General features: G+C 47.1%; 1 protein-coding gene across 4 annotated transcripts; it reads left to right on the top strand.

Moving 5' to 3' along the window:
• Window positions 1-2,565: 2,565 nt before the first annotated feature.
• Window positions 2,566-49,469, top strand: LOC134340452 (sterol O-acyltransferase 2-like). 4 transcript variants are annotated; one of them, XM_063037733.1, is made up of 16 exons: window positions 2,566-2,683; window positions 10,258-10,355; window positions 12,052-12,110; window positions 18,104-18,240; window positions 19,212-19,271; window positions 23,049-23,156; window positions 24,520-24,802; window positions 26,672-26,747; window positions 28,352-28,436; window positions 37,939-37,984; window positions 40,965-41,094; window positions 42,260-42,357; window positions 43,591-43,689; window positions 44,293-44,428; window positions 46,176-46,321; window positions 46,516-49,469. In XM_063037733.1, exons 1-16 carry the CDS (start codon window positions 2,670-2,672, stop codon window positions 46,570-46,572), a joined length of 1,632 nt encoding a protein of 543 aa, XP_062893803.1. In that variant the 5' UTR covers window positions 2,566-2,669; the 3' UTR covers window positions 46,573-49,469. The 4 variants fall into 4 exon arrangements, with proteins under 4 accessions (XP_062893803.1, XP_062893801.1, XP_062893805.1 ...); XM_063037731.1 differs by having other exon boundaries at window positions 2,567-2,683; window positions 12,049-12,110; XM_063037735.1 differs by lacking the exon at window positions 2,566-2,683 and adding an exon at window positions 2,774-3,062.
• The last annotated feature ends 4,784 nt before the right edge of the window (window positions 49,470-54,253 follow it).

The raw sequence follows: 54,253 nt of genomic DNA, 5'->3' as shown, positions 1-54,253 counted from the left end.
AGATGACTAGTGTGGCCTGACCAGTGTCTTATAAAGGCCCAGCATTATCTCCTTGCCTTTATATTCTATCCCCCTTGAAATAAAATGCCAACGTTGCATTTGCCTTCTTTACCACAGACTCAACCTGTAAATTAACCTTCTGGGAGTCTTGCATGAGGACTCCCAAGTTCCTCTGCACCTCTGATGTTTGAATTTTCTCCCCATTTAGATAATAGTCTACATTATTGTTCCTTTTACCAAAATGTATTATCATACATTTCCCAACACTGTGTTCCATCTGTCACTTTTTTGCCCATTCTTCCAATTTGTCTCAGTCCTGCTGCAATTGCATTGCTCCCTCAGCACTACCTACCCCTCCACCTATCTTCATACGATCCGCTAACTTTGTCACAAAGCCATCAATTCCACTCTCTGAATCATTGATAAACAATGTGAAAAATGGCGGTCCCAATACTGACCCCTGAGGAACACCACTAGTCACTGGCAGCCAACCAGAAAAGACCCCCTTTATTCCCACTCGCTGCCTCCTACCTGTCAGCCATTCCTCTATCTATGCCAGTATCTTTCCTGTAACACCATAGGATTTTATCTTGTTAAGCAGCCTCATGTGTGGCAACTTATCAAACGCCTTCTGAAAATCCAAGTAAATGACACCCACTGCCTCTCCTTTGTCCACCCTGCTTGTTACTTCCTCGAAGAAATACAACAGATTTGTCAGGCAAGATTTCCCTTCACAGAAGCCATGCTGAATTTGACATTTTATCATTAGTCTCCAAATACCCCGAAATCTCAACCTTAAGACGCCAACACTTTCCCAAGCACTGAGGTTAGGCTAACTGGCCTATAATTTCCTTTACTGTGCCTTCCTCCATTCTTAAAGACTGGAGTGACATTTGCAATCTTTCTGTCCTCTGGGACCATGTCAGAATCAAGTGATTCTTGAAAGATCACGACCAATGCATTCGTTATCCCTTCAGCAACCTCTCTCCAGACTCTGGGGTGTAGTCCATCTGGTCCTGGTGACTTATCCAGCTTAAAACCTTTCAGTTTGCCTAACACTTTTTCCTTTGTAATACCAATGGCACTCGCTACTGCTCTTTGACACACACATACCTCTGACACACTGGTAGTGTCTTCCACACTGAAGCCTGATGCAAAGTACCCATTAAGTTCATCTGCCATTTCTTTGTCCTCCATTACTGCCTTGCCAGCATCATTTTTCCAGTGGTCCAATATCAACTCTCACCTACCTTTTAGCCATCTCTGCTCTGCCCTCATCCCCACGAGAATCCTCCTCCAATCCACCTGGGCAAGCTCTTCTCTCATGCCTCTGTAATTCCCTTTATTGCATTGTGAAGCTGGTACATGCAATTTATGCTTCTCCCTCTCAAATTACAGTATGAACTTGACCAAATTATGATCACTGCCTCCTAATGGTTCCTTTACATTAAGCTCCCTAATAAGATCTGGGCTACTATGCAATGCCCAATCCAAGATGGCCTTTCCCAGAGTAGGCTCAAGCACAAGCTGCTCCATAAAGCCATCACTTTGGCATTCAACAAATACCCTCTCTTGAGATCTGACCTGATTTTCCCAATCTCCTTGCATATTGAAGTCCATTACAATTGTGACATGACCCTTATTACATGCCTTTTCCAGCTCCACATGCAATCTCAACACCATATCTTGGCTACTATTTGGACCCCTATATATGATTCCCAGAATGCTTTTTTTTACCCTTGCAGTTTCTTAACTCCACCAACAAAGATTCAACATTCTCTGACCCTATGTCACCTCTTTCTAAAGATGTAATTCCATCTCTTACCAACAGAGCCACATCACTGCCTTTGCCTTCCTACCTGTCCTTTTGATACAAAGTATATCCTTTGATGTTAAGCTCCCAACTATGGCCTTCTTTCAGCCATGACTCAGTGATGCCACAACATCAAACAGACCAATCTCTAACTGTGCCATGAGTTTATCCATCTTATTCCGAATGCTATGCACATTTAAATACAACACCTTCAGTCCTGCATTTTTCACCCTCTTGAATTTGTAAGGCTTGTCCTTCCTTACTTTCATGTTACATCCATAATCTACTTGTAAACCTGCTGGCTGATCCTCAACTCTATCACACTGGTTCCCATCCCCCTGCCATGTTAGTTTAAACCACTCCCAACAGCTCTAGTAAACCTTGGATTCAAGTGCAACCTCTCCCTTTTGTACAGGTCACACCTGCCCCAGAAGAAGTCCCAATGATCCAGAAATCTGAATCCCTGCCCCCTACTCCAATCCCTCAGCCACGCATTTATCTGCCGTCTCATTCTATTTCTATCCTCACTGTCGTGTGGCACAGGCAGCAATCCTGTGCCCTTTATTGTGTTTAATTTATGTCTTACTGGCGAATGCTGTTTGTAATTTTTATTGCTACATTGCTATTTTATAGTTTTAAGAACAGCTTCTTCCCTTCCGCTATCAGATTTCTGAATGGTCCATGAACCCATAAACACCACCTCATTATTCATCTTTTTCAACATTTACTTACTTTTGTAACTTATAGTAATTTTTAAATGATTTGCACTGCACTGTTATCACAAACAAACACATTTCACAACGTATGTCAGTGATAGTAAACCTGATTTTCATTCCAATGGTGCTCCGTGTCTGTGATGCTGCTGGGCAGGTAAGTTTTTCATTGTACTTGTGCCACTTGTGCTCGTGACAATAAATTTGACTTTGACGACACCCTGTGTGAAAGACTGAGAGAGGACAGAGAGAGAGAGAGAGAGAGAGAGAGCGAGAGAGAGAGAGAGAGAGAGAGAGAGAGAGAGTAATTAAATCACAGTGATGAGTCAGAGGGAAGAGTTAAAAACAGTCCCCAAAAACTGGGGCAAAGAGCTTGTGTGTATCTTCTAGATTAGAAGGTCACCACTACAACCTCTTGGAAGATTACAACACCCTGCGTATCTCTTGTGAGTCGGTACAAAGGCCGGCACCCAACCAAGTAGATCGAGGAGCCCAGGAGCAGAAGGACTGGAGGGTGAGCTGTGAGCAGAAATTTGGTGAGTACAGCCCGCAGCCACTCTGATTACAACATCGTATCAAGGGGACAAAAGTCAGCCAAGTCAATTTGTGGTATTTCACAAAACATTGCAGGGACATGTTTTCCTATTTGTGGCTTCATGGTTAATAGTTCAAAAATATGTTTATAGTCTATAGTACCATGAGATTTTGATGGTGGGGGTTGAATTTCCAGTTTCTCCTCTAAAGACAAAGTGATGCAGGGCGCAGCTCCCTGGGTAGGCCACAATGAGCACATGACCTATGTTACTGATTAAACAGGCAGGGCAGTGAAGGGGGTGGGATGTGGGGGAGAGGTTGTGGGGGTGGTGGTGGAGACCACACCACTGTGCCGGCCTGTTGTCATTACAGTTCCATTACATTCCACCAGTGGTCACAGGAGAGTGAGCAGCAACAGAACTTGCTATTAGCTTTTCATGCCATTCTACAGCAAACGATCACAAGACTGGAGCTGTATGGATTCTGCCTGCCTCGGTTTCAGCTCCCTGTGTACCTTGGGTGCGTGTCCCAATGTCAGCTCCTGTACACAGAGTGTGTGTGTGTGTGTGTGTGTGTGTCTGACTGCCAGACCCCATCATACAGGGCTGATTGAAAGCTCTTGACTCGAAGCACCAACTGTCTATCTCACTCCACGGAGGCTGCCTGACCTGCTGAGTCCCTCTTTCAGTTCATTTTTTCCACTCCTGTTCCCAGCGTCTGCAGTCTGTTGTGTCTCCATCCTGGCGAATTTCCTCTGCATTCTCTCCAGTGCAGACACATCCCTCCTACAGGAATGTGACCATAACTGTACACAGTGCTGTGGCCTAACCAGCGTTTGATAAAACCGTACCAGAACACCCTGCTCCTGTATTCTGTTCCTTGCCTATTGAAGACCAGCATCCTGCATACCTTCTAAACCAACTAATCTACCTCTGCTGCCAACATGCAGGGACCCTTGGGCATGTACCCAATGCCCTTCTGTTCCTCGGGAATTCCCAACGTCCTGCCATTCATTGTCTGCATGCTAGCCTTACCATTCCTCCCAAAAAAAGGGATTTTTCAGGATTAAGTATCATATGCAATTTCTCTGTCCACATTAGCAGTGAATCATCATTATCCAGGAGGCAAACCTACTCTCCACACAACCAACACCACCATAATTCCTTGCTTCAACCCTAAACTTACCTGCAACACTCATGCCCAGATTGATAATGTATCGAACCAACTGTATATTGACACACTGATCCCCAGTGTACAACAATGGACAAGACTTTCAATAAAAACAACATACAGCTCTACATGATCCTCATCTCTTTCCAATCACCAAGCTGCTGTCAGATCCAATTTACCAGATTTAACTTGACACCTGAGTTGTCCCACTGTCAGACCCTGTATACCCTGTATGTGTATGTGTGCATGTGTGTGTGTGTGTGTGTGTGTGTGTGTGTGTGTGTGTGTGTCCTTGTGCCAGACCTGTACATCCTGTGCATGTGTATATCCCAGTGTCAGACACTACACACTGTGTGTGCGTTTGTGTGTGTATGTGTGTGTGTCCGAATGTCAGACCCTGTACACCAATTGTGTGTGTGCAGATTCTATACACCCTGTATGTGTGTATGTATGTGTGTTTGTGTGTCCCAGTGTTAGACCCTGTATGCCGTGTGTGTGTGTGTGTGAAGCTGTCAGAACTTGTACCCTGTACACATCAGTTTGTGTGTGTGTGCGTGTGTGTGTGTGCATGTGTGTGTGTCCATCCTAGTGTCAGAACCTGTACACCCTGTGTGTATGTGTGTGTGTGTCTCAGTGTCAGAACCTGCATACACCCTCTGTGAGTGTGTGTGTACGTGCACGCTCACGCTTGTGTGCATGTGTCAAACTGTCAGAACTTGTAAACTCTGTGTGTGTGTCCCACTGTCGGACCCTGTACACTGCGTGGGTTTGTGGGTTTGTGTGTATGTGTGTGTGTGTCTGCGTGTGTGTGTGTGTGTGTGTGTGTGTGTGTGTATGTGTCCTAGTGTCAGAACCTGTACACCCTGTGTGTATGTGTGTGTGTGTGTCTCAGTGTCAGACACTTTACACCCTGAGTGTGCGTGTGTGTCTGCTGGTCCGTGTGTATCCCAGCGACAGACCTTGTACACTCAGTGTGTGTGTGTCTCAGTGCCATACCCTGTACACCCTGTGTATGTGTGTGTGTATGTTTTTGGGTGTGTGTGTGTGTCTGTGTGTGGGTGTGGGTATGTGTGTGTCCCAGTGTCAGACCCTGTAAACCCTGTGTGTGTGTGTGTGTGTCCCAGTGTCAGAATCTGTATACACCCTGTGTGTGTCCTAGAGTCAGACCCTGTAAAACTTCTGTGTGCCCTAGTGTCAGACCCTGTACACCATGAGTGCGTCCCAATGTTAGATCCTGTACACCGTGTGTGCGTCAAACTGTCAGAACTTGTACACTCTGTGTGTGTGTCCCACTGTCGGACCTTGTACACCACGTGTGTGTGTGTGTGTGTGTGTGTGTGTGTGTGTGTGTCCGTCCTAGAGTCAGACCCTGTACAACTTCTGTGTTCCCTAGTGTCAGACTCTATACACTGTGAGTGTGTGAGTGTGTGTGAGAGAGTGTCCCTATGTAAGATCATGTAAGCCCCGTGTGTTTCTGTGTGTGTGTTTGTGTACGCGCGTGCACGTGTGCCCTGGAGTCAGACCCTGTACACCATGAGTGTGTCCCAGTGTTAGGTCCTGTACACCGTGTGTGTGTGTGTGCACGTATATGCCCTAGAGTCAGACCCTGTACACCTTCTGTGTTCCCTAGTGTCAGACCCTGTACACCGTGTGTCCCAATGTTATATCCTGTACACCGTGTGTGTGTGTGTGTGTGTGTGTGTGTGTGTGTGTTTATGTGTCTGTGTGTGTGCGTGATTGTGTGTGAGTGTCTGAGAGGGAGAGAGAGTGTCCCTGTGTAAGATCATGTAAACCCCGTGCATTTGAGTGTGTGTGTGTGTGTGTGTCCCCCAATGTCAGACCCAGTATACCCTGCGTGTGTGTGTCGGTGCCAGATCCTATACCCCCAATGCCTGTGAGTGCGCATCCCGGTGTCAGACCCTGTACACCTTGTGTGTGTCCCCCAGTGTCAGGTCCTGTACACCCTGTGTGTTTTTAGTTTCTATGTGTCCCAGTGTCAGACCCTGTTCCCCATCTGAGTAGGCTGCTTCACCAAAAACATCATTTTAGGATATGATTCAGATGTCTCACTACTTCGAGCTTACAATACATTCTTGGCCTCAACAAACTGAATGCAAGGAGTTAAAATGTTGACGTTCCCTTAACACTCTTCATGACCTCAACCATTTTTCAGCTTGGCTGAATTGAAGCTAAGGTCCAAGATTACCAGGGGTATAGATAGGGTAAATGCAAGCAGGCTTTTTCCACTGAGGTTGGGTGAGTCTCAACTCAAGGCCATGGGTTAAGGGTGAAAGGTGAAAAGAGGTCTCAGGGAACATGAGGGGAAACGTATTCATGCAGAGAATGCCGTGAGTGTGGAACAATCAGCCTGCACACGTGGTGGATATGGGGTCGATTTCAACATTTCAGAGAAGTTTGGATGGGATGATTACAATGGGCTATGTCTGGGTGCAGGTCAATGGGACCCAGCAGCTTAAATGTTTCAACATGGTCTAGAAGGGCCAAAGCGCCTGTTTCTGTGGTGTGGCTTTCTGTGAGTGTGTGACTCTAATTTCTTTCAAGAATCCCATAGTTCGATTCCAGATGAAAATCTTAAACCAATTTTATTTATCGTCTTATCACCAGTTCCACTCTTGATGCCTCAAATTGTCATTAGATCAAGAGAAACCTTCCATTTTGCCTCAGCTTCTGTCAGTTCTTTCCAGTTAAATCAGATAAATCAGACATTTTATTGTCACAAAGCTTTCTGATTTTCTGAACTTGTTCTCAACTGATTAAAGTTCTCTGAAGTACAGTACATGACTCAGCTTCCTTGGTATGTCTTTTAATTGTGGTTAATAGAGAATGAACTGGCCATTGAATTGTAATCGCTCTTGCCTAATTAACTTTCACTTCTCTGCTGTATAGACAAAGGGTGAAGGTTAATATTCATATGATACATACAAATCAATACCAGCATAATGACAGTAGACTTTAGAGAAACTAATTAACTCCTTCCTTACATTTTGAATTTGCCAGTGTTGAAACATGACAGCGGTTCATTGTCTGATCTTGATTCAGGTGAAGGGATGGGAACCCAATTGTAACTAAACTCATGATCAATATTTCATGTTCTGTTCTCTCCCACTGTGTGCACTGGATCCACTTTTGGTCTCTTCCACCATCAGCACTGGATTCTGTTCTGGCCTCTCCCACCATCAGCACTGGGTCCAGTTCTGTTCTCTCCTTCAGTTCTTCAGTTCTGTTCTGGTCACTGAGTTCAGTTCTAAGACAAACATTTTGGATCACCTGGTTAAAAAGCTCACTACCTCCCTCTCCTCTTTAAGATACATCACTGTCATGTCTCCACAACACATCTCTATCAAGCAATTGATTTAAAAGATATCTTTGTCATTTATGAAGGGAAAAGATATTCAATCTAATAAGGTGCTTTGATAGGGAGGACACATAATTTCAAAATTGATCATTACAGGAGAGAGGGCAAAGAATGAGCTTCACTGAGAAGGTGTTCATCTTTGAAGCAGTTTATCAGGAATGATGGTCATAAACCTTTTCAGGGGATACTGGAGAGAAGCACATTATCTGTCCTAACTCAAAGCAGAAAGTTGGACTAAATTCATTTATGGTTGTGGTGCTTTATCTACAGGGCAAAGTCAGTTGTAATTGATTAGGGATAGGGTTCAATCCCTCCTTGGACTACAATCCTCTGGCATGTAAACCATTTCCTTAACCATTCACGGGATGGTGGGAAGATTCCTACCAGAGACCAAGCGAGAGACAGGAGAGAAAACTGTGTGCCAAACCATGAGAAGTTTGTGGGGAAAAGAGGGGGACTAAAACTCCTGAACGCTTTCTGGAAGCATAAGGCTGTAGAGGAGAGTCAGGCACAAAGTGAAAGGGGAAGGAGCACTGTCAGTTCATCAGAGCTGGTCACCCGGGTCCCCGGACTCGGTAACTGTCAGAGTGATCCAACACCGTACTGCTCCATGGCAAGTTGGGGAACGGTCACGGCTGGTTATTACTGTCCCATGATGTACCAGCCTAGTAAACGATGCCCCATCAATCAATTTACCATGCAACAGGTGTGCCATTTAGTGTAGGCACTGCAGGGACGTATCATGAGATCGGGTCAGTGGAAGAGAAAATGGTATTTTTATTATTTTCAATTTTAATGCGAAGCAGCAAGAAACAAATGCTTCTCAGTAGAAACAATTGTATTTATTTGTAAATTTTCTGTATACACCCCAGCTGCTGGTTTGCAGTTAAAATCTTGGACTTATCAGAAAGACATCATACTTTGTAAATATTGTTCTTAGTACCTCCTGCACACAATCCCGTGTTGTTCTAATATTGGACGGTAAATGCTCATTCCAGAGTGCAAGGGAAAGAGACCCATAAAGTAATAAATCACCCAAACCCTGAGAAGTTGGGCCCAATGGATCCATTGTTTCAGTGTGCCCTCACAGAGAGAGTTTGCTGTGTTCTGAGTGGAAATATTTATCCTTCCAACTTTGTTTATGTGAGCTTGTGAATGATTAGGCAAATAAACCTGCGACCAAAGTGCCAGAAGACAGCAGAATCCAGTCAGGAAAGCAAATATATGGTTATTTGATGTTGGCCTGTTTGGGAGTTGGGAGTTCACAGAGAATGAATCTCAGGGACATGAGATCAGGTCGGTCTATACTGGGTAAATAGATACAGTCCCCATTCACCTTTGGTTCATGGCCAGGAGAAACGATAGATAAAAGACCCAGGAGGGAGGGGGCGGTGAGGGGAGGAGCAAGTTGCTTTCTGATTAGGGTAATTATAATCTGGAGCTCATTGACACCCAGGGCTTGCAAACTTCGGTAGGAATGTGTGAGAAAATAACTTACAGGGTGATTGGGAAACAGTGAGCAAACGTGACTGGATTTTCTCTATGGGGAGCTAGCGTGGGCATGATGGCCAATCTGTACTGTAGTGATCCGACACAAGGAACCGGCCCTTTGGCCTAACTAGCTCATCTCATTTGCCCATCCTCCAAGAGAACCACAAACTTGTGGTTTGGAGGCTTGCGTGCCACAATGACCCGGAGAGCTATGTTGGCTGGAGTCAGGGCCTTGTGCTTTGACTCTTGGTAGGGTCACCCAGGTCAAAGGGTAGAGGCCAGACTCGGATTGATCCACCAGTCCCCCAGATTTGCGGGTTCAGCTCAGGGCCAACAACCCTGACTGGTAAAACAAAATCATTACAGAAACAGCAATGAAGAATCCTTGTACATCTGTGTGAAATGGTATTCCTGGGACTTGCATGACTGACAGTAGTGAAAACCAAGAGGAAGCTACTGACATGATGAAGGAAGCCCTGAACACCGCCAAGATTAAGACCAAAATTGGTTTTGATGTCCAAAGACAGACAGGGATGGAAGATCTTCATTCTTGCTCCAAATGCCAGCTGTGCAATGGGCAGTAAGAAGACTTACCCATGTTTGGCCCATATCTCTTTAAATCTTTCCTGTCCATGTTCTTGTCGAAGTGTCTTTTAAAGCTGTCCAGGAAGCAGTACGCATATTGTGGAATGTGCTTATTGGGAACAGCTTATGTAACGGTCCACAGTATGAGCTGTTGGCAGGACACATTTCACTGTAGGGTGCCACACACAGGTCACAGGTCATGTCACCCGGATGATAGGTGACTGGTACACGTAACGTACAGTATGCGCACAAAACTGTATGCAGCATTCTGCACAGGCAGAGAATGGGTCGATAGGTTAACCGGCCACTGTAGGTTGTCTGTGGTGCTGGTGGGTTGCAGAATTGAAGAGAGTATGGGAAGAATAGGCTATGGGAAATACGGTTGCTCTGAGAGACGCCATAGACTCGATGGGCTGAATGGCATGCCAATATGTCAATAGGAAATATGGACGTCCTGTCTATGTCACTCAAGGTGCATGCAGTACATTGCAGGAAGAGCGTGGTGTGCAAATACAACACAGCATCGCCTATGCCTGCTTCTTTCACAATAAGTTGATTGTTATGTGTTTTCTCAGAATTTCGGTAAAGATGACTGAATGTATGGAAGAATATGAGGTGCGAGAGAGAAAGAAACAATCCAATGAAAACATTGCACAAGATGCTGCAGAAAATGGTAAGAGTCTGTTTTTAGATATAGGTCATGAAAGCAACATCACAAAGCATGAAACAAGTGCGGTAAACATTACTACTGCGGCAACAAGATCAGGTCAGAGGTTTGGTGTCCTGCAGTGAGCGACTCACCTCCTGACACCCAAAGTCTGTCCACTATCTACAGGGCTCAAGTCAGGAGTGTGATGGAGCTCTCCACTTGCCTGGATGAGTGCAGCTCCAACAACTCTCTAGAAGCTTGACACCAGCCATGACAAAGTAGCTCACTCAATCGGTAACCCACTCCCTCCCTCCCTCCCTCCACCACTGGCGCACAGTGCCTGCAGTGTGCACCATCTTCAAAATGCACTGCAGTTACTTACCCAGGCTACCCCAACAGCATCACCCAAACTTGTGGCCTCTGCCAACTAGATGAGAATGTGCAGCAGGCTTATGAAATGCTGGCACCTGCAGGTCACACTCCTCTTTAACAATCCCTCTTTCACTGGTCTTTTCACCCCTTTCCTCAGTGTCAGTCGTCATCCCCTGCAGCTGCCACCTTCCCAATGCCTCACACTTCACCCACGTGACCTCCACTTGAACAAAGCTCAACTACGTTCCTTTTTCACAGCTGGCAGACCATTGCTCTGAGCAGCAAATTATTACATGGCCTGAAAACTGCAGGGCACTTTAAATGTTTTTTTGTAATATGCATATTACAGTGTCAGTATTCAGCAAGTCAACAGTTTATTAACAATGAGCCACCTACGTCCATTCTGTGTTTATTGTTACAATTTATAACAGTGTTTCAACTTGTAACACTGACAATGTAAATACATTGAAGCTCTAAAATGTTTCAAAGTAAAGGTTGTGGTACATTTATTAACTAGAAAATTTATGGATTATATTCATTAACACTATTACAGGGTATTTCACCATTATATTAACATAGATTTCAAAATTATATTAGCATAATTTCAAAACAATATTAACATTATATAAAAAAAATTTCAGTTGTGCAGCAACAAAGGCTATGCTCGCGGGAGCATTTCAGTTGCTGCGTGACCACGCATCCTGAGTGCTTGAAGATCCCTTCTCAGTGACACCTAACAGATGTTAATATCTTCCAGTTCCGCTGGTGACGCAACTTAAAGCCTGATATAAAGCCCACCGCAGTCAACCCATTGTTTAACAGTCTCACCTGGGAGGTGGGGTGGAGGTAGCTGGGGTCACCCATCTTGTAAAGACACTGCCCAGAAGAAGATAATGGCAAACTACTTCATAGAAAAATTTGTCCAAGAACAATCATGGTCATGGAAAGGCCATGATCACCCATGTCATATGACAGGGCACACAATGATCAAACAAGCCCATAAGTACTTCTTTCTCCTTTGCACTTAGATTTAGTGAGAATTTTTATCCATACACCGACATGTGAGAAGATCTGGTAGCTAATGTACAGGGTGAAGATCCTCTGCGACATCTTTGAGTCCCACTGTTGCTGGTTAAAGACAGGACAGAATAATTTACACTCCCAACTGTAAGGAAGTGAAATCTAACCACTGGAAAAGACACAAATGTGAAAGAAGATCGGCAAAACTTGACAGGGCCCTTGGAGCCTTTTATTTTGTCGGTCAGGGTTGAGTCAGATCCCAGAAACCTGAAAGGAACTTTTTTAACCTGATTATACTTTTATTAACCCAATTTTTCTTTCTTAGTAGGTCCTGCCAAACATGGCAATGACACCGATAATCTAATTGCCTGGAAGAGGCATATTGAGGTAGGAACATGGCTTTGCCCTCTTAAATTTAGGATTTCATGACAGAACTAGTAGCATCCTGTCAGTTTAAATTGACAGGAGTTGGCCATTGGAAGGATTTATTTGTTGCTTTAACATTGCCAAATTTAGGTAAGTATCACTGATTCAGAGTTCTACAATGCAAACTGCGCTGAAGTTTGCTTATTGGGCTGTTGGGCTCACCATTTACATCACAGTATACTTGTGGCGCAAATCTCTAGACATGCAAAGACTGATGACACTGCACTTGGACACATTGTGCCCTGTGGTCGACTTTTTAGGGAAAATTTAAGAAAAGTGAAAGAAACAGAATGAATAATGTTGAAAGAAACATAGAAACATAGAAAACCTACAGCACAATACAGGCCCTTCAGCCCACAAAGCTGTGCCAAACATGTCCTTACCTTAGAAATTACCTAGGGTTACCCATAGCCCTCTATTTTTCTGAGCTCTATGTACTTGTCCAGTAGTCTCCACCACCGCTGTTGGCAGTCCATTCCACCCACTCACCACTCTCTGCGTAAAAAAACTTACCCCTGATATCTCCTCTGTACCTACTTCCAAGCACTGTAAAACTGTGCCCTCTCGTGCAGCCGTTCCAGCCCTGGGAAAAAGCCTCTGACTATCCACATGATCAATGCCTCTCATCATCTTATACGCCTCTATCAGGTCACCTCTCATCCTCCGTCGCTCCAAGGAAAAAAGTCTGAGTTCATTCACCCTATTCTCATAAGGCATGCCCCCCAATCCATGCAACATCCTTGTAAATTATTAACACCGAATTAGGGGTAAAAGGAGAAATAAAGAAAAAGAAAAAAAAACGAATAAAGAGAGAAGGGAGGAGGGAGGGAGGGAACGTCGACTCAGGCCATGAGAGGCCTGCATCGGGCATTTTCATGCCTTACAAGGCGCAGATTGGAAGTCTGTGTGGGGCGCCACTCCTTGCACAAACACTAGAGCAATGTGTGGTTAAGTGCCTTGCTCAAGGACACAAACACGCTGCCACAGCTGAGGCTCGAACTAGCAACCTTAAGATCACTAGACAAATGCCTTAACCACTTGGCCACGTGCCCAACACAAAGAGACACAAAGAGAGAAGGAAAAGAGACAAAAAGATAAAATTGCATTGATACAGTGATAATGAAGTAGATGATTAATGAAAGCAATTATTATTCACTCGTATATATCAGTCCCAAACTGGAGGCAAGGAAGTCCCTTGTGAATCTGAGATGATGCAGTCATCAGTCTCTCCCAAGCGTTTGTACTAAGCACATGTTGTGTCTTAAGTTATAATGAACCATGCTACAGCTAGATCCACCAAATAAAAGACAGAAATTTCACTCAGAACTTCTGCCTGTGCAACTGGGCAGAAGTTCATGGATCCCGAGCAAAGGCAGGAGCCTCAGACCTGCGTTCAGCTGAAGTTCCTGGGCTAGATGGAGTGCAGCACAAAACTTCTGCAGACTGGGAAAGTTCCTTGCCAGACCTGAGCTAGGTTAACCTTGTGTAAGTCCAATTGACCCTTTAATTCCAAAGGGAAGAAACCATTTGAGAGGGAAAGGACCAGAGTAAACTAATTTCCTATTTTTGATCTAAGAGTTAATTTAAAGAGATTTGATTGTTTTGTTTAATTATTTTTAATACCTTAATTGTCTTCACAAGAAATGTTATTCTTTCTTTAATAATACTTCTAATTTTTATTGAGGGTTTGAACTCAAACTCCTTGGCAATGCTGACAGCTGATAAGCCTGGAAGATTAACTCAGAAATGCTTTGCAATACATGAATATTTCAGATCAGCTGGGCAAGTCTTCCCAGTGGAAGAATCCTGCTTTAAGTGAGCGCGGGCTCAGGCAGATCACTGGTCAGTGGGAGACCCAAGCTGTGATTTCCCGAAGGGAACCAATCTCATCTGCATTTGGATGAGTAAGCCTCTTTTGAGCATCCTGACACAGCGTGGTGGAAGCAATTGTCTTCTGACACTAACACGGGTGTGTTGAGTGAGATTGGACGGAAAAGCTTTAACGAGGATAGAAAGGCTCCACAAACCACTTGTAACCTAAACGGCCATGTTGGGAAATGTCTGCAATAAGGTCAAAAAATCCAGCGATTATGTGATTATCAATGCATCAAAAGAATTTTTAAAAATTACATTTCCCTCCAGTTACCATTCCCTTCCAGCTGATCCTCTCCGCGTAAGGGTCTAAACAGGTAGCGGTTCAGCGAGCAGGTTTTGCCAGCATTGTCAGGGAGGTAAAGCAAGGCTGGATTCCCCTGTTGAATCTCACGTGCAACCCAGTATTGGGAGACCAGCCTGTAAGTGTGGGACTTTTACGTTCCCAGAAAGTTCCAGGTCTGATGGGTTTCTTTTAATCCTCCATGAATTGGTGTAATTTTTATGAATCCCTAATGGCAGGGACAATTAAAGCATTATTCTGATCCAAGCAATTTCTTTTTTTTCCCCATTTCATCTTTATTCCCGTCCTGCCAACAAGTAGTTCATTATGTGTACATTTCCATTGCATTACCACTTGGCTGACCAGCCTCACAGGCTGTGGGACAGTCTGTACTTGCTTGTTCCCAGCTCATGCACGTCTTTCAGATGTCAATTTGTGATACCAAGAAGGCCACGCCAGTCCAAAAGACATTATAGAGAGGAGGGTTAAACTGTGATGTGTTTATGTGTGGGTGAAGGCCTGTGTCAAGGACATCCAGCTCAGAGTCCTCATAAAGATTGATAACTTGCTTATCAGTCCATGAAACGCAAGGTCATGTTTGGAATCCAGATAAGGATTTATCACTTCTTACAGCAGGAGTTTTCTGATCTCAGTGCACTCCTCCACAGAATGTATTGGTCACTCATTGGGTAACAGGAGGGCAAGGCTATCAATAATTGACAGCACTGCATCACGTAGCCTGGTCCACTCTGGACCACAGGAAACGTGATGCCTTTGCATTATTAAAGTCTTTTAATGATATGTCTACCCACATTTAGGTGAATGAATTACCCTCATTATCACAAAATAATCTGCAGATGCTGGGATCAAAGCAACACTCACAACATGCTGGAGGAACTCAGCAGGTCCGGCAGCATCCGTGGAAATGATGAGTCGACGTTTCGGGTCAGAACCTGACGAAGGGTTCCGGCCCGAAACATCGACTCATCGTTTCCACCGAAGCTGCCTGACCTGCTGAGTTCCTCCAGCGTGTTCTGAATGAATTACCCTCTCTTGTCTATTCCCTAACTGGAGTTTCTAGAACCAGGGGCTCTAGAATAAGAGGTCAGCCAATTGCGATAGAGATAATGAAGAATTTCTTCACCTGGAAGGTAGTGGGTCTTTGGAACTCTTGCTTCTAAAGGCCTGTGGAGGCTTAGTAGCTGAACGTATTCAAGACAGAGTCTGATAGAGTTCTGGTTACCCAGGGAGTTGAGGGCTAGTACAAGAAAGAGCCGCTGAGGTAAAAGGTTAGCTGAGGTCTTACTGAATGAAAAAGCAGGCACAGGGGTGGGGGGGGGCGGTTGCAAATAGCCTTCTTCTATTTCTCATGTAGATCCAACATCATTTTGGCTCTTTCCAACCAGGTGACCACCTTCTGTTCCTGCCATTGATGATGGACTGTCCCAGCTAATTCCGACAGTATTTGAAAGGGTGACTGCTGTCCAATTAAGTCAGAACAAGCAGCTGGAGACACTTTTCTGTGCATTGCGAGCACTTTTGGGTTCCATATCTAAGACTGGAAGCGCTGACATCGGAGAGCTCCAGAGGAGGTTTACAAGAATGATCCCAAGAATAAAGGGTTAACGTATGAGGAATGCTTGATAGTTCTGGGTCTGTACTCACTGGAGCTTAGAAGAATGAGGGGAGATCTCATTGAAACCTGTCGAATATTGAAAGGCCTAGAAAGAGTGAGTGTAGATAGTGGTAAGTGTCTAGCATCAGAGGGCACAGACACAGAATACAAGGATGTCCCTTTAGAACAGAAATGAGGAGGAATTTGTTTAGCCAGAGGTATGTGAATCTGTGGAATTCATTACACAGATGGCTGTGAAGGTCAAGTCATTGGTTATACTTAAACGGAAGGTTGATTGCTTTTTAATTAGTCAGAGCAACAAAGGTTATGGGGCAAAGGGAGGAGAATGAGGTTAAGAGAGAAAATTAATCAGCTGTGATGGAATGATGGAACGAACTCAATGGACCAAATGATCCACTGTTTATGGTCTTATGGAATCATCTGCAGAATTTCCACCTGCGCTGAAAGCTTGTGCCTTTTTTTTAGTGCAGGTTCAGCAGTTAATTTCCTCTTTCTATAAATTGCTGTGTCTTTCTCATCTCCTTGGGACTACAGGATTTGTTTTTTCTTTTAGGGTCAGCTCCTCTGTGTGTGACCCTGGCTGTTCCTTTGCAACAGAATTAACCACACAGCAAACAACTCCGCTACATGCTAAATAAATCGCGGATGTTTCTGTATTACTCACAAGGATCTGTGCAAAGCAAAGCTTTAATTTGCACTATATGTGCATTGATAGATTTTACACATTTAGTCAAAGTCGAGCTTATTGTCACATGCACAAGTACCTGCATGCCAAGTGCAATGGAAAACTTACTTGCGGCAGCATCAGAGACAGACAGCATCATAGAAGCAGCATTCACAAGAAAACATAAATGGAACCTAAACTACGCAAATTTTACAAGAAAACAGCCAGCATTAGAACAAAAAATGTTGATTTTAGTGGAAAGTAGTCATACTGTTACTTAACTGTAGTGATTAGGATTTTGCTCTTATGGTTTAGGAGCCAAATGGTTGAAGGGAAGTAGCTGCCTTTCAACTTGCTGATCTCGTAGCATTTAAAAGTACCACTTGGCGACAGCTGTGTAGGGATGGGGTTCGTATTCTGGAGATGGAAAGAACAACCAGAAGACAGCAGAAGAGAGGAGAAATGCAGCCATGGTTGCCACCACTACCACATATATATGTCCCACCTGCAATAGAGCTTGTGGGTCCAGGATGGGACTGTATAGTCATTAAAGATCTCACCATTAAAGGAGTGGACGTTGTCATCAGATTTCGATGGACAACCGAAGAAAAAGAAGAAGAAAAGTAATGCATTACATGAATGAACTTCTAGACCAAACAGATCCTACTTCTGAGAAACCAGGCAGCAAATGTGCCTAATTTAATCCTTGTAAGAAGTTCAGCAAACTGTATGACAGGAGAAGCCATACTCATGCTCCATAGGAACCATAACCAGTGTCAATGGAATGGAGTACTAAAGACACCTCTATTCAGGTAGAAACGGCAGGCATTGTTACACATGACTACAGCATGGGCCAGAACGGATACAGTGAAGAAGGTGCACTCCTCTGCCCACATCATCTTTCAAAATGTCAAGTTGCAGAAACTTGTAAAATTAGTCATCTCCATCATGGGTACTAGCCTCTGTAGTATCCAAGACATCTTCAAGGAGCAGTGCCTCAGAAAGGCGACACCCATTATAAGGACCCCCATCACCCAGGGCATGCCCTCTACTCACTGTTACCATCGTGAATGAGGTACACAAGCCTGAAGGCACACACTCAGCGATTCAGGAACAGCTTCTTCCCCTCTGCCATCTGATTCCTAAATGGACATTGAACCCTTGGACACTATCTCACTACTTTTTTTTTCTGTTTTTGCAATACCTATTTTAATTTAACTATTTAATATACATAGATATACTTACTGTAACTCAGATTTTCTATATTCATCATGTATTGTATTGTACTGCTGCCGCAAAGTTAACAAAATTTCACGCTATATGCCGGTGATATTAAATCTGATTTTGATTCTGAAATGCAAGTTGTTGAACACAGTGTTGGCCACTTGGGATCGGGGCAAATAACCGACCAGGTTACCCAAGACCAGACTGCCTGTGACCAGGATGCCATGACAACTAATCTCACGCTGATAGGAACATTCTTTTTGTCTCTGACCTAGGACATGAAAGTAGAATTATTGGATCAGTTCAAGGGTCACCTGACTGAGCTTCTAGACAAAACCATAGAAGAATACATTGAGTCCTATTCACAGTATAAACAAGTGACAAAGTCCCAGGAGTCAGGACAAAGAAACAGGTATCAAGAGCTCTATGCAGAGCAAACGATTTCCTTTTGTAGAGGTAGTGTCACTGCTGGGTGAGCACTGATCTAGCTGTTCTGAACATGTTCAAGCTGCTCACAAAACACCTTCAGCCTGATCGTCTTCTGTCACTGGGAGTGTGGCGGGACAGGACTGCCAGCTCACAGTTGACCCTGACCTGAACCCATCCCGACTTCTGGAGGTGTGGTCTTTCCCGTAAAATGTGCAGGCATCCACAACATGGAAGGCTGTTCCCTGAGAGCCCTCCCTGAGGTGGAGGTGTGTATTTCAGACTGCCATCCCATCAGTTGTCTGAAGGGATAGGGGCATGGGGCAGTGATGGAAATAGCATCCTGTTCTCCCATCTGAGCCAGCTCAGCCACGCTTGGCCACAGCGGAAACCCACCTTTTCCTGCACATGCCTTTCTCTGGCGCACTCCTTTTAACTTGGATTGCAAACATAGGATTAGTAATTGTGTAAGACCGTGTGTATATGTCCATCTGTGTGTATATATGTGAGTACACATGTCCTTGGATCTCTTACTCCCTTTGTGTACAAGGAATGATACTCCACAGAAGTCCTTATATATGACTCTACTTCTCTCCCTCTATCTTTTGCTGTCTGTCTCATTCACAATTTTATCTCTCCATTTTACTTCTCTTTCACTGCTTCTGCTATCTATCTATCTATATACATACACACATTCCTTTCTTCAGCTACTCAATCTTCAGCTCTCTCTCTCAAACCTTTTATACTACTCCTTATGTACTGTGATGAACTCCCATAGTCTTAACAACCACTTCTCTTTCTGTCTCTAACCCTCTTTCTCTCTCTCTCGCTAACTCTCCCTAATTTTCTCTCTCTCTCCAGCACTTCCGCCACCGTTCACTACCTTGTAAAGTGTTGCAGTGTTGAATATTGCTGATGGGGTGGGAACATTTTTAATAACATGATCTTTGTCCCAAGGAGCAAGAAAAATGCATCCGAGAAAGGAAAAGTCTTTGTGAATCGACGCTCGATCCTTGAGTAAGTACAAAAGGCATAATTGTGTGGAGTTACACTGTGTGGTGTGATGCGCCTGCATCAGTTTGAGTTGTACACAGTCGTTGGTGGGCAAGTAACTTTGGGCTGCCATTGGGAGTACTAACGATAGCAGCAAGACAACTATTGCACATGATTATCATGGCAGGAGCCTTGGCAACACAGATGTCAGCAGGAGAAAAGGTGAATTCTTTGTACATGCACAGTAAGTTTTCAGAGATCTGAGAGGGTAGTGGAAGGAGACCTAATAATGACTTTTCAAAGTGGAATTGGATAAATTGTTGTAAAAGGGAACACAGTCTGGACCACAGCTTACACGAATTTCAGAGCTCTTCCAAGAAACTAGCACAAGCATGATGAACTAAATGGCCTCTTTTTGTGATGCCTCTTTCCAACTGAACATTACAGGAATTAAGAAGTAGGCACGGACTCGCTGGGCCAAGGGGCTTGCATCAATGCTGCTTTGATCTATGACTCTAAGCATGGGGAAATGCAGGGAAACTGAGATAAAAGACCAGCCACAATCTCATCGAGTGATGCAGCAGGCTTAGGAGACCGAGTCGCCTTGCTCTCCTCCGAGTTCTTGTGATCACGGTGAAGGTGGAGTAAGGTGTGGAGGAAAGGCAAATCCCAGTTAAGGGTGGTGCATTTGACAACGCATCACCCCCCAACCCCGCTCTCGGTGAGGTGGTATGAGGAGATGTCAGTTGGGGCATGTGCCATCAAGGACCACAGTTGTCTTACTTTTTTTGCACCGTGTTCGATCTTTTTCATAAAGGTGTCTCGGCAATAGGAGCCAGTAATGAACATAGAGCATAGGACATTGAAGAATACAGCACAGGAACAGGCCATTTGGCCCACAATGTTGTGCTGAACCAGCTAAAAAGCAAATCAAAAAACACCCAAACACTAATCCCTCCTACATACACCATGTCCATATCCCTCCATCTTCCTTACATCCATGTGCCTATCCAAACGTCTCTTAAAAGCCTCCAATGTATTTGCCCCTACCACCTCTATGAGTCTGGTGTCAGTCTGATTTCATGGGGCACTTGACCAAGCTCAGGGCAACAGCCTTGCAAAGCAGGGGACTGAAAGCAGGCTGGCACCGATGAGCATCAATGACCTGACAGTGACCTCGATGAGTCCACCCCTTTCCTAATTAGTCACGGCTTAACTGGGCCACGGCAGATTCACGTAATCATTGCTGAGCAGCTCGCTCCTATTTTGCTCTGGATTCACAATTTTGAACAACTGCGAGAAATACAGACGAGAGGACTCCTGAAATTCTAGTGTTCCTGGCTGGGCCACACATTGGCAATCCTGGGATATGCCAGTATGGACAGAGCAGCATCTCACTCAAGAGATACTTGGCTTAGCCTGTAGCCAGGACTCTGAGTTAGAAGCGAGGGTCCTTATCAGGGGATTGCCAGCTCAGTGAAAGCAATGAACAAAATTTTAAAAGAATATTGCAAATGCTAAAAACCTGAAATAAAAATAGCAGCACTCAACAAGCCAGGCAGCACCTGTGGAGAAACAGAGTCAACATTACGAGTTGAAGTCCCTTTGTCATACTCCTAAAACCAGCTGTGCAAATGATGTAAGACTGGATTGGAAAACTTCAAAGGGAGAAATCTCCTTTGCTGTGCGTAAAGCTAACAGCAGGTGAAAGGTAGGCGAACTCCCTGTCCTTTCCAGCTCAGGAACCTTTGCCTGCAGGTTGAGTGGGTTACTTCAAATGAAGCCTTGTATTCATTGTTACAAATTGGAACAAGGGTCAAGTTACTTCATTGCTGCGTTTTCTTTGAACGTCCACCAGTCCTTTCATACTATGTTCCTCCAATCCTGGCTCTCGCACTTCCCTGATTTTAATCACTCTACCATTAGCGGCTGTGCCTTTGTAGTAGAGGCCCAAAGCTCTGGAACACCCTGCCCAAACCTCCCCTCTCTTTTTCTGTTTTAAGGATTTCCATAAAGCATTCTGCTTTAGCCAAGCTCGCAGTCTAGTTTCGTGTTCTCCTTGGCTTGGAGGTCAGTCTCCTTCTGATGATCCTTTTGCAGAATTCACTGGGTTGCACGTCTAAGATGAGTGCATCATGTGAATCACCCTCACCTCCTGTCGGGCTCTGTGGCACCAAGTGTCCACGGGGAACCTGCCTACCTCGCCAGTGCCAGTCCCCGCTGCAGGATCTCTGCAGCATTGTTCAAAGGCTCAAAGTACATTTATCATCAAACTATGTGTACATTATATAATCTCGAGATTTGTCCCCGAACAGGAAGGCACGAAACAGAGAAAACCAAAAGAACCCATACGAAAAAAAGAGCACCATTGAGCATTTAATGTGCAGAGAGGAAAAAAAAACTGGAAGCAAATAGTGTCCCATAGTTGAGCGCAGAGCTGAGTAAAACTAGTTGAGCAGCGATCTGAACCAGCTCACCCCTCACCTCGGGCCCTGACACCCTGACCTTTTCAGTTTGCTCTGGTGCCTAATTCAACATCCAAGCATCAAGTTCACTCAAATCGGTATGCTCCGTGGCATGGACCTCACCGACCTTTCCGATTTGCACAGCGCTTAAACCTCTGTCCCAACATCGAGTTCAGTAGTAAAATCAGTGACTCTGCTTGCTACTTGCCCTGGGCTATTTGGCACACAGTACTTGCCCAGGAACTCACACAGCACAATCCAGGGATCCCATTGATGGGTGGTTCAAGTTTATTGTTGTCATAGGTTCATACCCAGGGGATAAATACCATGAAAATTAGCTTTTAAAATAACACCCAAGTTATTTAGAGTGACTCCAATTTATGACTGAATTAAAAACAAACAATTCTAAAATGGGGCAATGTTCAGTTGTACTACAGCCCTGGGGGAAAAGCTGTTTTTCAGTCTGGATGTCTGTGCAGAGATGTTTCTGTATCTCCTGCCGTATGGTAGGAGATCGAACTGGTGATTTACTGGGGTGGGATGAGTCCATCGCAATTTTGCAAGCCCACCTCAGACATCGTGAGTTGTAGAAGGTGTCCATATCCGGTAGTTGCATCCCAAACACTTGCTGAAGTGCTGATTGGTCGACCTTGTTGCAGCTAGTGCACCGTACTGTCAAGCCGTGGTCAGTATGCCCTCAATTACGCATCAATAAAGGCTTTGGGGCAGATTTGCTCTCTTTAAACTTGTAGATGGCCTCAATGGTGGGGAGAGCTGTACCCAACTAATGCCAACACAAGCTGCAGAAAACATGGGAAGAGCCACTCTGAGTAACTTGCCAGCCAGCAGGCTGCAGACGTGGGCATCCTGACAGTCACTCCCCAGCTGACTGACTGCATTGAATTGATGGCTCCTTCATGTAAAGCAGGTGAACCCAGGGCTTCAGCAGTTCCAGGCACGTCTGGGGGAGCGACACCCCCCAGTAAGCAGGATCCACAGTGTCAAGTACACGACAGTGCAGATCTCCTTCAGTCCTGCTTCCCTCCGCCCGCCACAGTGGACCACTTCAGCAGTGAAACGTTAGCCTGAACTTGGCTCTCAAACCTTGAGAGCAGGGTATGAGCGAGATAGACTTCCGTCTCAGAAGTGAGCATGTTGTCCCTGAGGCATGCCCGGCACTTGCCGGTTCCCAATCCAGGGGAGCACGATGGCGAACTGAACAGAATTTGGATCAGAAACCCCTGAGTTGGAGAAGAGCCCGGATAGTCCTCGATGGGTTGGGTTTGATGAGGGCACTCTGGTCTAGGACATGCTAACTGCCTCCGTTCTCTTCCAGTGAACTGTTCGAGAGTCCTCACATTCAGACAATATATCACATGTTCATCGCTCTGTTAATCGTGTTCGTCGTCAGTACGGTGGCAGTTGAATTCATTGACGAGGGCAGGTGAGAGCACTGATCTGTGGAGCTTCGTCGAGCACCTTCACTCCAGCCAGGGCCTCCTGCTGGCCACCTACTTCAATTGCACTTCCCATTCCCATGCCGACATGTTGGGCCATGGCCTCTCCAATGCCACGGTGAGGCCAATCCAGGTTGGAAGAGCAAAACCTCATATACCATCAGGGTAGCTTCCAACCAGATGATACGAACATTGACTCCTCTAACCTCTGGCAACCACTCCACTCTACTCCCCCCCTTTATTATTTTATTCCCCCATTCTCCATTCTACTGGCCCTCTCATCCCTTCCCTTCCCCGCCCTGCCTTCATGACGTGCCCATTACCCCCCCCCCCGCACTCTGGTTCCTTGCCTCCCTCCCTTTCTCCCATGGACCACTGTCCTCTCCTATCAGATCACTCTTTCTTCAGCCCTTTATCTCTTCCACCTATCATCTCCCAGCTTCTTACTTCAACCCCCTCCCCCATTCACCCACCTTCCACTCACCTGGTCTCAGCTTGTACTCTTTCCCCTTCCCCCACCTTCTTATTCTGGCATCTTTCCCCTTCCCTTCCAGTCCTGATGAAGGTGTCTCAGCCTGAAACATGGACCGTTCACCCCCCTCCATAGATGCTGCCTGACCTGCTGAGTTCCTCCAGCATGTTGAACGTGTTGCCGAGGAAGCAGCTGCTGTCACGGGCACTCCAGAGTGTGGGCAACTGAACTGGGCGGTACACACTCCGTGCCAGCATTGCCATCGCTGGAGTCAACCACGCTGGCCTCAGCGCTGTTCCCAGTAGGCACTCAGTCACATGGTCTGTGGAGCCTGTGGTCGGGGACCAGCTACTGTTCACAAGCTAGAGGAGTCCAGCAATGCATCCAGAATGATTCCAGAGCAATCCCCTAGCATTATTGGGCAGCTGGCATGGCCAGAAAAAGTACCAGGGATGCCTCAGCCCGGGAGTGAGCAATAGGGTGGTATTTAATTGAGGGTTTCCAAAGGGAATTATACACAGAAACAGATCCTGGGAGTGGGTTACAGGCTGGGATCTAATCCAGGGGTTCGAATGCATTATGGATAGAATACCAGATCCCAGGAAGTGTGTTACAGGTTGGAATCTAATCCAGGGTTTCTGGGGGTTTTATGTAGCATAACAGATCCCCAGGAGCTGCAGGCTGGGATTTAGACAATGGGTTTGGGGTGAGGGTTATAACAAAATCACAAATCTCTGGGAGTGGGTAATTGAAGGGTTTAGGGGGTTATGTAGAGAAATTCGCTTAGTGTAAGACTTCTTGAGAACTTCTTATCTGGGATTCTATGACCTGAGTTGTTTGGGATGGGACTTTTAACTCATTTATTTTTCCTCTTTCAGGCTAATACTTGAATTTGACTTGCTGGTTTATGCTTTTGGTCAACCACACAGAGTGTTTTTTGCCTGGATCTGTCTCTTCCTGTACACTCTGATTGTGCCCTACAAAGCTCTGGATATGTGGGGAAGCTCGTATCACCTGGTCAGATATCCTCGCCTCTCTACTCTGGTCTTTGGGTTGGTGCTTATTCTGTGCCAAGTCTGTGTCCTTGGATTCTATCCCATCTACACGGTCATTCATTACGAGCTGCCTCCAGCCTCGAGGTTTATTGTGATACTGGAGCAGGTACAGCCTACAGCCTCACTGATCCTGCGCACTGCTTGTCCTTGCTGTTGTTTGGGTTTGTTAGTTTAAGGTCCACTAACTAGTAAGTCAGAGCACACACTGAAGAACAGAAATTCAGTGAACTGGAAAGTGGTGAATGGGCACTGACAGGGTGAGTGCACACAGTATTTTTCCTTGAGAAAAGGAACTCAAAACTAAAGGGCATGGATTTAAGGCGAGGGAGGGGGAGAAAGATCTTAAAGGGACCTTAGCGGCAACTTCTTCACCCAGAGGATGGTGAATATGTGGAATGAGCTGCCAGAGGAAGTATTTGAGGCAGGTACATTAACAGCATTAAAAAGGCATTTGCAAATGTACATGGATAGTAAAGTTTTAGAGGGAGTTGGGTCACATGCAGGTAAATGGGTTTGGCTTAGGTGGGCTCCTTGGTTACCATGGTGCAGGTGGGCCGCAAGGTCTGTTTCCATGCTGTTTGACTCTGCTTCAATCACCTCAAATCAAAAGTTAGCCTCAGTCATGGTGAGTATGAAATGGGCTCAATGATTTGAAAAAGCCCACATCGCAGCCGCTAATATCCTCTTAAGAAACTGATCCTTACCTGATCTGGTCTCTAAGTGACTCTGGACTCATTGCAATACGACCGACTCCCAAATCCCTTCTGAAATGGCGTAGCAAGCGTCTCCATGTGAGCAGACTGTCTGGCCAGCAGCTCTGCTGTTTTGTCAAGGCGTCCCCGAAGTGGCCCCCATCATCCTGTGCACTGAGCCACTTTTCCCTGGAGGGGAACCTGCAGGTGGTGCGTCCCCCTGTGCTTCCGGCCACCGGACAGGTGGCAGGTTTGGGAGGGGCTGCTGGTGTAGCTTTGAGAGGTTGCTGTAGTGGCCGAGGACAGTCTCGGGCTCAGAGGTGAGGAGTGGTGAAGGGGGTGAACGGTGTGGTGTGGGAGGGTCAAAGTGTGTTCACTCACGGTGGAATCTCCAGCCCCTGATCTACTTCGTAGCCATGGTGTTTATGTTATCAGTCCAACTAAGTCTCTGGCCAGAGATGAACTCCTGAAAGGTGAAAATCAAAGAAAAATGCAGATGCTAGAAATCTGGGAATTGGTTTATTACAGAACATAGATCAGTGCAGCACAGAAACAGGTCATCTGGACCACAGTGCTGTGTCAAACTAATTAAACGTCTAACTAATCTCTTCTGCTGACATGATGTCCATACCTTTCATTCTCTGCGCATTCATGTGCCTATGCAAAAGCTTCTTAAGCACCCCTCCACCACCACCCCTGGCACCCACCACTCTATGTAAAAAACTTGTCCGGTGCAATCTCTTTGAACGTGCTCCCTCTCACCTTAAAAGCATGTTCTCCATTATTAGATACTTTGACCCTAGGAAAAAGATACTGGCAGTCTCCTCCGTCTGTGCCCCTCAAAAACCAACCAAGTTTATCCAACCTTTTCACCCAGAGAGTGGTCTGTGCATGGAATGAGCTACCGGGAGATGAGGTTAATTCGGGTGCATTAACAGAATTTAAAAGACACTTGGCCAGGTACATAGGTAGGAAAGGTTCAGAGGGCTATGGGCCAAATACGGGCAAATTGGACTAGCTTAGATGGAAATCATAGCCAGCACGGACTGTTTCAGTGCTGTAGTTCTGTGACTTGAAGTTCCGTTTGTCCTGAGCTCAGTGGTCAACCTTCTGCTTCTGTTGCCTGAACTGAGCTGAAACAAAGACCTGTCTGAGGGCAGGAGGCTGTCCTGGAGGAAGTACTGTGTTTAGTTGCCAAATCTGCAGAGAGATTTGATGAGGTAGTTATTGATAATGTTTTAAGCATGATTTGAGTGGATAACTTGAGTTTTTCTTTACACTAGATTCGTTTAGTGATGAAGAGTTACTCTTACATACGGGAAAATATTCCAAAAGTACTGAAGGCAAAACCATCAGAAGGTAAGGATCAAACTTACAATGATCTCTATCAACCAATGCAATTCACTGTCAGTTTAAGCTGAGTTCAGGTTGTGGGGGCTAGCACATCCTGCATGTGATCTGCTCACGTACAAGATGCCCCCACTGGTGCCAGTCCCAAGGCCACAATAAATCCGTGCTGTTCCAACCCTGGAAATGTGTGATGGGACAGTACAGAGGGAGATTCACTCTGTGCCTGACCTTGGGGGTGCGTGATGGGACATTGTAGAGGGAGCTGTACTCTCTGACCCTCGGAGTGTGTGATGGGACATTGTAGAGGGAGCTGCACTCTCTGACCCTCGGAGTGTGTGATGGGACGTTGTAGAGGGAGCTGCACTCTCTGACCCTCGGAGTGTGTGATGGGACGTTGTAGAGGGAGCTGCACTCTCTGACCCTCGGAGTGTGTGATGGGACGTTGTAGAGGGAGCTGCACTCTCTGACCCTCGGAGTGTGTGATGGGACGTTGTAGAGGGAGCTGCACTCTCTGACCCTCGGAGTGTGTGATGGGACGTTGTAGAGGGAGCTGCACTCTCTGACCCTCGGAGTGTGTGATGGGACGTTGTAGAGGGAGCTGCACTCTCTGACCCTCGGAGTGTGTGATGGGACGTTGTAGAGGGAGATTTACCACGTGGCTGATTTATGCCTGGGAGTGTGTAAACAGGTAGTGCAGAGGGAGCTTTGCTCTTTTGTCTAACCTTGGTATTGGACCATGTTTTTTTCCATAAAATAGTGTCAAGTTTATTGGCCTTATTTCTTTTGAAGGAGCTGATTGATTTTGTATATGTTTAAAATCATTATCGATTTTCTGGGTTATTTTTCCTCTTTCTGCTTAAGCATAATGTTTACCTTTAGATATCCAGAGATCTTCTATCCTCTGTAAGCAATTAGCAGTTGAGTTTGTACAAGGATAATCTTTCGGTTAAACTCTGCCCTTTTGTTTGTACAGTGTGAACTCTCAGTAAACTCCCAACAGTTCAAATTCCAGCTCACTAAAAGATGGTTCCTCCCTTTACTTCCACTCTGCCTGAACTCAATGACTTCACTTTCAGTCATGCATCAGCAGAGGCCTCTCAACTAGCTAAGACCTTATATATACTATGTAACCCAGTAATTTCCAACAGTGAACAGCTTTCTTTGCCCCCCCCCACCCCCGGCCGCCCTGCCCCGTAACTGGACTCTGTGGTATCTACCGCCACCTGTAGGCACCTGATGGTATTACCCTATTCATGAACCTCTTTTTTCTTTTAAATGGAGTACATTTTCTCTTCATTTTTCATAGTGTTAGATAAACACTGGATATTGTCCTTGGCCAGCGTCCGCTCCTCACGCCTGAGCCCGAGGTTGCCCTTGGCCAAGTAGCTGCATCAGTTCCCTCCAGACGAGTTGACAGATGGAGAACCGGTGTGTGTGGGGCCTCCCAGCTATTCCCTTTCCCTGGCCTGACGTACTGACACCACATGTGCCCCCATCAGAAAAAAAACCAATGTGATCCAATGCTAGTAATACTTACAGGTAATACACCCTGAACTCATTCCAAATGAAGTGCCAGTTTGTGAACTGATTTTTTGTTTATTTTTTATTTATAGGCAAAGAGCTTCAGATGCCAACGCTCTCCTGTTACCTTTACTTCTTGTTCTGCCCTACTCTCATCTACCGAGACTCCTATCCCAGGTAGGACTCACCCTCTCACTAAATGGGACTTTCCTCTTCCCCCATGTCCCTTCCCTCCTGTTTTGTTGGTGCAAGGGGTGTCCTCCCTTGTGGTTATTCTTGGGTTGTGGGGCTCAAAACAGAAACTGTCCACTGTGATTGATGCCCACTCCAACCCTTGTGTCAAATGCATTGGGCAGCCCATTCCAGACATTCACCTCCCCCTGTCTAAAGGAGTTGAATCTAAAATGCCTCTTCCTTCTACCTCCTTCAACTTTAGGATGGGTGCCTACTGTACAGTTGGTGATAAACATTTTCATTTACTTTGTCTGTGTCCCTGTTATGATGGTCCAGAGCTGCTGCTCCTTTGAGAATGTCTCCAGTTTATTCTGCCTTTCCTGGTAACCCCACCAGGAGGTGCATTCCCATGCCCCTGTTGCTCACCAGGACACGTGTTCCCATGCCCACATTAATCACCAGGACACGTGTTCCCACGCCCACGTTAATCACCAGGGCACGTGTTCCCATGTCCACATTAATCACGATGACATGGGACCCCATGCTCCTGTTGCTTACCAGGACACGTGTTCCCATGTCCACGTTAATCACCAGGACACGTGTTCCCACGCCCACGTTAATCACTAGGGCACGTGTTCCCATGTCCACATTAATCACGATGACATGCGACCCCATGCTCCTGTTGCTTACCAGGACACGTGTTCCCATGTCCACGTTAATCACCAGGACACATGTTCCCACGCCCACATTAATCACCAGGACACGTGTTCCCACACCCCTGTTGCTCACCAGGACATGTGTTCCCACGTCCACGTTAATCACCAGAACACATGTTCCCATGTCCACATTAATCACTGGGGCACGTGTTCCCATGCCCACATTAATCACCAGGACACGTGTTCCCACGCCCACGTTAATCACCAGGGCACGTGTTCCCATGTCCACATTAATCACGATGACATGGGACCCCATGCTCCTGTTGCTTACCAGGACACATGTTCCCATGTCCACGTTAATCACCAGGACACGTGTTCCCACGCCCACGTTAATCACTAGGGCACGTGTTCCCATGTCCACATTAATCACGATGACATGCGACCCCATGCTCCTGTTGCTTACCAGGACACGTGTTCCCATGTCCACGTTAATCACCAGGACACATGTTCCCACGCCCACATTAATCACCAGGACACGTGTTCCCACGCCCCTGTTGCTCACCAGGACATGTGTTCCCACGTCCACGTTAATCACCAGAACACATGTTCCCATGTCCACATTAATCACTGGGGCACGTGTTCCCATGCCCACATTAATCACCAGGACACGTGTTCCCACGCCCACGTTAATCACCAGGGCACGTGTTCCCATGTCCACATTAATCACGATGACATGGGACCCCATGCTCCTGTTGCTTACCAGGACACGTGTTCCCATGTCCACGTTAATCACCAGGACACATGTTCCCACGCCCACATTAATCACCAGGACACGTGTTCCAACGCCCCTGTTGCTCACCACGTTAATCACCAGAACACATGTTCCCATGTCCACATTAATCACTGGGGCACGTGTTCCCATGCCCACATTAATCACTAGGACACGTGTTCCCACACCCATGTTAATCACCAGGGCAAGTGTTCCCATGTCCACGTTAATCACCAGGACACGTGTTACCACGCCCCTGTTGCGCACCAGGACATGTGTTCCCACACCCACATTAATCACCAGGGCACGTGTTCCCACGCCCCTGTTGCTCACCAGGACACGTGTTCCCACACCCACGTTAATCACCAGGACACATGTTCCCATGCCCCTGTTGCTCACCAGGACACATATTCCCACGTCCACATTAATCACCAGGACACGTGTTCCCACACCCACATTAATCACCAGGGCAAGTGTTCCCATGTCCACGTTAATCACCAGGATACGTGTTTCCATGTCCACATTAATCACGAGGACACGTGTTCCCACGTCCACGTTGCTCACCAGGACATGTGATCCCACGCCCACGTCACTCACCAGGACACATGTTCCCACGGCCACATTAATCACCATGACACATGTTCCCATGCCCACATTGCTCAGCAGGACACATCAGGACACATGTTCCCATGCCCAGTTGCTCACCAGGACACGTATTCCCACGTCCACGTTAATTACCAGGATACGTGTTCCCATGTCCATGCTTATGACCAGGACATGTGTTTCCATGTCCATGTTAATCACCAGGACACGTGTTCCCATGTCCACGTTAATCAGCAGGACACGTGCTCCCACGACCCTGTTGCTCACCAGGACATGTGTTCCCACGCCTACATTAATCACCAGGAGACGTGTTCCCACGCCCACGTTAATCACCAGGACACGTGTTCCCACACCCACGTTAATCACCAAGGCACTTGTTCCCACGCCTACGTTGCTCACCAGGACAAGCATTCCCACATCCTCATTAATCACCAGGACACGTGGTCCCACGTCCACATTGCTCACCAGGACACGTGTTCCTGCGCCCACGTCAATTACCAGGACACGTGTTCCCACGCCAACGTTGCTCACCAGGACAAGTTTTCCCACATCCACATTGCTCAACAGGGCACATGTTCCCACGTTCTCATTTGCACCAGGACACGTGTTCCCACAGAAACGTTTCATACCAGGACACGTGTTTCCACGCCCAGGTTAATCACCAGGCCACATGTTCCAACGCCCACGTTGTTCATCAGGACACGATTTCCCACGCACACGTTAATCACAAGGACACGTGTTCCCACACCCACGTTAATCACCAGGACACTTGTCCCCACGCCTACGTTGCTCACCAGGACACACCAGGACACGTGTTCCCACATGCACGTTGATCACCAGGTCATGTGTTCACATGCCCACATTGATCACCAGGATACATGTTCCCACAACCACGTTAATCACCAGGATACGTGTTCCCACTCCCACGTTTCACACCAGGACACGTGTTCCCACGCCCACGTTAATCACCAGGACATGTATTCCTACGCCCACGTTTATCACCAGGACACGAGTTCCCACGCCCACGTTGCTCACCAGGACACACCAGGATACATGTTCCCACGCCAACGTTGCTCACTAGGACACATGTTCCCATGTCCACGTTGCTCACCAGGACACGTGTTCCCACGTACACTTTACTCACCAGGACATGTGTTCGCACGTCCACGTTAATCACCAGGACATGTATTTCCACGCCCTCGCTGCTTGCCAGAACACACCAGGACACGTGTTCCCACGCCCCAATTGCTGACCAGGACACACAAGGAGACGTGTTCCCACGCCCACGTTAATCACCTGCACACGTGTTCCCATGCCCACATTGCTCACCAGGACACGATTTCCCACGCCCATGTTAATCACTAGGACACATGTTCCCATGCCCACGTTAATCACCAGGACACATGTTCCCATGCCCACGTTTATCACCAGGGCAAGTGTTCCCACGCCCACGTTAATCACCAGGACACATGTTCCCATGCCCCTGTTGCTCACCAGGACACATTAACGCTGATTAACGTGGACGTGGGAATACGTGTCCTGGTGAGCAACAGGAGCTCACCAGGACACGTATTCCCACGTCCACGTTAATCACCAGGATATGTGTTTCCATATATACATTTATCACCAGGACATGTGTTCCCATGTCCATGCTTATGACCAGGACATGTGTTCCCGTGTCCATGTTAATCACCAGGACACGTGATCCCATGTCCACGTTAATCAGCAGGACACGTATTCCCATGTCCACATTAATCACGAGGACACGTGTTCCCATGTCCACGTTGCTCACCAGGACATTTGATCCCACGCCCATGTCGCTCACCAGGACACGTGTTCCCACGGCCACGTTAATCACCATGACACATGTTCCCACGTCCACATTAATCACGAGGACATGTGTTCCCATGTCCACGTTGCTCAGCAGGACACGAGTTCCCATGCCCACATTAATTGCCAGGACACGAGTTCCCACGCCCACGTTAATCACCATAACACGTGGGCCCACACCATCGTTGCTCACCAGGACACCTGTTCCCACGTCCACATTAATCACCAGGACATGTTCCCACACCCACGTTGCTCACCAGGACACGTGTTCCCACGCCCACGTTGCTGACCAGGACACGTGTTCCCATGTCCCCGTTAATCACCAGGACACATGTTCCCACGCCCACGTTGCTCATCAGGATACCTGTTCCAACTCCCACGTTAATCACCAGGACACGTGTTCCCATGTCCATGCTAATCACCAGGACATGTGTTAATCATTAGCGTGGAGATGGGAAAACGTGTTCCGACGTCCCTGTTGCTCACCAGGATACGTGTTCCCATGTCCACGCTAATCACCAGTACATATGTTCCCACACCCACGTTGCTCACCAGGACACGTGTTCCCACTCCCACGTTGCTCACCACGACACGATTTCCCACACCTACGTTAATCACCAAGAGACGTGTTCCCACGCCCACATTAATCACCAGGACATGTGTTCCCATGCCCACGTTAATCACCAGGGCACGTGTTCCCATGTCCACGTTAATCACCAGGACACGCTTTCCCACACCCCGGTTGCTCACCAGGACACGTGTTTCCACGTCCAACATAATCACCAGGACACGTGTTCCCACGCCCACATTGCTCACCAGGACACATGTTCCCACACCCACGTTCATCACCAGGACACGTGTTCCCACACCAACGTTGCTCACCAGGACACGTGTTTCCACGCCCACATTGCTCAACAGGACACGTGTTCCCATGCCCCTGTTGCTCACCAGGACACGTGTTCACACGTCCAACATAATCACTAGGGCACGTGTTCCCACGTCCACATTGCTCACCAGGAGACGTGTTCCCATGCCTACATTGCTCACCAGGACACGTGTTCCCACACCCACGTTAATCACCAAGGCACTTGTTCCCACGCCTACGTTGCTCACCAGGACAAGCATTCCCACGTCCTCATTAATCACCAGAACACGATTTCCCACGCCCATGTTAATCACTAGGACACATGTTCCCATGCCCACGTTAATCACCAGGACACGTGTTACCATGCCTACGTTGCTCACCAGGACACTATTCGCATGCCCTCATTAATCACCAGGATACGTGTTCCCACTCCCACGTTTCACACCAGGACACGAGTTTCCATGTCCACGTTGCTCACCAGGACACACCAGGATACGTGTTCCCACGCCAACGTTGCTCACCAGGACACGTGTTCCCATGTCCACGTTGCTCACCAGGACACGTGTTCCCACGTACACTTTACTCACCAGGACATGTGTTCGCACGTCCACGTTAATCACCAGGACATGTATTTCCACGCCCTCGCTGCTTGCCAGAACACACCAGGACACGTGTTCCCACGTCCCGATTGCTGACCAGGACACACAAGGAGACGTGTTCCCACGCCCACGTTAATCACCTGCACACGTGTTCCCACGCCCACATTGCTCACCAGGACACGATTTCCCACGCCCATGTTAATCACTAGGACACATGTTCCCATGCCCACGTTAATCACCAGGACACGTGTTCCCACACCCCCATTAATCAACAGGACACGTGTTCCCAGGTCCACATTAATCACCAGGAAACGTGGTCCCACATCCACGTTAATCACCAGGACACATGTTCCAACGCCCACGTTAACCATCAGGACAGGTGTTCCCATGTCAACGCTAATCACCAGGACATGTGTTAATCATTAGCGTGGAGATGGGAACATGTGTTCCGATGTCCCTGTTGCTCACCAGGACATGTGTTCCCACGCCCACTTAATCACCAGGACATGTGTTCCCACGCCCACGTAAATCACCAGGACACCTGTTACCACGCCCACGTTAATCACCAGGACATGTATTTCCACGCCCTCGCTGCTTGCCAGAACACACCAGGACACGTGTTCCCACGCCAACGTTGCTCACCAGGACACGTGTTCCCATGTCCACGTTGCTCACCAGGACACGTGTTCCCACGTACACTTTACTCACCAGGACATGTGTTCGCACGTCCACGTTAATCACCAGGACATGTATTTCCACGCCCTCGCTGCTTGCCAGAACACACCAGGACACGTGTTCCCACGTCCCGATTGCTGATCAGGACACACAAGGAGACGTGTTCCCACGCTCATGTTAATCACCTGCACACGTGTTCCCACGCCCACATTGCTCACCAGGACACGTGTTACCACACCCACATTAACCAGCAGGACATGTGTTCCCACGCCCACGTCGCTCACCAGGACATGTGTTACCACACTCACGTTGCTCACCAGGACAAACCAGGACACTTGTTCCCACGGCCACGTTAATCACCAGGACACGTGTTACCACACCCACATTAACCAGCAGGACATGTGTTCCCACGCCCACGTCGCTCACCAGGACATGTGTTACCACACTCACGTTGCTCACCAGGACAAACCAGGACACTTGTTCCCACGGCCACGTTAATCACCAGGACACGTGTTTCCACGCCAAATTGCTCAGCTGGACACATCAGGACACGTATTCCCACGCCCATGTTGCTCACCAGGACACGTGTTCCCATGCCCACGTTAATCACCAGGACACGAGTTCCCACGCCCACATTAATTGCCAGGACACGAGTTCCCACGCCCACGTTAATCACCATAACACGTGTGCCCACACCATCGTTGCTCACCAGGACACCTGTTCCCACGTCCACGTTAATCACCAGGACATGTTCCCTCGCCCACGTTGCTCACCAGGACACGTGTTCCAACGACCACATTAATCACCAGGACACGTGTTCCCATGTCCATGCTAATCACCAGGACATGTGTTAATCATTAGCATGGAGATGGGAAAACATGTTCCGATGTCCCTGTTGCTCACCAGGATACGTGTTCCCAAGTCCAGGCTAATCACCAGTACATATGTTCCCACGCCCACGTTAATCACCTGGACACGTGATCCCACACTCACGTTAATCACCAGGAAACATGTTCCCATGTTCACGTTAATCGCCAGGACACGTGTTCTCATGTCCACGTTAATCACCAGGACACGTGATCCCACACCCAGGTTGATTACCAGGACACGTGTTCCCACGCCCACGTAAATCACCAGGACACCTGTTACCACGCCCACGTTAATCACCAGGACATGTATTTCCACGCCCTCGCTGCTTGCCAGAACACACCAGGACACGTGTTCCCACGCCACGATTGCTGACCAGGACACACAAGGAGACGTGTTCCCACGCTCATGTTAATCACCTGCACACGTGTTCCCACGCCCACATTGCTCACCAGGACACGATTTCCCACGCCCACGTTAATCACTAGGACACATGTTCCCATGCCCACGTTAATCAACAGGACACGTGGTCCCACGTCCACGTTGCTCACCAGGACACGTGTTCCCGCGCCCACGTCAATTACCAGGACACGTGTTCCCACGCCAACGTTGCTCACCAGGACAAGTTTTCCCACGTCCACATTGCTCAACAGGGCACATGTTCCCACGCTCTAATTTGCACCAGGACACGTGTTCCCACGCAAACGTTTCATACCAGGATATGTGTTTCCACGCCCAGGTTAATCACCAGGCCACATGTTCCAACGCCCACGTTGTTCACCAGGACACGATTTCCCACGCACACGTTAATCACAAGGACATGTGTTCCCACACCCACGTTAATCACCAGGACAAGTGTTCCAGTGCCCACGTTTATCACCAGGTTAAGAGTTCCCAGGTCCACGTTAATCACCAGGATACTTGTCCCCACGCCTGCGTTGCTCACCAGGACACGTGTTCCCATGTGCACATTGATCACCAGGATACGTGTTCCCACGTGCACGTTGATCACCAGGATACATGTTCCGACACCCACGTTAATCACCAGGACACGTGTTACCATGCCTACATTGCTCACCAGGACACTATTCGCATGCCCTCATTAATCACCAGGATACGTGTTCCCACTCCCACGTTTCACAGCAGGACACGTGTTCCTATGCCCACGGTTATCACCAGGACACGAGTTCCCACGCCAACGTTGCTCACCAGGACACGTGTTCCCACGCCTACATTGCTCACCAGGACACGTGTTCCCACGTCCACGTTGCTCACCAGGACTCGTGTTCCCACGTACACTTTACTCACCAGGACATGTGTTCGCACGTCCACGTTAATCACCAGGACACATGTTCCCATGCCCACGTTGCTCACCTGGACACGTGTTCCCACGCCTGCATTGCTCAGCAGGACATGTGTTCCCACGCCCACGTTAATCACCAGAACACCTGTTCCCACGTCCACGTTAATCACCAGGTCACGTGTTCCCACGCCCACGTTAATCACCAGGATATGTGTTCCAACGTCTACGTTAATCACCAGGACACGTGATCCCACACCCACGCTAAACACCAGGATACGTGTTCCAACGTTCACGTTTCTCACCAGGACATGTGTTACCACACCCACGTTGCTCACCAGGACAAACCAGGACACTTGTTCCCACGGCCACGTTAATAACCAGGGCATGTGTTCCCACGGCCACGTTGCTCACCAGGACACGTGTTCCCATGCCCACGTTAATCACCAGGACACATGTTCCCACTCCCACGTTGCTCATAAGGACACGTGTTCCCACGCCCACGTTAATCACCAGGACACACATGTTCCCACGCCCATGTTAATCACCAGGACACATGTTCCCACGCCCACGTTAATCACCAGGACACGTGTTCCCACATCCACGTTAATCACCAGGACACATATTCCCATGCCTCCATTTCTGACTTCGTCAGGTGTTCCGTTGTCCCCTTTACTCACTAGGACAGTTTTTCCCATACCCTTGGACAAGGGCCCACAGTGCTATCAATCTCATCTAGATGCTGTTACGTCGACTGTTATTGTTCGGAAAGACTGCTGACTGCTTCCCTTCACTTGGACATTGCTTCCCTATTCGTATTGAACTCAACCGGACTCTATTCCCATCCTCTTGTCAAATACAAGTGGACAAATTTCCCATATGGCATTTAAAGACACCTAGCCTCCATATCGCAGCCTCTCTTTGCACAGCACAGCTCCCCTTCCGGTGTATATTTCCTCACAGGACTCTGTCTCAGACTCCTGTCGATCTCTCTGGACTTTGCTTCCCATGCTCAGCTGGGCTCTGCCTCTGTGTGCAGATTGGCTGCTCGGTGTCCTACATTCTAATCTGTGCCACTCACATCAAAGTTGCTGGTGAACGTAGCAGGCCAGGCAGCATCACTAGGAAGAGGTACAGTCGACGTTTCAGGTCTCAGCCCGAAACGTCGACTGTACCTCTTCCTAGAGATGCTGCCTGGCCTGCTGCGTTCTCCAGCAACTTTTATGTGAGTGGCTTGAAATTCCAGCATCTGCAAATTTCCTCGTGTTTGCACTCTAATCTGTGGCTACAGTTCAGAAGCACCCCTTTGGCTGTCCTCACCAGCAATCTGTTTTATTGTAGGACTCCAAGGATCAGATGGAAGTATGTGGCTCTGAACTTTGCTCAGGTGAGAATGAGGCTGTGTTTTCAGTCTGGATGCGAAGAGCTGGTCACGGCTCAGATTCCAGCCTTCACTGACAAGGACAGTTCACTTTGTATAGTTGACCTTGGAAGATCGGGAGATTAGAGCTGTTTATCAGCTTTCCCCACACCTAGAGCCCCTAGTGACTGCCCCCAGAAGTGGCAACTCAGGCAGTTGAGGAAGTTTGGTATGGGCCCCCAGATCCTAAGAACTTTCTACAGGGGCACAATTGAGAGCATCCTGACTGGCTGCATCACTGCCTGGTATGGGAACTGTACTCCCCTCAATCGCAGGACCCTGCAGAGAGTGGTGCAGACAGCCCAGCACATCTGTAGTTGTGAATTTCCCACTATTCAGGTCATTTACAAAGACAGGTGTGTAAAAAGGGCCCAAAGGATCATTGGGGACCTGAGTCACCCCAACCACAAACTGTTCCAGCTGCTACCATCCGGGAAATGGTACCACAGCATAACAGCCAGGACCTACAGGTTCCGGAACAGCTTCTTTCACCAGGCCATCAGACTGATTAACTCACGCTGATTTGAGTGTACTCTATATTACATTGACTGTTCTATTTATTATAAATTATTGTAAATTGCTATGATTACACATTGCACATTTAAATGGAGACGTAATGTAAAGATTTTTACTCCTCATGTATGCGAAGGATGTAAGAAATAAAGTCAGTTCAATTCAATTCAATCCAATGGGTGGATAATGCAGGCTCATGGATAAGGGACATGCAGGGCTCTTCGATTTCTAGGGTCGCTACAAGGAAGTGCAGCTGCAAACTAAAGTGAAGCTAAGGTGATTGTAGGGTGACTAGTGATGGCAGCATGATTGAATAACTGAGCCCATTAATAGTTTTAGCTGGCCGGTGGTGTAGTGGTATCTGCACCAAGACTTCGAAGCGAGTGGTCCCGGGTTCGAATCCGGCCGGCTCTTTGCACTCTCTCCATCCATGCTGGGTCGAGCAAAGAGCTAACATCTCAGCCTCGTAACAAACAGACAAAAATGCTAAAGAAACAGCAAGGTTTCCTTACCGATGCGCCACAAGGCGCGGAAAGGAACGACCACGATTAAAAGCTTGATTGTGGTTTGATTAATTAATTGCAGTGCATTTAAAGGCACTGAGTTTGTGAGTTTCTTTTACTGATTTTTTTTGGAATTGGGGTACCACTGTTGATGCCAGCATTTATTGCTCATCCATATTGCCCCTGAGAAGGTGGGGGTTGCTGCCCTCTTGAACCTCTGCGGTCCTTCCAGTGGGGGTGCCCCACTGTGCTCTTGGGGAGGGAGTTCTAGGATTCAGACAGAGGAATGGTGATATATTTCCCAGTCCCAGCTCTTGTACACAGCTTCAGGACTCACACCACCAGGTTCAAGAACGGTTACTACCCCACAACCATCAGGCTCTTGAACAAAAGGGGATAAGTACACTCACTTGCCCATCCTTTGAGATGTTCCCACACCCAATGATCTCACTTTAAGGACTCTATATCTTGTTATTTCATGTTCTCGTTATTTATATTTGCATTTGGACAGTTTGCTGTCTTCTGCACCCTGGTCAATCTTTCACTGATCCTGTTATAGTTACTATTCTCTACATTTGCTGAGTATGCCCACAGGAAAATGAACCTCAGGGTTCTATGTGGCGACGTGTGCTCGGATAATAAAATTTACTTTGAACTTTGGGAGGTAGCTGATTGTTTTAGGATGACTGACGTGAATGAACAATTAATTGGGACGGATGGTGCTGGAGGGTCACGACAAGTTGTCAGATTTCAGAGTCAAAGTTGAGTTTATGCGTGCAGGGGTGCAATGAAAATCTTCCTTGCAGCAGCATCACGGGCGTGTAGCATCAGATACACATCATTCATAAGAAAAACATACATTAAATTAAGTTTACAAGAAAGAATGCAATGAGAACAGAACAGTCAATTGTAGTACAATGCTCATGGTGCTCCCACATTCAGGTAGTGATTATAGTTATGCAGGCTTCTGGATTGATGAGTGATTGCAAAGAGCTGTGGGCTGAACGATTGAATTAAAGGAAGCAATAGTTGGTTGGTAAATCCATTCATTGAAGTTGAGAGGGGGGGTGCGGTGGGGAGGAAGTCCTGAGAAATCCAACTGCTCAAAAGTGAGGGAAAAGGGAATGGCAACATTGAAAGGAGTGCAGTCAAAGTCAAAGTGAATTTATTATTGAAGTACATATCTGTCATCATATTCTACCCAGAGATTCATTTTCTTTCAGTCATTTACAGAAAAACAAAGAAACATAATAGAATTCATGAAAGACTACACATAAAGACTGACAAATAGACAATGTGCAACGGAAGACAAATAGTGCAAGCCCTTAACTCTGAGTGGAGTCATTGGGACACCGTCATGACGGCGTTTTTTTTAGCAGGCTTTCTTATTCTTACGAGGCCGAGTTGCTAGCTCGACACTCAACCCAGCACGGATGGAAAGCGTGCAAGGGAGCAGGCTGGATTCGAACTCGGGAGCCTTCGCTCCGAAGTCCGGCGCTGATGTAATATTTATATAAAAAGTAAATAATACTGAAACATGAGTTCCTGACAGTGAGTCTGTAGCAGGGGCACGCACCCCTCGGTTAATCGTAGGTGTTCACGGCATAAAAAGGCTGGGAACCCCTGATCTATGGGTTGTGGAATCAGTCCAGCGTTCTGGTTAATGAAGTTACCCACGCCAATTCAGGAACCAGATGATTGAGGGTAATAACTGTTTCTGAACCTGGTGGTGTGGGACCCAAAGCTCCTGTACCTCCTTCCTGATGATAGTAGTGATAAGAGAGCATGGACTGGATGGTGGCGGGGAGTGGGGGGAGGTTGGATGGTCCTCGATGATGGGTGCTGCTTTCCTGCAACAGTACTCCCTGTTGCTCAATGCTGCTCAAAGTTCTGGTGCAGCGCACTGTGATCACTGTGCTCTTTCCTCGCAGGTTCTTGGCTGCCTCTTCTACTTTTACTTCATCTTAGTGAGGCTTTGTATCCCAGTGTTCACCAACATGAGCAAACAGCCTTTCAGCACCAAGACGCTCGTTCTGTCCATTTTCAACTCCACGTTACCAGGTACAGACAGTGGGAGAGGCCAGGGTCTCTTCAGCTGCAGCAAGCGTCTCACCCTGTGGACCTCGTGTCAATGTGGATCAGGCGAACGAGGTCAAAGGAAGGGTCCCAGTTATAAGGTGGTTTCAAGCTGGCCTTGAGAATTGAATATTAATTGATTTGGCACTGCCAGTGTGGCCTAGTTGGTGATGAATTGTCAATTACTGACAGAAATGCAATGACGATAAGACCTGTTAAAATTGATGGCTCAGCCAGACCCATAAACAACCGAGAGCAAGGCTTTAAGGAGAGAGGAATGGAGAGCACAGACCACCACCCAGTCCCTTTGGCTCCTATCTTCCCCTCTGTGTGTCTACCTATTGACTGGCTCAGGATGTAGCCTCTGTGGTTAGGGGGCCTTACACTGGTGGAAAGCCCAGGTTTGTGGTGGAGGTGAGGTTCCCTTCATTCAGGCCCAGTGCACGCCTCCATCCGCCACTTCCAAGTATTTCACAGCCAGTGAAGTCACTTTTGAAGTGTTATAATTCAAGAAAAACAGCGCCCCTATTTATGTCGGATGGGGAATTAACGTCATCCAGCGCACTGCAGAAAACTCTCCCATTCTTCGTCAAAGAAGTATCACAAGACCTTTTTCATTGGGTCATAGAACTGTTGGGACACAATAGAAGGATATTCAGCCCATTGAGTCTACACAAGCTACTAGACCTGTTGGTCTCTGACCCCCACCTAGCCCTGCGAGCACTCTCTTAAATAAGGTGTGGGAGTGCCATTTAATTCCAACCCCATTCAGATTTGATCAGGAACTGTTCCACACGTCACAGTGCAAGGCCATTGGAGACTAACATCTGGCTATTCCAATAATTAAATTCACCTCACTCACTGTGCAAATGCCCCATCTGTGGGTTAGGAAAGTCATTGGGTGGCTGCTAGCTACTGATCCCATCTGTATTATCAGGAGGTAGTATCATGAGTCAGGCCCACCATGAGTTAGTGTTGGGTAAGGATGGGATTTGACTCTGCTGTGATGCACCATGCAGTCAAATAACCAGCAGTCGTACAGCTCACTTTACTGAAGCCAACAGTTCAGGGACTTGGGGGAGGAGCTGAGCTTATGGATTTGCTCTCTTTCAATCGGATAGCCGGGCAACTGTTCACGTCTCTGCTTCAGGCACCTTCCTACTGCTGCTGTTCTTCTACGCCTTCCTCCATTGCTGGCTGAATGCCTTTGCTGAGATGCTCCGTTTCGGCGACAGAATGTTCTACAAGGTAACGGGGGGAAAGGTGGCTGAGGATGAGAGGCGGGCAGAGGGCAGTGGGTAGGTCTGGACAAACTGAACCGATCCAGAGGGACTATCAGACCAGTGGTGGAATCCAGGGAGTGGAGGGTGTGTGTGTGTGTGTGTGTGTGTGTGTGTGTGTGTGTGTGTGTGTGTGTGTGGGTAAAGGTGTGAGGAGTGGGAAGGGGAGATGGGGACACTGTCAGCGGGTGGGTGGGATGAGCTGGGGATGGAGTGGAAGGTGGGATGGGGAGCTGGGGGGAATGGTCTGAAGGATACAGGAAGGTGAGGGTGTGAGGGGGCTGGAGGGGGAGGTTGTCAGAGGTATGGGGAGGAGGAAGGAGCGGGAGGGGGTGAGGGAAGGGAAGGAGCAGATAGAAGGTAGGGAGAGGGAGGAGAAAGTGCCGGCATTTTTCCCATTCACTGGACAATTCTTGTTCTGTACCAAAATGCCCCTCCCCACCCTCTTCTGCCCTTGACATGTTCAAATGTGGTTCTGGCCTTCCGTGTGTCTCCCGGTTCTTGGTCAGTGGCCGTTCACGGGCCGTCCCTCATGTTACCTGTTCTTCCACCGGCCCCCGACCGCCCCTTGTCTAAGGGAGACTCACCCTGCCACACACCCCAGTAAGTGTCTGAACCTCAGTGGGGCTGGCACGTTTCTCGTTGCCCACCGCTTGTGCCACTGCTCCATCGTTCATCCCGGCATCCATTGCGAAGCTATCCTTCGCTTCCTCACTCCAGCAGCCATAACAGTTATCATGCTGCAGCCATTAACTGTGGACCCCCTCTCCGTCCCTCGGCCAGGAAATCTGGTGGAATCTAACCCCTGATACGTTTTCCTGGGTGGCACGGTAGCGTAGTGGTTAGCACCATGCTTTACAGTACAGGAGACCCGGGTTCAATTCCCGGCACTGCCTGTAAGGAGTTTGTACATTCTCCCCGTGACTGCATGGGTTTCCTCCGGGTGCTCCAGTTTCCTCCCACAGTCCAAAGACCTACCGGTTGGTAGGTTAATTGGGCATTGTAAATTGTCCCATGGTTAGGCTATTGTCCCGTGGTTAGGCTAGGGTTAACTGGTTTGGTCTGCTGGGTGGCGTAGCTCGAAGGGCCAGAAGAACCTGTTTCATACTGTACCTCAATAAGTAAATAAACAACATCATCCCCTCCCCTACAAATCCTCATATGATTACCACGGTGATTCACCTGGCATTTCTTGCCCTAGGACTGGTGGAATTCCACCTCCTTTGCCAACTACTACCGAACCTGGAATGTGGTGGTTCACGACTGGCTCTACTCCTACACCTACACAGACTTCCTTTCGGTAAGGAGCTCACTGGGTTATCCCCGGTTATCCCCTGGTGAACCTATCCCAGAGTGGGAGGTGGGAGGTGCCGGTGGGGGGGAGTGGGGGGGGAGGTCGCGGGGATCTAACGTGACTAGATTTACAGAGACATTTTGCTTTAGCAGAAACCTCAGGACAAGCATATTAATATGCCACGTAGCACTGGGATTTACACACACTGATATGCACACCGGTGAACATATGCGCAAGCATGCAATCGCACACATGCATGCTCATATACCTATATGGACACATGGGCACTCAAGGACAGTAGGAGGTGGCACCACCAAGCCCGATGCTCCCACTGCAGCGGAGTGATTGGACATAAGAGGCAGTATGGGCTGACTGCTTTTAGTCACCAGCCCCTGGCGCTGAGACCAATTGCACCTCTGGGTCAATGTCCCGGCTGTAATCTCTCGAGTCAGGCCTGGTCAGATGTCGAGCCTGTGCCTTGCTACTCTGTGACTCTGCAGTATTTCAGCACCCAGCCGCCAGGTTGCAGCGACGTGTCGCTTGTAAATCAGCATGCGCCTGTACGTGGAAGCAGTGCGGACACCAGCAAAGATGCCTGTTCTGTTGCAGATATTTGGTAGGAGGTTTCGAGCGGCTGCGATGCTCTCAGTCTTCATCCTGTCCGCCGTGGTGCACGAGTACGTCCTGACCCTGTGCCTGGGCTATTTCTACCCAGTTATGTTCTGCCTCTTTGCCATCATTGGAGGTAGGTGACACATGCAGGACTGCGATGGGAGGAAGGGGTAACGTCGCCTGCTGCGTGACTCTGAGCCGAGGCAGTGCCCCGCGGTGCAGTGAGGGTCATGTTCAGTGCGCTAGTGGGGAGCTGGTGCCAAGTGTTGGAGTGTGACTGGGTTCAAGTGGAATGTGTCCCTTCTAGTACTGAACCTGAGGCTCCCAGATACCACCCCTTGTCTGATGGTACTGAGCTGACCCCAGGGGTTGGGTGGGGTGGGGGTTGTGGGTGCCAAAGTTACTCAGTGCCTTGGAATCAGAAGGAGGACAATCAGCCGGGGTTCCTGCTCCTGATCGGGATCCAGATTGGACAGAGTTACTCAGTGAGAGTCAGGGCCTTCGAGCAAGCTGGGGAACGCAGAGGTGGCTGTCTCCCAGAGGTTTAGTCATCTGGTCAGAACAGATTCTGGGGGGGTGGGGAGTATCCTGACTGATCAACTGGTTGGGCAACTTGGGTGAAGGGACAGAGAGCACATGGCAATGTCCTACAGAATGGCCTTGCGTTAATCTAGACGACAGCCTCAGAGGTGTAAGTGTGGTGGTGTGGGTGGGTGTGAGAGAGCTTTTGTCAACTTTACAGGCACGGTTCACATTCAGCTGCAGTTGATTAAATTCATTTCAAGTACATAAAACACAGAATGGTACAACGTTGGCCCACAATGTTGTGCCGACCACGTTGCCAGTCTAAACTAATCCCATCTGCCTGAACATGGTCTATCCCTCCATTCCCTGTCTGTTCGTGTGTCTGTCTAAATGCCTCTTGCATCTGCTCCTGACAGCCCATTCCAGACACCTACCACTGTGTAAAAAAACTTGCCTCTTAAATCTCTTTTAAACTTTCCCCCACCTCACCTTAAAGTTATACCCTCAAGTTTTTGACATTTCCACCCTGGGAAAAACTCACTAACTATTCTATCAAAAACTAATTAAACATCACTCTGTTATTTTTTGAATGGCTCTAGGGATGTTTTTCAGAACAGACGGAGAGGCCACGTGGCATCATGGGAAAATGAGTGACTGTGGATATATGTCACACCTTACTGTACCTTGAAATTGCAACCCCCAGGACCAATGCACAACAGCCAACCTCATTCCTACACTACAACCAGCGTCCAACAAGCACTCCACCCTGCTTCCTCAGGGCCCGTTCTGAGATCAGGGTGCCGCGGTGCTAACACAAATATGATAGTAATGTCGCTGGAGCTAATTATGTGAGCCATTACCAACTCACTTATGTACATTTAGACTTAACCGTCATATATGCAACCAACTGAGAGTAGCACTCAGACACAGCATGAGCACTGGATCCAGTTCTGGACCCTCCCACTGTAATCACTGGATCCCGTTCTGAACCCTTCCACTGTAATCACTGGATCCAGTTCAGGAGGCTTCCTCTGTGATAACTGGATCCACGTCCGGTAACTTCCACTGTGACCACTGGATCCGGTTCTGGACTCTCCCACTGTAGTCACTGGATAAGGCCCCCCCCCCCGTGATCACTGGATCCAGTTCTGGTCTCTTCTACTGTGTATTTAAGAGTAACATTGACACATTACTAGATGCATGCAAATGCAAAACCCCAAAACACATATGAAGCAATTGAATGCTTTAATTGAGGGGAAAGAAATGACCATTTGCCAATTGAATGGCAATCCTCAGTTGTAACCGTGATTTCTACCTCTATTACATCCATTACGTTGGTGTTCTCTTTCCTACAGTGTTCTTTAATTTCCTTTTCAACGACAACAGAACGAGTCCTGTCTGGAACATCATGATGTGGGTTTTCCTGTTCATTGGTCAGGGGATCCAAGTGTGCCTGTACTGCCAGGAATGGTACGCTCAGATACACTGTCCGGTCAAAGAGGTGAGTGTGTGCACGGCGCAAGCGCAGAAATCCTGTACAAACACATGCAAGCAGAAAGACACATCCATATACGTACAGACACAGACACACACACACACAGCCACACAGTCACATGCACAGACCCACACACAAACAGACACACAGACACTACATGGACGTCACATTCTAACAGTTAATCTTCTCCTTTTATTCAGAGAACCTTTTGGGAACTGGTCACACCCCGGTCCTGGTATTGTCAACTGGAAGCTTAACCACGTGTCGCAACGTATTGCCCGACATTAAATCTGTTGTCCTTTGATCAGTTTGTAAGGGGGATGGGGGAGTTATTAATTTTTGATTCCACGATATTGTTCTATGTTATTTATGTCAATCAATAATTTCCATCGTCCATTGTGCTGTACACTGACCCTGCCCCTCCTCTACTGCAGTGGCGTCTCCTTCTGATCTGCTCCTTCTCCTTGCTCCATTCTCCTTCTCTCAGTTTACAAGGAGCCCAGCTACCCATAAAGCAAACAGCGGGTCTGAACTCCTGTTTCACCTCTTCACTGAAAGAACTCGTTCTGGCCAAGGCAGTTTCCTCGGTATCCTGAACAAGGAAGGGTCCCCAAAAACAGCCATTAGGTTTGATCCAGGGATAGCACAGGATTGAGCTCAGTTGCCATTCCCATGTGGTCAGTCATCTGACCTGCACAGGAATGGCTACTTAGTGAGATAATGGAGTGTGGAAAGCCTGTAAGGACCAGTAAAGCCTGAACCCAGGTGGAAGAGAGAGAAAACCTTTAGCATTATTCTTCCCCCAAATGAGACATCCTGGGGAACAGTGACATGTGCGAGAAGTGGGGCTCCTCTGGGATTGGCTACAGCAGATTACCAGCACGTTTCCTGAGACAAAGTCTGGTGGATACCTATTAATAATAATACCACAGATTTCAAATAGTATAAACTTAATAATCAAATGCATATCAATTCCTGTACTTTGATCGAAGGTTATCAATATGTTTTGAATATGTTCTTGAGAATGTTTTGCTTGTTGCCACAGGATATTATGTGAATATAAATTCTCCAGCTCTCAACAATTCTTGTGTTTTTTTCTGGGAATGTTGTTGTTTTGTATGGCAGGTGCTTTTCTCTTCACACCTAATTGGTTTTTGTCAAGCCACTCCTCCAGCTCAAGGCCGCATCGATGGACTGCGGCAAAGCTGTCTCGGATCTTGGTGAGAGGGCATGTTTGGACCAGGTGGTGGACGTCCTGGGTTGGGGCACCACAGGGGCAAGCTGGGGTTATGTTGAAAAGTTGGCTTGATTCATGATGAAGTCTGGCATCTCATCCACAACCGTTTCAACATGGGTGACCCTGAGTTGGCTTCGCCTAGTGGAGTCCTTGAAGCACACAAGCCTCCACACAACGTCAACATGTTGATCCAAGTCGTGGAGGATTCTGGGAATAAAGAAAAGGATTAAAAAACAGAAAATGCTGGGAACACTCGGCAGGCCAGGTAGCATCTGTTGAGGGAGAAATGATCGATGTTTTGGGTCAGGGCTCAGGAGTAGGGTTATGCTGCGAGGGCTCCCACTGCTGGCAGCTGCACAAACTCATTCACAAAGCCAATTGCAGACTGGCAACTTGCACACGGCCTCTGTCTGACCCACAGCTTCTGCCCATCTCTCACTATATGTCAGGAGCTCTCCCAAGAACAAGAGACAGATGGTTAGTAGGGAGTGTGCACTGAGAGAGAAAGCGTGTGTGTGTGTGTGTGAGAGAGAGAGATAAAAAGAGAGAGCAAGAAGGAAAGGGAGAGAGAGATGGATGATGTGTGTTGGGGGAGAGGTAGAGAGAAGAGAGAGAGGGGTAGAGAGATAGAGAGGTAGAGGGGGAATAGAGAGACATAGGGAGGTAGAGATAGATGAGAGAGAGGGAGTGATGTAGAGAGAGGGAGAGAGACACACACACAAGCAGAGAGAGGCTGGGTAGAGAGAGAAGAAGAAGATGTGAGATGTCTGTTCTCGATGGCCTGTCACTTTGGGCATGCCAACAGATTGGCTTCAGTGATTTGCTCAAATTCATAAATTCACCTACAAGATTTTATTGCTGATGTTAGGGAGTATTCTGGAGTTATATGATTATCATCATCATTATGTGCCATGTTGTATGACGTGGGCAATCAAGGTCCCATGACCATGATTGTTCTTGGCAAATGTTTCTACAGAAGTGGTTTGCCATTGCCTTCTTTTGGGTGGTGTCTTTACAAGACGGGTGACCGCAGCCATTAACAATACACTTCAGAGATTGTCTGCCTGGTGTCAGTGGTTGCATAACCAGGACTTGTGATGTGCACCAGCTGCTCATACGACCATCCACCACCTGCTCCCATGGCTTCATGTGACCCTGATCAGTTAGGGGGGGCTAAGCAGGTGCTACACCTTGCTCAAGGGTGACCCGAAGGCTAGTGGAGGGAAGGAGCGCCTTACACCTCCTTTGGTAGAGACATATCTGCACCCCACCACCCACTATATAAATATAGCAAATATTAATTAATGCAAGAACCAGTCTTCAGTTCTCATTGTAAATTACAAAGCCTACAAACTAAGAGATTAATTTGCAAAATGATGACCATGAGATGTTTGCATATGCCAAGAGCCAAATATGAAGACAATGGGGTTGTGTTAATTGGCCTGCACCAATCCAGTCAACATGGCCCAAGTTATTTGCAGCATCATGAGTTCAAGCTGGCAGACCAGACTGATGTTGTTACTTAGCATATCAAACATGGTGACAGGTATAGGAAATCAATACTTTTGTGCACTCAGACACAGCACTGACAACATTAATTTTGGGTGTCTGGGATTTCTGCCCCCAGAAGCATAAGATTATTTGTGTGAATTATTTTGTGATAAAGATGTCTGAACATTCAGGGGTGTCTTCCACTGTAGATATGTAATTCAAAGGAAGCATTGTCAACCCAAAATATTGAAAGACACAATGTCATTGTAACTATTGAAATTATATTGAATAATCTACTGTTAACTTTGATCTTAAGAGTAAAAAAAATGCAATGTACTTTTGGGTTTTTAAGCCTCTACTGAGAGTGTCTTCATGAGAATGCATGCTTGCTGTGATGAATAAAGACTTCTGTATTAGCAGCTTCAATGTCTCTCAAGTGACTTTGATCACACTCACAACAGCTGGAGATCACACTGAGCCACCAGGAGATCAGAGTCTGCTATCGCTACTTCAGCTGTGGTAAGAGGAGGCAGCGTCTCCTCAACTTGTGATGAGCCACCAGTTGTTTCACTTTTCACAAAAGACATTGAAAAAAACTAGTTGAGTTTTCAAAACTCTTCTTTCAAGCAAATGATGAAATTAATCTAAAGCATTTTAGTTCATTGTAATCTTATTACTGTACGAGTGGGAACTCTTCCCATTGGTTGTGGGCCTTCAGTTCGAAGAGCAACCGTAAGTCATTTTGCCTGTGAGAACATGGGCAGATTACGCTGAACCCTAACCATAATGCATTTCCCTCTGACTGGAGTCACCGTTTGCCATTCTGGGAAGGCACAGTGGGTGTACAGTGGTGAAACCACACAGCTCCAGAAACCCAGGTTCAATCCTGATCTCAGGAGCTGTTTCTCTGGAGTCTGTACGTTCTCCCCCCGATCGCATGGGTTCCCCACAATTGCTCCAGTTTCTTCCCACATCCCAAATACTTGAGGGTTGGCAGGTTAATTGGCCACTGTAAATTGCCCCTAGTGTGTGGGGGAGGGGTAAAACTTGGGAGGAGTTGACAGGGGCGTGGGGAGAATAAACTGAGACCCGTGTAAGTGGGTGGTTAATGGTCAGTACGGACTTGGTGGGCCAAAGTGCCTGTCTCTGCAACTTCTGTCACCAAGAAAAAAAAACTTGAGATGGGCCGTTGCCACCTGTGAAAACTTTCTCTGATATTTACAGTTCTTAAATGTCTCTGATATTTGGAACCATTTACAAACAATAAGATATGATTGGAAAAATAGTATGTATTGAAACAACTTAAAAAAATTCATAAGACATAAAAATGAAGAGTAATTTAAAAAATAGACTAAAGCAAAAAACCCTTAATATTCCCCTTTAATCCTCTGGCCGAAAATCCCACTGATGTCCAAAGAGTTTGAGATTCTGTGCCTGGTTGGACTATCGTAGGATCTGAGCGGTGATTCCTCAATATCTGGAATACTGGTCTCTCTATATCTCGTTCTCTTTCTCTGATATCAGGACACACTCACAATACAGGGAGTGGAGCAAAGTTTTTCAAGACCGGTTTTAGAGATGTTGGGATTTGCCCTACCGGGAGAGACGGGCGATACTTTGCCTCTATTCTCTGGTTTGAAAGAGAAGGACATAAGCTATTGAATTTTGCAAGATTCTTACAGGGCTTTGCAGAGTGCAAAGAAGATGTTTTCCCTGGCTGAAGAGTCTAGACACAAGAGATTCTGAAGATGCTGGAGATCTAGAGCAACAAACACAAAGTTCTGTTGTTCCTCAGCATCTATGAAAGGGAATAAACAGTATTTTGTGAGGAATCTAGAGCTCGGTTAGACAGTTTAGGATTAAGATGAGGAGAAAGGTCTTCGTGCAGAAGCTGGTGAATCATTGACATTCTCTGCCCAGCAGGTTTAGTCATTAACAGATGTTAATAGATTGCCTTCCCTGTACTCATCATTCAAAGTTCAAAGTAAACTTATTATCAAAATACACGTGCGTTACCGTGTACTACTTTGGGATTAATTTTCTTGCAGGCAGTTGCAGGAAAAAATAAATACAGTGGAATTTAATGAAAATGACTCATAAACCAAGACTGACAAACAACCAATCTGCAAATGGAGACAAACTGTACAAATAAAAATAATACTGAGAACGTGAGACGTAAAGGGTCCTTGAAAGTGAGTCTGTAGGTTGTAGAATCAGTTCAGAGTAGTGGTAAATGGAGTTATCCATGCCAGTTCAGGTGCCTGATGGTGTGGGACCTAATGCTTCTGTAACTCCTACCCAATGGTAGTCGTGAGAATAGAACATTGCCTGGATGGTGGGGGTCTTGGATGACGGATGCTGCTTTCCTGTGGCAGCGCTTCTTGTAAATGTGCTCAGTGGTGGGGAGACCTTTGCCTGTGGTGACTTTTCCCATTCCTGGGCATTAGTGTTGCTGTGTTGTAACCAATGAGGATATTCTCCACTGTGTATCTATAGAAGTTGGTCAGAGTTTATGGTGACATACCAAATGTGTGCAGACTTCTAGGAAGGTAAAGGTGCTGTCATGGTTTCTTTGCGATGACACTAATGTGTGGGTCCCAGGACAGATCCTCTGGTATATTTACTCCAAAGAATTTAAAAACTGACCTTCTCCTCTGATCTTCTAATGAGGACGGGTTCATGGGCCTCCAGCTTCTTTCTCCTCCAGTGGTACGGAGTAAATGATCTATGAGTACTTCATGCCTGTGTCAATTAGATATGCTGTGACTTGTCAGGGGAACAAGTTGCTTTGCATTACTGAAAAGAACCGTAAACGCAACAAAATGACCCTACCACATTACACTTCAAATTGGTCATTAGTTCATTACTGTCACAGAGAAAAACTTAGTTTTGCACGCCATCCATACAGATCAAGTCATCACATCAGTACACTGAGGGAAAACAATAACCGAATGCGGTTATAACTGCAGAGAAACTGCAGTGCAGGCAGATAATAAGGTGTAAGGCCATAATGAGTTAGATGCTGAGGTCAAGATTCCATCTTAATGTACTAGAGGATTGTTCCTTAGTCTTATAACGGCAAGGGTAGAGGCTGTCCTTGAACCTAGTGGTACATGCCTTCAGGCTTTCGTATCTTCTGCCTATATGTCTGGGGTGGGTGTGATCTTTGTTTATGCAGCAAGTAGTGTCGACAGAGTCTATAGAGGGGAGGATGGTTTTCGTGATGTACTGAGCTCTTTCCACAACTCTGCAGTTTCTTGCAGTCATGGGTCATACCAAGCTGTGATGCATCAGGATAGGGTCCCACTTCACTGACAAAACTGCCCAGTTAAACAAGCGTGTGCAATTATAGGTAGTGAGAAGTGTGTGCAGTAGTTTGGATAACTGAGTTTTCAGAAGTACAGAGCTTCACATTCATAATAAGGGATCGCTGAGCAGAGTCTCAACTCCAGTGTTGTAAATTCACAGCTTTAATTAACATTAAGAATTCATCACAGGTCATCAAGGGAATGGCGGCGTAAGGAAAAGGTCTCTCGACAAAAAAGAAGGTAAACTGCCCCAAAATCGAATTTAGACAAATACTTAATATTGCATAACTATATTAATAAAAGGGGCAAGGATGACGTCTAAGAACAAGAATAAAAAGTCCGCTTCGAAGGCTGATAAACATAAAGAGATGCAGCAAGGCAACGGGCCTAGCTCCCCCACGGCAAGCCAGGACGGAGATAATGAGGGGGAATCGGTGACTCTGTCTTTGGTTCTCGGAGAGATTCGCGAGTTCCGACAAGATAACAGCAAACAGCTGGAAGATATTAAAGGAGAAATAGTAAAAACTAACTCGCGGATAGATGAAGCCGAAGCGAGGATTGTTGGAATTGAAGAGAAGCTACAAAACGCCGAGGAAATGATAGCAGAAATGCTGAAGCTACAAGACCAGCTCCAGTGGAAACTAATAGATCAAGAAGGCTGCTCGAGAAGGGAAAATGTGAGGATCTATGGAGTTCCCGAAGGAACCGAAGGTAAACCCGCATTGATGATTCCCTTCGTGGAGAAGCTGCTTAGAGAGAACCTTGATATACCGGCCGCAAAAGACCTACAGATAGAAAGGGCTCACCGCGCGTTGGCACCACAGCCTCCGGCAGGCGCCCAGCCCAGATGGATTCTGGTCAGATTTCTCAGTTACAGAACGAAGGAAGAGGTGCTTAAAAGAGCATGGCAAAAGAAAGGTTTCATGTGGAACAACTGTAAAATCAGTTTAGACCACGACTATGCACCGGGGATTCTTGCCAGACGGAAGGAATATACGGAAACACGGAGAGTCCTGAAGGAAAACAACATCAGATTCCAGACCCTGTATCCAGTTCGGCTGAGAGTCTTTTACGACGAAGGGACAAAAACTTACGCTACTGTGGAGGAGGCAACGTTGGACCTGGCGGACCGGGGACTACCTATTAAAGTTATCACCCAACCGGAGTCGCTACTGGAGAGGATTCGGCAGAAGTCGTGGCAGTTAGTGGGGCGAGGACGCTCCACTCGAACCAGAGTGTCAAACTACAAGGAAAAACTGCAAATATTCAGACGCGAATGTACAGAGAATACAGATTAATTAAGAGAAATGACTGAAAAGAGTAAATCGGACTTAGAAGTAAAATGAAAACTGGTAACTGAAAATAAACTAGGCGGAATAACTTGAATGATAGCAATATGGTCGAGACATAAATAGGAGAAAATTCTCTATGATTATTCAAACTGCTGAGGGCCCTCTAACACAGGGTGAAGATAGAGGTTATCCCTCTGAACTGAGGCGGGTCGGTGCTCAGGCCTCACTGTGGGAAGTCGGGGAAAATTTTCAAATGTTATACGTTCAGAAATGTCTAGGGTGTGGTTATATGTCTTGGTTTACTGTTGAGAAGGGATTGCTTACTGTTTGGTTAGAAAAGGAGAGTGCTTTTTTTCTACTAGAGAAAAATGCAAACTGAATTGGTAAAAATAATTTCCTATAATGTTAATGGGGTTTTGAATCCAATTAAAAGTAATAAGATTATGTCTAAATTGAAAAAAGAGAGGGCACAAATAGCTTTCCTCCAGGAAACACATATGAGCCAATCTGAACATGGAAAATTAAAAAGAATGGGCTTTAAGCATGTATTTTATTCATCCTATAAATTGAGTCACAAAAGAGGGGTAGCTACTTTAATATCAAGTACTCT

This window comes from Mobula hypostoma, chromosome X1 (genome assembly GCF_963921235.1).
Source record: "Mobula hypostoma chromosome X1, sMobHyp1.1, whole genome shotgun sequence".
Classification (NCBI taxonomy): Eukaryota; Metazoa; Chordata; class Chondrichthyes; order Myliobatiformes; family Myliobatidae; genus Mobula; species Mobula hypostoma.
The sequence above is the reverse complement of the archived record's forward strand: the minus strand, read 5'-3'. Positions and strand labels throughout refer to the sequence as shown.

Coding starts and splice junctions, on each gene's coding strand:
- LOC134340452 (XM_063037731.1), top strand. Junction 23,157..24,519: donor GAATTCATTGACGAGGGCAG/GTGAGAGCACTG, acceptor TTCCTCTTTCAG/GCTAATACTTGAATTTGACT. Junction 28,437..37,938: donor TACCGAGACTCCTATCCCAG/GTAGGACTCACC, acceptor GTTTTATTGTAG/GACTCCAAGGATCAGATGGA.